The sequence below is a fragment of the Oryctolagus cuniculus genome, chromosome 6 (genome assembly GCF_964237555.1).
Source record: "Oryctolagus cuniculus chromosome 6, mOryCun1.1, whole genome shotgun sequence".
Taxonomy (NCBI): domain Eukaryota; kingdom Metazoa; phylum Chordata; class Mammalia; order Lagomorpha; family Leporidae; genus Oryctolagus; species Oryctolagus cuniculus.
Window position 1 is genome coordinate 51727518 of NC_091437.1, and position 72089 is coordinate 51799606.

Here is a 72089-nt window from a genome sequence, read left to right on the forward strand (position 1 = left end):
ATGTAATTTGGAATAAATCTTAGAGTAAAGTACACTTTTAGGGAAATTTAAAGTCCATTTAACATCAAGTCATGAACTTGAAGGCTGCTCTGAAACTGAATCTGGAGGTAGAATGGATAATCTAGGTGATAGAACCTGTTTTGGTCCCAGAAGATAACCAACTTCTGGTATTCTCTCCCTGGAATAGTCCTTTCCCCACCAGTGTGGACTGTCCTTGATTTTGATCTGATGAGTAGAATTTTATAGAAATATAGGATGTCATCTCCCTGATCAGATAATGTCAAGACCGTGGCACTCATCATGCATGCTCTCTGTCAGTGTCACCGCGTGTCTCCCTGATGTCTTGCATTAAGGAAAAATGCCATGTTGGAAGCATTATTATGGAGCGGCTTGGATTTCTGACCCACAGAAATCACGCTATAACAAGTATGTCATTTTAAGCCTCCGAATCTTGAGGGATTCTAATTCATTTCATAGTGATAGATAACTACTAACATTCTCAGCTAGTTGTATGCAACAGCATCTGCAAAGACAGGGAGACAGACTCCACAAACTCATATAAATCTGTAAGCGTCTGAAAGTATTGGGTGATCGAATGGTCTTTTCTGCTGGTCCCCAATGTTAGAAGCATTTTGCCCTGTTGTTAATTCATCTAATATTCCAAGAATTATTTTTCCCATAGTAAGAGTGGATAAAATGATCAACTCTTAAAAGACCCGTGTCAGCTTTTACAATGAATGCTCTACGGATAGCAATATTTTACTGAGCAACTATTTAAGTCACCTTTACTGTTTGGAAAATCAAGATCCACTATATTCCTGTTAAAAGATTTCCTTGATAAGAGAGCTTTAGAAAGTTACCTTAGCCAACATTCTATTCCTCTCATCATTTCTTATTATGAAAGATAATAATCATACCTTATAATCTAGGACAGTATTCCCTGCAGCATAAATCACTGTAACATTAAACCTTAATATTTATTGCCTGCTCTGTCTTGCTACTGACAGTCCTATTAATGCTTCGCTTAGCAAGTCAAAAAGCAATACCTCAGAACTCTACAGTACTAGAAAAGATTGAGAAAACTCTTTGTACACAAATCAGTCGAAAGCATAACTTATCTGTTACAGCACAGGAAGATTAAACACACAGCCATAAAAATCCCTGCAATCACAGTAACTGGAGTCGAGGTTGCCTCTATTGCTTTAATAAATCCTTTAAGTATGCTTTCAATCTCACAACAATTCCTGCCAGAGCTCGTGTGCTGTTGTTGTGAATCTGCCTACCTCAAAAGTCCTGATGGTGAATATTTCATGTGGCTTATCACTGCTCTGTTTCTAGTCTAGGAGAAGTCAGTACTGTTTGCTAGTACCGCTTAATACCTTATTAGTTGAAGATGAATTTGTACTTTCAGTCTTTAGCCACCTAATTTCCTGTTACAGAAGATAAAAATTTTATTTTTACAAATGATAGATGAGGTGATTATATTTCACAAATTTTAAGGCCACGGCCCATTAGCTGAATCACTCTGAGCACTTGTCATTTTACCCATATGCATGCAACATGAAAAGAAAGGGCTGTGTGATAATAGCTGACTGTTACCACAAATGTCCCTCACAGAGTTCATATGAAAACTCTATCTGAGAAGATATGTGGCTGAAAAGTTACTATTAAAAAATTAAATCCTTTGGAGAAAAATTAAGTGATTACTTACATTGAATTTGAATTTAAAGCAGTTGTTTCTTTTATTTGTAGGCACTCTAATACAAAGGCAACTAGAAAATTATCACCAAATACACATTGATAGAATAAAAATAGATAAATATTTTTGTTCAACTCTATATGTCCTTTTTTATTTATTTATTTGACAGGTAGAGTGATAGACAGTGAGAGAGAGAGAGACAGAGAGAAAGGTTTTCCTTCCATTGGTTCACTCCCCAAATGGCCACTATGGCCGGCGCTGGCCTATCCGAAGCCAGGAGCCAGGTGCTTCTCCCTGGTCTCCCATGAAGGTGCAGGGGCCCAAGCACTTGGGCCATCCTCCTCTGCCCTCCCGGGCCACAGCAGAGAGCTGGACTGGAAGAGAGCCACCAGGACTAGAACCCGGTGCCCATATAGGATTCTGGCGCCAAGGCGGAGGATTAACCAAGTGAGCCTCAGCGCCAGCCTCTATATGTCCTTTTACTTCAGATTTATGAGAATAGGCAAAATATCAACATTAAGGAAACATCAAGGAAATATAGACTTAATGGAATGCATCTGTTGCTATGTATTCAAGAGAGAAAACTTTACTTCAGTTTGTTGGACATGGACTCTAGTTTCTATTTTGGAGATTAGAGTTTGACATTTCTCAATGACAATTTAAGGCAGACGAGATAAACGAAATAATTGCCAGCCTGTCTGGTAAGGAATTTGACATTGCCAAAGTCACCGGTGTTAGAAAATTAGCCCCATCACTTCTAAATGCTGGAATTTCTTCTGGTGGAGTCACACAACTGGCCCATGAAGTTAATGAGTTTAAAAACTGTGTGTGTGAGTTGTCTGTGTTATCCTGCTTATGCTCTTGTCTCATCCCAGGTGGCATTCGTGTACTAGCTTACCACAGGAGTTTTCTCATTGTCATATTAATAATTTTAAAAGGGGATTTTATTGCTGGGGGATGGGTGAACCCACATGCTAGTACACTGAGCCAACCACTCTGCTCCTTTGCATTAAAAACCAAATTAATGCTAACATCTCACAGTATCTTTTCTCCAGTCTCTTCCTCTTGATCTTTTCTGTTTTTCTTTTTTTTTTTTTTTCCTGAATCTCACTGGCTTAATATAGTTTATGTCTAGGAATTAAGCTGACTACATTTCTTTTACTTAAAATATTCCATTTCTGACAATTAAACCTCACAATATCAGTTGTATATATTTGGATTTTTATTACTTTGTCAAAGTTACTTTGATGTTATGAGATTCATGAGGTTTCATAAAAGGATACAGATTTAGATTAAAATGGAATATGAAGAAAGATTTTGCAGCATATTTGTCCTCTGTTCATTGTATCAAAAAGTTGAATCTGAAGAGCCTTATTGATTGCTGCTACTTTCATTAATAAAGATAAAATTGTAAAACATTCACCAAAAATATTTTTTAAATGAACTAAAGAACCTGTTGACTGCCTGGTGATTTTATCCTCTCAGAGATGTAACCCTATTGAGAATAGTGAGGGTGGAATAAGGAGGTAACTTAGCAGACTGCTCAACCCTGGCACCAAGAGTCTGGGTTTTTACCGCCTTCAGGTGCACCATTTTCTCCAGTTAGCAGTGAGATCAAAGAGAGCAGACCCAACAAGGAGGGCATGCACCTTTATAATACATTGTAAACATTGTCTTACTTGGCACCATAAATAGAAGTTCAAGGTCTGTAGTTCTTTAAATGTTTTCTAACTGAATTTGTGATCATGTATGTGGTCATAACCAAGCCAATTATGAAATCAACAGAATTTTTAAAATGAGGAAAAGTCATTCTTCCTTTGAGTCTTCCCCTAATTCTACCCAAGATCCATTTAATGATTCCCACAGTGTGGTCTTTTTTAAAACTGACACAAAGAAATTGTATATGGTTATAGTGTACCAGGTGATGTTTTGATACTTGTATACACTATGCACTGTACCGTCAAGATAGGCATGTAGGTCTCCTAAAACTTTTTTTCACCTCTATGCTAAAATTTTGTGATTTAATTTCTTTAGAGAAGTAAATAGTACATTAGCATTATCTTTAGTCACTGTATTGTATAATAGAATCCCGGAACTTCTTACTGCTATGCAAGTAAAACTTTGTACCCAGTAATCAACCTTTCTCTAATTTTTGGACTTAGGATGTACAGAAATATGAGAAAATAAACATGTATTGTCTTAAGCCACTAAGTATGTTTTAATTTGTTACAACAGATATAGAAAACTAATATGCATAGTATAGGAAAAATAAGCTGTTACATTTTTGTGCTTTCAAGGATAGATAAGTAACAAGTCCCCAAATGGCTCTGTACTGGGTATTCTTAGAAGAAATAAATGACCTTGCACTCACTCTTTGGTCAACAATTAAGGTTGGATGCATGAGGTTTTTTTGGTTTGCTAGGACTTTGTTTATTTTAGTTCAGAAATTACTACATCCTGAAACTCCTTCAATCCCAAGCAGGTAATGACAGTTGATAACCCTAACCCAGACTGAACTCTGAGTGAAGGGACAGATACAGTGTCTTTCAGTAAGTCGGACACTGGTAGTTTTTCTCCATGGGTTACAACAGATGGCTGTTTCTTTGGTGAATCTCCAAAAGGAATTAGCTTGTGTTTAGGGACTATATGGTATGAAAATCACATAAAATTGGTTTATTGAGCAGTCTCAACTCAGTGGTGTTGTAAACATGAAACAGTTTGCGTTGGTGAAATCACTGCTTTCAGTTACAATCTGTTAAAATGTTCCTATTGACATCTCGCGCAGATTCTATAACGTTTCAGTCACTCTGGCTATTTAAAGTGCACTTCACTGTACAACTTTTACATCATCCTATTTAAGTATTGCCTCCACATGCTGAAAGCATGCCTGCTGCTGGAAAGTTAGAGGGAGTGTAAAGGAAGAAGGCACGTTCTGCCTCTGATACACTCAGACACACTCTCCCTCCTTTCCTTCAATGTCACCTTACACCACTGTGCTGAGAGATAAGGAAGAGGAGCTAAATATTTCCATTCATCTGCCTGGTGTATAGTAGACTTTCTTTCAGGAGTTTCTAGTTCTCTGACTAGGAGGCCTGGCTTCTGATGTGTTTTCATATGTCATGGTGTGAATTCATCCGAGGACCGTGGTGGACGCGTACATTTCTCCCAGCTCCATACCATATTCTGGAGCTTCATACCATGTTCTGGAGAAATCTCTGTGTCTTTCTTCTCTCTGGGGCTCTTGGCACACTTGGCAGCCAATTTGGGTGAGGCGCTGATTGGCTGGGTGCTTTCAGCTCTGCTCCTCCTGTGGGACTTTCTTGTTGCTAGAAAAACTTCAACCTTGCTTCAGATTTTATAATACTTAGAAATCATTTCATAAAAATGTTTAAAGGTGGTATGGTATTCCAATTGTCCATTGTTATCCTGAGGGGATGGGTCGAGGACCCCTACAGATGATAAAATGTGAAGAACCTCAAGTTCCATTTTTAAAATAGCATAGTATTAGCCAGCACCACGATTCACTTGGCTAATCCTCCACCTGCGGTGCCGGCACTCTGGGTTCTAGTCCTGGTTGGGGCACCGGATTCTGTCCCGATTGCTCCTCTTCCAGTTCAGCTCTCTGCTGTGGCCCGGGAGGGCAGTGGAGGATGGCCCAAGTGCTTGGGCCCTGCACCCCATGGGAGACCAGGAGGAAGAACCTGGCTCCTGGCTTCGGATCCGAACAGCGCGCCAGCCGTAGCGGCCATTTTAGGGGTAAACCAACGGAAAAAGGAAGACCTTTCTCTCTGTCTCTCTCTCACTGTCTAACTCTGCCTGTTAAAAAATAAAATGGCATAGTATTTGTGCATAACGTATATACCTCCTCCCATATGATTTGAATCATTTGTTGATAGATTGCATATAATACCTCATGAAGTGTCAATACTTTGAAAATAATTACATTGTGTTCAGGAAATAATGACAAGCTATATCTACATGTTCAGTACAGTTATAATTTTTTCTGAATATGTTTTATTTGTTGGTTGAATCCAGTGACTGACTATACTGTGTTCATATTTTCAAGTGAGTCTGTTTTTAGAAAACAATAAAATATTTACTGTTAAATGATAAATTGTCTTGAATTTGTTTCAATATAGTCATGGATGAAGGAACTGGAGACATAAATAATAGTTTAATATGAATTATTTTGCATGGGCTTTTTGAGAGTTTGTGTTTTTGTACATGTTTGAAATTTTCTACAATAAAATTTATAAGTATAATTTTATCAAAATAATTTCTGAGGAATTATTTCCCCTTTAATTTTCCAAAGTGTTGTGATTTTCTTACTGTCATATGGCTGCTAATTCTGCACTTTTTGACATGTAGTTTTCATGTTGATTGATTTATCAAAAGAAAATTGAGAGTAGTTCGTCCTCCAAATAAATACTCCAGGTAGAGAGAAATAATGTGAAGGTGATTATCCAGACCTTTCTCTCATTGCCACCAAAATGACAGAAACATAGATTCAGAATTGTAGGTTTATCACTTTAGTAGGCATCGATTTCACTGGAATATCATGCAAACCAGGTTCACTTATGTGAGAATTTTCTGCATCATTTCTGAATTCTTGGGATATAAGACAATTGTTTTGCTTTTACAAAATAAAGTATGAAATGAGAGATGAAGCATTAATTCAGAAGTCCACATTTGACAGCTCTGAAACCTATCATATTCTTTATACAGCAGTGTTTAGTTTTTGTTGAAATTGTAGCTTAGTATAATAAACTGAGAATAGAGAACTTAATAAGATTACTCATGAATCTCAAAAGAGTTTAAGCTTCCTAAGATGTCACTTTTTAATAATAAATATTTACAGTTAAAATGTTATTTATTCCAAATGAATTATATTTCTTGTTATTGAATATCTCAAAAAATTTAAATCCACTCCAATAAAATAACTTTTAATGTACAAAATGATTTCAAACTCTGCTTTGATCTGTACTCCAGGAGTGATAATTTGTTATTGGTAATTCAATAAATTTAGAAAATACTAGGAAGTAATTTTCAGCAGAGGAACTAAGATAAAAATAATTTTGATTTATATTACCTAAAGTACCACATCATTTAGATGTAAGTATAGTTTGTTTCTATAAATACTTTAGAAATTTTTTTTTTCAAATAGTGTTTTAAGGTTTTTCCAAGTGTGTTGATAGTTGTTAGAGGGTCTTCATGGTATGATTATGGAATACCAAAGATGATAGAATCCTCTTAGAAGATGCAGAATGAAGACTGGTAACTCCAACAGATCAGTCTGTAATTTATATATCCGAATATTTCCCCAGTACATTTATGTGATCTTGCAATAATGTTGGAAACATATATCAAAATATTTGAGAACATGTGTTCATAGGTTTCAGTTGTAAAGTGTTTTCAGAAACCTTTTTAGTACTAACAGCAAAATTATTAATCTATTTCAATGTATGGATGAGATAAGAAATTTATAAAGATTAAGGTTGAGTAAAACAGTCAAGGTGAGGGCTGATCAAGTCACCGTTTCTCATAGTGTTCATTTCACTTTAACAGGTTTCCTTTTTGGTGCTCAGTTAGTTGTCACCTATCAAGGAGAACAAGTGGTATTAGTTCCTTTGAGATTGGCTTATTTCACTCAGCATAATGTTTTCCAAATTCCTAACAGGGATCACTTTTCAGTTAAAATTTAAACACCTAAGATTAATTGTGTGTTAATTTCAGAGTTCAACCAACGGTACTAGAACAAAAAAAATACTAAAATGGATAAAGTGTTACATTGTACATTAACAGTCAGGACAAGAGCTGATCAAGTCACTGTTTCTCATAGTGTCCGTTTCGTTTCAACAAGTTTCCCCTTTGGTGCTCAGTTAGTTGTCGCCGATCAGGGAGAACATATGATATTTGTCCCTTTGGGACTGGCTTAATTCACTCAGCATGATGTTTTCCAAATTCCTCCATCTTGTTGCAAATGACCGGGTTTCATTGTTTTTGACTGCTGTATAGTATTCTATAGAGTACATGTCCCATAATTTCTTTATCCAGTCTACTGGTGATGGGCATTTGGGTTGGTTCCAGGTCTTAGCTATTTTGAATTGAGCTGCAATAAACATTAATGTGCAGACAGCTTGTTTGTTTGCCAATGTCATTTCCTTTGGGTAAATTCCAAGGAGTGGTATGGCTGGGTCGAACGGTAGGGTTATATTCAGGTTTCTGAGGAATCTCCAGACTGACTTCCATAGTGGCTTAACCAATTTGCATTCCCACCAACAGTGGGTTAGTGTCCCTTTTCCCCCACAGCCTCGTCAGCAACTATTGTTGGTAGATTTCTGAATGTGAGCCATTCTAACTGGGGTGAGGTGAAACCTCATTGTGGTTTTGATTTACATTTCCCTGATTGCTAGTGATCTTGAACATTTTCTCATGTGCCTGTTGGCCATTTGGATTTCCTCTTTTGCAAAATGTCTGTTGAGGTCCTTGGCCCATCTCTTGAGTGGGTTGTTTGTTTTGATGTTGTGGAGTTTCTTGATTTATTTGTAGATTCTGGTGATCAACCCTTTATCAGTTGCATAGTTTGCAAATATATTTTCCCATTCTGTCGGTTGTCTCTTCACTTTCTGGACTGTTTCTTTTGCAGTACAGAAACTTCTCAATTTGATGCAATCCCAAATGTTAATTTTGGCTTTGACTGCTTGTGCTTTTGGGGTGTTTTCTAAGAAGTCATTGCTGATACCTATATCTTGCAGGGTTTTTCCAATGTTCTCTAATAATTTGATGGTGTAAGGTCGTAGATTTAAGTCTAATCCATGTTGAGTGAAATTTTGTGTAAGGTGAAAGGTAGGGGTCTTGCTTCATGATTCTGCACGTGGAAATCCAATTTTCCCAGCACCATTTATTGAATAGACTGTCCTTACTCTAGGGATTGGTTTTGGATCCTTGATCAAATATGAGTTGGCTGTAGATGTTTGGATTGATTTCTGGTGTTTCAATTCTGTTCCATTGGTCTATCCATCTGTTTCTGTACCAGTACCATGCTGACTGTTGTTGAGCAACTTGATATGTTATCCCTCTTAGTATTTTTTTTGTTTGTTCTACTTAATACTTTTGGTTGAATACTGTAATCAATACACAATTCTTCTTAAGTGCTGAAACTTAACTGAAAAGTGATCACTGTTAAATATAAGAGTGGGAATAAGAGAGGGAAGAGATGTGCAATTCGGGACATGCTCAAGCTGACTTGCCTCAAACGATAGAGTTAGAAACATACCAGGGGATTCCAATTCAATCCCATCAAGGTGGCATGTACCAATGCCATCTCACTAGTCCCAGTGATCAATTTCTGTTCACAATTGATCATAATGATAGGACTAAGAACCAAAGGGATCACATAAACAAGAATAGTGTCTGCAAAGACTAGCTGACAGAATCAAAAAGGGAGAGAACGATCCAACATGGAAAGTGAGATACACAGCAGACCCATAGAATGGCAGATGTCCTGGACAGCACTCTGGCCTCAGAATCAGCCCTTAAGGCATGCGGATCCGGCTGAAATGCCCATGAGAGTATTTCAGGCATGGAAAGCAAAGACACTCTGGGAAAAAAAAAAAAAAAAAAAAAAAAAAAAAAAAAAAAAACCTAAATGAAAGATCTGTGCGAGTGAGATCCCAGTGGAAAGAATGGGTCATCAAAGAAGGAGGTACCTTTCTCTGAAGGGAGGAGAGAACTTCCACTTTGAGCATGGCCTTGTCTAAATATGATCAGAGTCGGTGAACTCAGGGGGCTTCCATAGCCTTGGCAGCTCATGACAAGAGCCTAGGGTGATTACTGAGGCCATAAACAAGAGTGTCAATTTGTTAAGTCAACAACAGGAGTCACTGTGCACTTGCTCCTCATGTAGGATCTCTGTCCTTAGTGTGCTATACATTGAGATTTAATGCTATAACTAGTACTCAAACAGTATTTTTCACTTTATGTTTCTGTGTAGGAGCAAACTGTTGAAATCTTTACTTAATGTATGCTAAACTGATCTTCTGTATATAAAGAGAATTGAAAATGAATCTTGATGTGAATGGAAGGGGAGAGGGAGTAGGAAAGGGGAGGGTTGCGGGTGGGAGGGACGTTATGGGGGGGAAGCATTGTAATCCATAAGCTGTACTTTGGAAATTTATATTCATTAAATAAAAGTTCAAAAAAATAAAACTCAGAATGCATGGCATTGCTAAAATATATTTAAAAAGTTGAGTAAAACAATCTCTACATAAAAATCAGAATGTATTATTTAAACTTAATATATTTCTGCATCCCGTTTCTGATAGACAAGAATATGTATAAGTAGATTAATCAGTTTGTTAGGAAATAGGTGAGGCAAGTAATAGGAAATGAATCAAAACAGGGTAGTAGTGATGAAGAAGAAAACAGCAAGTACATAATTGCCAACTCTGTATGAATCATGACTGAAAGAGGGGATAAATAAGGAGAGAAATTTTTTGTACTTGGATATTTATCGGTGACACAAATATAATGCGAACATAGGAGGGGAAAGTGGTAGGGTGATGTGTTTTGTTTTTGGCTTGATCAGGTGTTACAGCAATTGAATATGTGTGTGTGTGTTTGTGTGTGTGTGTAAGAAAGTTCCCTGGGAATATGGATATTCAAATTAGATGAGTTATAAGCATACCAAACATATTTGAATATTTATAATTATTAAAATTATAAATTTTTAAAAAATATTTATTTATTTGAAAGCAATACACAGAGAGAAGGAAGACAGAGAGAGAGAGAGAGATCTTCCATCCACTCGTTCAACTCCCCAGATGTCCACAACAGCCAGGGCTGGGCCAGGCTGATGCCAGAAGGCAGGAGCTTCTTCCAGGTCTCCCACATGTGTGTAAGCACTCAAATACTTGGGCCATCTTCTGCTGCTATCCCTGGCCGTTACCGGGAGCTGGATAGGAAGTGGAGCAGCCAGACCTTGAACTAGCACCCATCTGAGAAGTTAATGTCACAGGTAGTAGCTTTACCTTCTATGCCACAACACCAGCTTCAGAAAGAAAGTTTCAGTTGGAAAAACAATGTGGAGAATAAAATTGTGGGTAGTGAAAGTTTTTTAAGTCAGTGGTGGACAGAAAAAGAAGCTGAAGAGGAGCAAGAAATAAATGAAAAGAAACAGGCCTACTTGTATTTGAGGAAACCAGCAGCAATTCAAGGACACCTGCAGCTACAGGAAGAAGGGTTACTGACATTGCCAATCCAGCCAGTAAATCCAAAAATGAGGAGTATTAAACAGTAGCTACTAATCTTGGTAGTATATAGCAGGTTAAAAGATTTAATGGTTACACTTTTAAATGTTTATTTATTTCTTTGAAAGGCATTGAGAGAGAAAGATCCTTCTGTCCACTGATTTACCCTCCAAATGCCCACAGCATCTAGGGCTGGGTCAGGTTAAAGTCAGAAACCTAAAACGCCATCCAAATCTTCTACCCTATCAATGGAGTGAGCATAAAATAATGAATCAGGAGCAAATGGGATTAAAAACACTCACATAAACTGGACTTAAATATAGAAAGGAACCCTTAAGGAGACTAGTGTGTAAGTAGTGGCATACATTGTTATGAAATTAGTTTCTTTCTTGATGATCTATGAAATGAATTTCACATTGAAGGTAAGAAATCTGAGAATCAAAAACAGTAATGAAAGTTCAAGACTGATGTCACAGACAGTGAGAAGGAATGTGTAAGTGGTCAACTCTTGGGTAAATCACCTGTTTTCTTTTTGAAGATAAATCAGATTTACTCTTTTTTTTTAAACTTTTATTTAATGAATATAAATTTCCAAAGTACAGCTTATGATCACCATGGCCTCCCCCCCATAACGTCCCTCCCACCCGCAACCCTCCCCTTTCCTACTCCCTCTCCCCTTCCATTCACATCAAGATTCATTTTCAATTCTCTTTATATACAGAAGATCAGTTTAGCATACATTAAGTAAAGATTTCAACAGTTTGCTCCTACACAGAAACATAAAGTGAAAAATACTGTTTGAGTACTAGTTATAGCATTAAATCTCAATGTATAGCACACTAAGGACAGAGATCCTACATGAGGAGCAAGTGCACAGTGACTCCTGTTGTTGACTTAACAAATTGACACTCTTGTTTATGGCCTCAGTAATCACCCTAGGCTCTTGTCATGAGCTGCCAAGGCTATGGAAGCCCCCTGAGTTCACCGACTCTGATCATATTTAGACAAGGCCATGCTCAAAGTGGAAGTTCTCTCCTCCCTTCAGAGAAAGGTACCTCCTTCTTTGATGACCCATTCTTTCCACTGGGATCTCACTCGCACAGATCTTTCATTTAGGTTTTTTTTTTTTTTTTTTTTTTTTTTTTTTTTTTTTTTTTTTTTTTTTCCCAGAGTGTCTTTGCTTTCCATGCCTGAAATACTCTCATGGGCATTTCAGCCGGATCCGCATGCCTTAAGGGCTGATTCTGAGGCCAGAGTGCTGTCCAGGACATCTGCCATTCTATGGGTCTGCTGTGTATCTCACTTTCCATGTTGGATCGTTCTCTCCCTTTTTGATTCTGTCAGCTAGTCTTTGCAGACACTATTCTTGTTTATGTGATCCCTTTGGTTCTTAGTCCTATCATTATGATCAATTGTGAACAGAAATTGATCACTGGGACTAGTGAGATGGCATTGGTACATGCCACCTTGATGGGATTGAATTGGAATCCCCTGGTATGTTTCTAACTCTATCGTTTGAGGCAAGTCAGCTTGAGCATGTCCCGAATTGCACATCTCTTCCCTCTCTTACTCCCACTCGGCCTTTTGGCTAAGATCAAGTGTAGTATCTGTTCTTATCAGATTTACTCTTTTTAATGAAGTATTTTGCCTGCTTTTACCTATTTGCTGTACATTTTCTTAATGTAGTCTTAATTTTACGTATTTTTGTGTGCACTGTTTTCACTTGGTGTTTGGCTACTTTGCTTTGTCCCACCTTTCTTTGCTGTAACTCCTTATATAGCAACAACTAGGATATGTACTATGTTCACATGTAAAGACAGGTATACACATGGAAGAATTGAAAGGTAAAAATAAAATAAAAATAATGGCACAGACCCTTAGTAGAGAAAGTACAATTTTTATATATGGTGAAAGAGTTAAATAATAAAAAATTAGTAATACTTTACATAGTAACTTTTTATTTGTGTAGCTTTAACATTTTATTTTCTATTGAATTTTATTAATGGCCTAGGGAACATTTTCTTATACTTATTAAAACAAATATGATATCACCTATGTTGAATGTTGTCTCTCTTTGTTAGCTTTATGAGGATTTTGAACATAATATCTTATAATCATTGTTAATTTCCTTGTTTAGTCTCTCATTTCCCAGTAACATGGTTAAATCCTTGAAGGGGAGTAATTGTTGGAAAATAATTAGGTAATTTTTATCACACAATAGACCTTACCTTGAAGAATCTCAGCTCCCAGGTCCTTCTTTTCTCTAAACTTCCATTCCATCTTACCCTCCTATGGAGGGTTAAATATAACATGTATGGAGGGCTAAATACAACATGTATGATGTGTGGAAACACTCCATTAAATTCAGTTGATGACGTTTCATTTTTCTAGTGTAAATTTATTTTTGGTGAAACTACTGCTCACTTCTTAAAATTCTGTGTTAACTTGCCTATTTATCTAACTAACTAGCTCTCTTGTTCTAGCTTAAATACCTCTTTTGCTGTCTCTGGTGTATTTTTTACCTCATGTATTTTTGTGGAGAGAAGAATCCACCTCCCATAAAATAGGTTGAAAATGCCAGATACTCATTTTTACAGTTCTCTAATATCTAGCCTAGTAATGTCTTCAGAATAAACCTACTCCTTTCTCACACTTTGAAAATACTTCTTAAAATATTAGTTGATTTGAATGGCAGAGTGATAGACAGAGAGACAGGTTGGCAGAAAACCTGCTGATTCACTCCACAATGGCCACAATAACTTGGGGGAAGGGGGCAAAAGCCAGGAACACCTCCCTTTATCTCACATGGGTGGCAGAAACCCGGGTACCTGAACCATCATCTACTGCTTCTCAGTGCATTAACAGGGACCTAGACGATAAGTAGAGGTGCCGGGACATGAACTGGTACTCTGATACAGAATGTAGGCATCTTATCCCACTGTGCCACAATATCATCCCCCAAAATATTTTCTGTTAAAAGACTACTAAGAGATAACAACATTGATGATCTGTTCTGGCTGAGAGGAGTTAACAATGTGGGCAATATCCAGTTTCTAGGAGTAGCCGTGAGCATGGTTCTAGTAGCAGTGACTGGCTGTAGCCATGGTAGAGGACTGCTGGACTTCGACTTTGGATGGTTGTGGTGTCCTTTTGGAACTGGTGTTGTGTGTGACTTGTCATTTTTGCTACACTACTTACCTTATTCCTGTTCATACTTTGTAGCCCAGTTCTTGAATTTTCCTGGTTGTTCAGTGAGCAATAGAATGTTAGTTGTTTTCTAATACATTATTTTACGATGAATTACTGAGTTGGTTTCTGTGCTCATTGTGAATAAGAGATTGATAAATTGGAGTGTATTATCATTTTCATTTTATTTTGTGTGTTTTTGGTTTGACATGACTTATTCCTTGTGATCCTTAAATAGAGTCAAGATTTTATACATGTAATTTGATATATAGCCAATGATCTTAATATTGATTCTAGGTCCTAGGTAAATTGTGTGCTTCTGTGTAATTAACTAGAAGGGCTCAAAATGTTTCAAGCACAGACTATATCAAAATTATCTATTTCAAAATTTAGTGATTTTTGTTGTTTTTAAGTTTAATGTATCACCAATAAAATCCATACAATTTCAACACATTTGTACAATTAATTAGAATAAGAAATTTTCATTTGAGCTATCCCATTTTTTTTTTCCTTGGGCTATAGTGTTAAAATACTGTGTGGACATTTGGTGTGCTCTCTGCAAAATGAGGAAATATAACCTTATCACCGCTTAACATACCAAGTGTCAAACTAAATTTAGCTGAGACTTGTCCTGTTGTATGAGTTCCCACTTACCCGAGTTGACTCCCATTAGCCACTGTGCCATAATGGCTTGTGGGAAGACTGAACAGAAAATTGAATTAATGCAAGCCATTTCTCAATCATTTCTCATTCTCATAAAATGATTAAAGTTGATGTAAGAGGGCTCATTAAAACAGAAAACATTAGGCTCATTAAAAAACCATTAAACCATTTCACTCCTCTGATTTATTTTATTGTAACCTTATTTAGCCATTGTTTAAAAGTCACTGCACCCCAAATTTCTTTTCTTATTGTATGGCTATACGGTCATTTCAAGATTGAAATCATCTCATACTATTCTTTGAGGCCACCATTTGACTGTGACCAGTTAAGATCAGTTAACAATACTCAGAATGGATTTACTTCCCCATATTTATTTTAACTATTTTTAATGCATAAAATTTCTTTACCTTTTGATCATGCATTATGCAAACTTGAAGCTTTTACTGCTTATACAAGCTGACTGAGTGCTCATTAGTCATTGTATGATAGTAATGTGACTATTGTTAAACAGTGGTGATTTCTGTTGCCAAATAAAATAATAGGTCTACCTTGGAAAAATGTATCTATGAGAGGATTCAGCTTGAGTTTTAACTTTAATGTAATTTAGATACTTATAGATACTAATTTAGATACTAACAGATTGTAATTTTATCTTAAGATATTTCCTTAATGTGCCTTTGAAAAAACAGAATTCAGTACATGTTGGAATTCAAACAGAAGAGACATGCATTGTATGTTATGCTCATATTAAGCAAAGTCATACTAGCAAGAGACAAGCCCTGAAATCTCAGTGGCTTCTACCTAATTGTCAGAGTCTGATGCTGACTACAGTTCACCCTAAATATCTTGTGGCTGTACTTCCAGAAAACAGTCACATGATGAAGCACCGTCCACATCTCTTAAGGACTCATTGTCTTCCAAACAATGAAGCAGAGCATAAACACAGCCATTTCAATTTAATGTGGGGATTTGAATAGACCTTTTCTTCAACTCTCTAGCTCTCAAAAACATCTATCAATGCCAAAACCTCACCTTCAAATTTTACCTCTTCCCAGTTCTCTTTCCATTCTCTCTCTCTTACTGGTGTTGATTCTGTAGCCGCCTGCTAATAAACCCATCATCCAGTAAACTTGATGTTGGCATCTACTTCACAGATATCTGCATTGTAAACTATGTAGTCTTCAGTGTTTCTGAGGCAGGAAAACAAAGAGGTGGACAAGGTAGACTGGCTGTCAAGTGCCGCAGCCCAGAACGTCCTCATGGTTCATGGGCTAGTGTTAGTCATGTGGAACCCAAGGAACTGTAAGTTGACAGTGGAAATGTAAGAAGCACTATGACTATTGCTGCCATCCTGACCTGACAAGCAAACTCAACGAGAATAGCATTTTGGACATAGTGAAATCATAATTAATCATTGTAGTTATTGCAAATATTTTCTTTATAATGAAATTTGTTGGTTTTCATGTGAAATGATTTTGTCAATGTTTTTGTTGATTTCTCTGATTCCTTATATTTATAATTCCCCCATCCCACCACACCAAGCATTCTGATGCAGCATTGACCTATGAGTAAAGAAAAGATGAAAATCTGGGGCTTTTTTCTGCATTGAGTCATAGCTTCATTGGTTGACAGTATAGCTATACATAGAATACCCTTTTGATACAGTAGCTCCTATGTCTACAATTTTTGCTTCCTGAGCTTTCATTTTCCTATAGTCAGCCTTTGTCCAAAAATATTAATAAGGGATTTTGGTAATAAGCAATTAATACATTTTAAATCCATGTTATTCTGAGTAATGAGGTGAAATCTTGTGCCATCCCATTCTGTACCACCCAGAGAATGAATCATCCCATATATCCAAGCTATTTATGCTCACCTCCTACTGATCACCTTGTATCTGTCTCAGTTATTAGATCCATGGTTGTGGTATCCTATTATTTGTGTTCAAATAAGGCCTCATCATTCACATACTTCATTTCATTATGTGGGCTTTATATCATCTCACATTATCAGAAGAAGAGAAAAGTAGAGTACAAACAGTACAGGAAGGTATTTTGAGAGAGAGAGAACATATGTTATCGTAATTATCCTTCTTGTTACTAATTATTAATAATCTCTTAACTTCCTAATTTATGAATAATCTTTATAGTAAAAATGTGTGTATCAGCAAAAATGTGGTTTTTCTAGGGTTTGGTTCTGTTCATAGTTTTATTTATTATCTCGTGATTTTGTCCTATGGATAAGAGAGGATGCTGAATTATGGTAAAACATGTTGTACCTCTGTCCAATGTCATAGTTTTACATAATGACAAGTGAATGTTATATGGTCATACTGACAAAGGAAATAAAAATTATCAATACATGGGGAGCTAACTGATCAGCTACAGTGATCAAGCTGAGTGCTATTATCATCTCATTTATAAGAAATAAAGAGATCTTTAGAAACAAGAAAACACTTCCAAGGTTACCACCTGGTAAAGTTAGCTTGGAATACAATTTACGCATTTTTGGCTTCAAAGTGTGAGCTATTAACTTAGACTTTGGACTTCTTTGGAGAATAATTCTCTGAAGTCTCCAACCTTTTCTCCCTTCAGTGCCTCTCCATGTTGTTTTGTTTTTTTAGATAAAAGAGTGGTGAAATTGGAGACCAAATATATGGCATTTCATTGATATTCAAATAGAATTTTGTACACTGGAATAGACACTTTGGCAAGATAAAATCATGACATAGCTGATTGCCACTAAACACTGTGCATGTATCTCTCCATATTTAATTTTAAAACAATGGTCTGGGACCTACTTAAAATAAATTAGTCTTAAAATTGCCTGCAAGGTAAAAGCTTGCTGATTTACCCTATTGAAATGCCTTTATGACTTGATCTGTCACTGAGATCATCTTTGTTTTCTGTCCTTGAGTAAACTGGTATTTTTATAATGGAATAACCCTAATACTGACATTTTAATTTACTACTATACTGCTGGCTACTAATATTAACAACACTAATACTGATATTTCTGCTTATGAGGAGCTTAATTACATTTCTAAATTAAGAAATACTTCTTATCTGAATGACTAAAGCATGAAGTTACAGTTTAAAGAAAAAAGTATATAAATATATTGAGTATCATATGGAAAGTCCTAAAACACTACAAGTGAATCTGTCTCAAATAATGCGGGTTAACTAAACTCAAAAGAGATGCATAGAAATCAAACTTCTAATGATTACTTTTTAAGGAGAAATTTGTAGAGTGATGGGATGCATGCACTGCACTTTTGTAGATCAGTGTACTGTCTTTGTACAAATCTACTTGGAAATCCTGAACATAATCATAAGCTGGTCTAGGAACATGGTTTAATGTTAGAGAAATCAACTCAGTGATTTTAATGGCTCCCATTCAAGTAACACAGTTTCATGAATGCAACTATACCTGCTATTTCCTGTTCAGGTCATTCATTTTCTTTGCAGAACTGGGCTAGAAAATTCAGGTGAAGCCAGCTCTGCTGGCGTTCTCTATGTAGGCTTATGTTGCTTTCCCTAGTACACACAACAAGCATATGCATTCACAGGTATTCAAATTATTAACCTCTACTTGATTGCTTCATAACTTCTAATTAATTAATCTTTTCTGGAAGACATTCCTCTCCTTCAATGTTCCAGTATATAATTCTCCCCTGAGCTATTCAGTATTAGTATTGTGGTTAAATTACTATTGCATATATCTAATATTTATAACCATTTAAGCTAATCCATCTTGCATATAGCACAGCAAGGATTGAAATTCAAATCCTCTGGTTAGCAAAAGTGATTATGTAACAATTTTATTCCATTGAATTCCATCTTACCTTATACCTTCCAAAAGTTTCATTTCTTTAGATTAATTTTTTTGAAATTTTATTTTACTGGAATGGTAGAACAGAGAGACAGGGACAGAAACAGGCAGAGATACGTCTTCCATATGTTGCTTCTCTCCTATAATGCCAATCATAGCTTCACCTGGCCAGACAGCATCAAGGAATGGGCTTCTCTTATTAGTGTGTGTCAGGCCACTAAGTACTGGAGCCATCATCTGCTGCCCCCTAGGGTGCACATTACCAGGAAACTGGATATGGAGTGGAGCTGGGAGTTGGAACCCAGACACTCAGATATGGCATGCAAGAGTCCCATGGGGCTTTTTATCTGCTAAGTTCAACCTCTTAGTTTTACATCATAGATTTGGCTTATTTTGTTGAAGCTACTATTTTTTCATGATTATCCTAAGATTATAACTTATGGGCAAAAATTTATTGTAAAGAAATTTATTGTAAAGGATCATTTTTGGTTACTTTAGATCCAGGGTGCATATTAGCAACATGACTTAGCACTTCTTGATGTTAGCCTTAATCACTTTGAAAAGCTAGTAGTAGTTGTCAGGTTTGTATACCATACAACTGTTTTTTTTTCTCCTTTTCATACACATTCTTCGGAAAGAAGTCACTATGAACATCTAAAGGTGAGAACCTGTTCTCTACCTCTTCAGAGTATCTATAATAATTATTTGTAATTATTCTTCATGAAACATTTTTCCCCAGTACTTTCGGTAAATTAGTTGTATTGGTAGGCACTCATTGATATTTACTTCATATTTTGAGTTATAATCTACATCTGTATAGTTAATTAAACAATGTATTCATGTTCTTCTATGTTAAGATCTTACTGTAATTCATTTCGCTATCCCTGTGCTATAGTCATTGAATGCATTGTTCGTATAATACTTTAAATAAACAGCTTCTTAAGATTAATTAGGATAGTCCGACGCTGCGGCTCACTTGGCTAATCTTCCGCCTGTGGTGCTGGTACCCCAGGTTCTAGACCCTGTTGGGGCACCGGTTCTGTCCCGGTTGCTCCTCTTCCAGTCCAGCTCTGCTGTGGCCCGGGAGGGCAGTGGAGGATGGCCCAAGTGTTTGGGCCCTGCACCTGTATGGCAGACTAGGAGGAAGCACCTGGCTCCTGTCTTTGGATCGGCCAGCACGCTGGCTGTAGCAGCCATTTGGGAGGTGAACCAATGGATGGAAGACCTTTCTCTCTGTCTAATAAAAAAATAAATAAAAATTAAAAAAATTAAGAGGAACAGTTAAAATAATTTTTGATTCAATTAATCCTTCTCTGATGCTCCTCCACTCTCCAAGTAAATGTAAACTTAGACTTATATCATTGTTCTCATTAAGAATTTCTTTTATAATTTCTTATAGACAGTTCTGGCCTAAATGACTTGATTAGTTTTGGTTGTTTGAGACTATTTTTCTAACTTGTAATTTCATTTTTATAGAATTCCAGGTTCATGATTATTTTCTTTCAACATTTTGTGTACTCTATTCTGCTGCCATGGTTTATTACAAGAAATTCACTGTAATTGTAATCACTGTTTCTCTATAGGTGAATTGTTTTTATCCCTTGCCTCTTTTAAAGATTTCATTTTGTCTTTGTTTTTCATAGTTTAGTTATGATATGCCTTGCTGTACATTGGTTGGCCATTATGATTGGTGGTTTCTGAGCTTTTATCATCTGTAATTTTTTGACTGTCATTAATTTTAGAGAACCAGTGGTGATTATTACTTAAGACATATATTCCACCCCAGTCTCTTTTGCCTCTCCTTCAGCTATCCTATTTACATATACAATAAACAAGTTGAAATAGAAATTTCCTTGACTGTTCTTTTTGTTCTGTTTTTAATTATTTTTATTTTCTATTTACATTTAAAATAGAAAGCTCCAAGTGACCCATACTCAAGCTCACTTATTTTTTCCTCAATTGCTTCCAATTTTACTAATGAGTCTTCACAGCCATTCAGTATTTTTGCAGTGTTTCTGGTTTCTGGGATACCTTTTGATTCCTTCTTCTAGTTTCTACCTCTACTTACATTATCCACCTGTTTTACTTTTTTCTGTTAAATGCCTTAAGGTAGGGAGCATAATTATTTTAAACCACCTGTGTGGGACAAGCATTTGGCACAGCAGTTTAACCATTGTTTTAAAGATAGGCATCTTGGCCAGCGCTGCGGCTCACTAGGCTAATCCTCCGCCTTGCGGCGCTGGCACACCGGGTTCTAGTCCCTGTGGGGGTGCCGGATTCTGTCCCGGTTGCCCCTCTTCCAGGCCAGCTCTCTGCCTGTGGCCAGGGAGTGCAGTGGAGGATGGCCCAAGTGCTTGGGCCCTGCACCCCATGGGAGACCAGGAGAAGTACCTGGCTCCTGCCTTCAGATCAGCGCGGTGCACCGGCCGCAGCGCACCGGCCGTGGTGGCCATTGGAGGGTGAACCAACGGCAAAGGAAGACCTTTCTCTCTGTCTCTCTCTCTCACTGTCCACTCTGCCTGCCAAAAAAAAAAAAAAAAAAAATAGGCATCTCACTTCAGAGTGCTTGAGTATGAGACCCAATCCTACCTTCAGTTGGATCTTCCCTGCTAATGCACACCCTTGGAGGCAGTAGTTGATGGCTCACATGCATGGGTGCCTGACACCCACGTGACAGACCCAGATTAAATTCTAGGCATCACATTTGGTGTGGCCAAATCCTGGGTATTGCAGGCACTTGAGGAGTTAACCATCTGGCAGATAATTCTCTCCTCTCACTCTCGCTCTCCCCTCTCCTTTATAAATAAAATGAGAGTAAATTAATACAAATGATTCTTCATCTGTGTCACATATGAATCTGGTTCTGATGTTTGCTTTTCATTTCCAAACCAATTTTTTTTTTCTTGCCCTCTAACAAACTTGTAAAATCTTGAAGAACGTGTGTTAAATAGTAGGCACTGAGGTAAGCCAGTTTCTTCCTTGAGATTTTGTTACTGTGGCTGGGAGTTTGGCTGTGTTTATTTTTGTTGTCAGTGCCAGATTCTTCAAGTCTCTCTAGCCTTTTTATTATTTTTGTTCTTGTACTCTCTGTGGGCCTCACTGGGAATCTTCCCTGGATCTGTGTATTGTGAGTCTTTCAGCTGTAATGGCTTGTTATGAAATCAGTATCCTTTTGTTGGAGTGATAAACAACAGAAGAAGAAGTTGATTCTCCAATATCATGATACTATCATGACTAACTCTCAGTCACTTGCTGAGCCTGTGTCCCCTGCCTGTGTGTTATCTCCAGAAGTGTTCCTTGGCCTCCTGACCCTAATACGCCGTAGGTGAAGGGCTGGCAGGGACCGTCTTTTAGCAAACACCCCGGCTCCATCTCAGACAACACTCTGGTAAAATCTTTTCCAGTATAGCCATTATTGTACAGTATACTCTGGGCATACTTCCAAATGCTTATTTTTCATTTTTTTTCTCCCATTCCACCAAAGCCACAAAACCACTCTTCTTATAGATATTTCCCACCCCATGTCTTTAGACCCTTGGACTTTGTCTCCATCTATTTTGGACTTAGCTCCATTTTGTTAAAAGTGCTTTTTAAGGATTGGTATCAATTGATGGCTTCCAGTGGTTTTGTTCTTTTTTGGGTCTGAGGAAAATTGTGATTTTCACCTTGTTCAACATTTTTCTTATTGTTAGGATGAGAATGATGACTGCCGAATCTTTATGTCACAGCTGAAAATGGAAGTCTTGAGTTTACTTTTACTATCTATAAATACTGCCTTCAAATAAATTAATACTTAGAAAATGTTACAACTCATGGAATATCACTGAATTTTTCCATTTGTTTTTTCATATATAAGATAAATTTTAGTTTTCCAAGTAGTAAGGTCATCCACTACACTGAACTGCTTCTGATTATACAATAGTTTCTTCTCTTGTTAAAGATGTCAGAAGAACTTATCTTCATTTTCCGTTGTTGATATATCTTTCACATGTATTATGATTTTATTATCATGGAGCTGAAACCATGGTAGACATGAAGTCTGACAACTGAAAACAACTGAGAAGTCTGACAACTGAGAACAAAACTCTATCTGAAATTATGATAATACTATATTTTGCTGTTTTCATTCTTTTGAATTAAAGATTACATTAAAAACACAATTAAATACAGTGCTATTGAACAAATTTAAAAAAATGGATCCAGAATTCAAAGTAAACTACCTCTTCTAAGCATGATGTGGTACGAAAAATCCCCAGCAGAGAAATCAGAGACATCAGTCTTGCTGTGAACTTGCTTAGGTTTACAGATCTATCATTCAAGTTCTCAAGAGCTGAATGGGTGGTGTGGTTTCAGTTAGCTATAATGCTATTTCTGCTTCTGCTTTGTTTTGTATTGTCTATTTTTTTTTAACTTACCCAAGCACAGATTTGTTGCTCCAAATTGCATCTTCAGAGAATGTTGAAAATGAATAGGGCCTTGTTGTAAGGAATAAAATGCCTTTTTGGACGTGTTTATAAAACTCATGTAAAGTCAGACAAGAGAAGAGAGTTAAGAGAATGGGATCATACCTCAAGTAAAACAGCATACATCAAGCAACAGTCCTACATGGTTTGAAAGGGGAAAAGTCTGTAGTTTTTATTGAATTCACTGTGTACAAAAATGTAAAAAATATATTTAATGCAGAAGTAGGTAAACATGCTTAAAAATCAATATATATATGATTGTTAGTTCTAAGGTAAATCCTACTCTTTATTTAGCACTGTTTATTTACTGTGATTTTTCTACTATTAAAAAAAATTAAAAAAAATATTTTTGTAGTTTGTAACAATAGAGATTCTCTCTGAATTTGTATTCTAGAATGGTGACATTCTTACTTATAGAGAATCATGAAGATCTATACTACAAATTAAAAGCAAGAATTTAGCGTGGTGAACTTATTCAGGATCACTACTGTAGATTGTTGAATAGAGTGAGCATGGTCTTTCAAAGTGATTTGGTTTAAAATAACTTCGATGTCACCAATAGTATGAAGTCTTAGATAAATTCTCTCTCATCTTGTATGCACATTTAAAATTTTAAATACTGTCATTTGAAGCTTGTTAGGAGGATTAATGAGATTATTTATGAAAGCCACCTAGAAAGGTTTTGGCACCTAGGAATAAAAAGTACATGACTGAATATTGTAATAGTAACAATGATGATCATGCTACCTTTTGTTCAAGAAATTTTATTAATTTAAGCATTAAGCTTAGTTTTGTCTCTGTCTCTAGAGAGTGGACAAACTCAAGTAAAAATTTTTGTGAATTTAAAAATATAGTTGCAGAAAAATAATGTCAGAATATAAAAGTTTCTACTTTTCTTAATGTGCATAATTAGTGATACCCTTTAAATACTACGTTGTGCTTTTGAAATTTTGGAGCTGAGAAATTATTTATTTTAGCATTATTCTGATGATTAAATATGAGGACATTCTTCATTTGCCCATACAGAAATATTATTGAGCATTCATTTACATACTTGGAGCACATTAATAGTAAATAAATGAATGGTTGGTGAATAAAGTAGATAAGTAAACAAATATCCATACACTGACTCTAAAGTAACTTGTATGCTAGAGAAGTAGTGAGAAATAAAAACAATTTGGAAGTAGATTTTTTTATTTCTCATGGTTGCAGAGTTTGAAGACTAAACCTAGATTTTACTATTTTAAAGGAATGTTCAGAAATAATTTATTGCAATATTCTCAAATTTTCCATTTGTTTTTTTCTAATAACTGCTATTCCTTTTCCCCTAATGAGTTCAAATATACTAACTAAATGATCTGAGAGTAACAGTTATCATATTTGAAAGATTTCATAGCAAATTTTACAAACTAAGATTCTTCAATGCTGATGTATGGTCATACTCTGAGGGCTGGTCTCAGAGATCTGTCTGAGGATTATGAATAAAACAGTAATGATACATACAAAAGCTCCACAAAAGCCACACCGTAAATCAGGACTCTTATTCATTCTAGGTTGTTGAAGAAAGATTGTTTCATTAATACATCTCTGAATTTACATTTATGATATCAGATGACCAATACTTTACACTCAATCCATTTTCAGAAAACTTACTGGTTAAAGGATGTTACTAAATCAAATAGTGATACAGTGGAGAGATGAGATTAGTAGTACAGATCTGTGCTTCTAGGTTTCTGCTGCATTTTTAAAAAAATATTCTAGCTTTACAAGTTCTCAGTGTTGTGGAAACAAACAAAAAGCCCAAAAACAAACAAAAATCACACAATGGTTTTCACTGATTTTGAGTATGCACTTCTGACTCAATAGTTGCCTTAGCTGGTTACACTTAGTTCGATAGTGTGTCACCAGAAGTAAATGCTGCATAAATCCTCAATCAGCTGCTCATTTTCCATGTCTTGATAGCTCTTTCCATCGTTTTCCCATCTCTTTTTATTGGAAGAACACACACTTTGAGGAAAACAGGCATCTTATTATATGTGTCAGTCACGAAGAAGCCAGATGGTACTACAATTTATACTAATATCCTCGTACTCCTGAAGTTTCTGTTTTACGTCTTTGTGTGTTACTCGGTGTAGTCTTAGTGTGCTTCCTGGGGTTCTTGTGTTTAACTAGAAATTTACTCCTTTACTTCATAGGAATATGAAACATAAAAGGATGGTTATGAAAACTGTGCAGAATATAAAGTGGCACTTAAATACTTCATAACGATTAATTCTATAGCTAAGAGAAATAAAAGAGGACTTTAAGCACACACTTCCAAGTGAATTATCTTTTCTTTCTAGAGTTTCTAAATAGATGGCACCTTTGAATTCCTGTTAGGTTGGAGAGAAATAAAACCATCAGGAAATGTCAATGTAAAATTGATAGTATAAGCAGTAACAAGCAAGGAAGCAACTACAGTGAGAACACATCACTACCTAAGTTGGATACAATTATGAAATCTATATCAGTTTTTTCAAAATAGGCAAGAAACATTTTCACTTAAAAATTCTTATGTTTATATGTTTTGAAAAGCTAAAGCTACTGTATTGAAGAGTGATAAATGACATAATAGTTAAAAATAGTCCATGAGAAATAGTTGTAATATAAGATGAGAAATTATAGGAAATAATAGGATACACAGAGATTTTCCTAGCATTTGAGAATTTCTAACCAAAATCAGAGCACTGTGGACTAGTTCACTTATTTTTGGAGTCTTTTAGGACTATTAGAAAGTCAAAGAAAATCTTGAAAAAATAAGTTTGCATAGGTCATAATACAATTTCCATGTTAAATAAAAAGCCATATTAATTAAAAATATGTGGTAATTATATAAACTCTTTTGTGCCTTCCGGGAAACTTGATTTTTACATAGGTTCTGTTTGAATATTCTGTCATTGTCAATATAGCAAAAATATTAAGTCATCAATCTAGTTACATATTCAGTGAATAAATATGGTTAATATCTCAAGCGACACAAACTTAGAAATTTCTTTAATAAAATAAAATCAGTGGACTATCTCTTTTATCCTTCTATCCTTTTGATTGAAAGAGGAGACAAAACAACTTCTTCTCTTCTTTTTAAAGTTCAATTCAAGGAGCATTTCCTAAACCATTATACATTGTCATTTGAGATCTCAAAGTTTGGTCTGTATTTATACTATAGAAAAGGTGTGTGTCCTGTATACCAACTCAGTAATGTGACTAATGACACAAATAAAGGGAAAAAAAGGAAATTAATACTTAATGGATGGTTTAATTAGTTGACAGCAGCTTTTAATAGTAAATAAGATTAGATCTTATTTTTTTGTTTTGGTGATCATTTAAACAAATATTACTCCATCAAATTCCTTTGGAAATAGCATTTGTTTTAATAGACAAATTTAATGGATTGCTATAACTGTCTTATTTGGTACTTTTAGAATAGTAACGCAAATTTTAAGACCCAGAAAAATAAAAAGAATTCATTAAAATATTTCTACTTCCTACCTGTATCAAGTGATAAAGGAAGCGATTTAGGATCATGGAAGGAATAGACTAAAGTTGGGGTCCTAATTTACCTCCCAGTTTTATTTCAACTTAGTTCTTCACTGCTACAAGGCATAAAAGTTACTGAATTTTACTACATTCACCTCACGCTGGTTTCCTATCAAACAGAATATCAGTGGAACACTTCTGCTGAGCTCCCTACATGAAATTGTCCTTTTGTACATCTCATAATCGGCAGCGATGTGGCCAAGCATCTGGTGGTGACAAGCAGACGTCTTTGATTTATTGGCTAATATCACTGCTTGTTAGTGGATGGTTGAGCAGGAGACTAAAGGAGCATAAAATCAGAGAGAATAAATTATGAAGGCATCGAACTGTGCCATTATAAACCCTTCCTTGTCAAGCTGTGACATCTCCTAGGAAATGGAGGGTGACAGCAGTGTTCATTCTTCAAAGGGCTGATACCTTCCACTTGTGACCCTGACCATAAATGAATAAATAAATAAATAAATAAATAAAGCGAGAAAGCCATGTAAGCAACTCAGAGCTCAAGTAGGAAGCACCTACCCCTCAAGAGAGCACTTGGGTTCTAGTTTTTCCCATCTGAAAGCAGAGCAGAGTAACACTGGCTTCAATTAGGACATTCTAGAAGAGCCCCGGGATTTGAACTGTCTCAGCCATGGGTGCTAGAATCTGAAAGATTCAGTAGGTGGACTTACTCCACATTGCTGTGCTCTTTAGTCACCAAGCAAAGATTATTCGTTGGTTACCTTTGAATTGTTATGCAAATATTATTTTAGTGTGTTACTTTAATGGATCCATTCATACTACAGATATTTGCCTAGCAAATGATTTTATGGTGATCTAACATTAGTCGGACCTTGCTAAAATGATGATCCAGAGTAACTCAAAATTTTCGACTGGCTTTTTAAGTTTAATCTGCTGAAGTTATTGAAACAGTTAGAAAGTAAAGATTTATTAAAAGCACACAATAGTTGAAAATTATGCCATATAGTGGACAGAATATACATCTGAGACCTTTAAGTTACTTTTTAGAATTTTGTCTTCTGACATATGGCAATATTTTTGAAAAGAGATTTCTTTGGAATATAACATTTATATTGAGAATTGATTATCTTATAAACTATATAAGTAACATAGAGAAAAGACAAACTAAGTGAATGTATTCCTTATTTCCACAGATACCATTCCAGCTGTGTACTTTCATAAATTCTGAGAGTCACCAAAGAAAACATTTGAGTTGATGTTAAGCTAATTCTTTACAGGGAAATGACAAAGGAAAGATACTCTAAGACAAGGTTTAGCACTGTCACTGTGTCCAGAGTACTCTAAGAAAATGACTATTGATCTAGAAAGACATGTGAGAAGGAATGTTTGCAGGGAAGAATACCAAAATTGGACACCAATTATGAAAGGAGGTTGCCATGAAATACACTGAATATTTAGTAGTTGGCATTCTATCCTTTTAATCTTTATTACTAATTACAAAGTAGCATATATACAGAAACATACAGTAATTTAAAAGTAGGCTTTAAAAGAAAAAAAGTGAAAAATAGCAGCATTAAAATGAATCCAGGAATAAAGCTAATACTTATATATAAACCATGAACTTCAGTGACCACAAGATCATGATTTTGCTGAAAATCTTTTGTTGGGTCATCCTATTTCTTCAAGTGGAGTCATTGGTTTACTTCCATTTAGCTCCAGGATATTCTCAAAAATATTTATAAATTTATTGAAAAATGATAATCTTTTTTTGTCTATACCTTGACTTTTTTTCTTAAGTTATGGAATATATTCCTTTCTTCTTTTTTTTTCTATTTTGTGTTTCCTTTTTTTTAAAAAAAAAGACTTTTATTTATTTATTAGATAGGTAGAGTTACGACAGTGATAGGGAGAGACAGAGAGAAAGGTCTTCCATCCTCTGGTTCCCTCCCCAAATGGCCTCCACGGCCTGAGCTGGGCCAATCCAAAACCAGAGACAGGAGCTTCTCCTGGGTCTCCTATATGGGTGCAAGGGCCCAAATACTTTGGCTGTCTTCTACTGCTTTCCCAGGCCATAGCAGAGAGGTGGACTGGAAGAGGGCTAGAACTGGTGCCCATAGGCACTGTTGACACTGCAGGCCCAAGCTGTAGCCCAATAGGTCATAGTACTGACTCCCAGCATATATTCCTTTCCTAACAAAGCAACATAATATGGTTATATAGCATGTGGAAAACTCACTTTTGAATGCCACTACTAAAAGTAGTCATCTTCAAAAAAAGCTGAAATAGGTTACAAGGGTGGTCTTTGTTAACTTCTTCTTCTTTTATTTATTTATTTATTTTTTTTTGGACAGGCAGAGTGGACAGTGAGAGAGAGAGAGAGAGAGAGAAAGAGAGAAAGGTCTTCCTTTGCCATTGGTTCACCCTCCAATGGCCGCTGTGGCCGGCGCACCGCGCTGGCACTGATCCAAAGGCAGGATCCAGGTGCTTCTCCTGGTCTCCCATGGGGTGCAGGGCCCAAGCACTTGGGCCATCCTCCACTGCACTCCCTGGTCACAGCAGAGAGCTGGCCTGGAAGAGGGGCAACCAGGACAGAATCCGGCGCCCCGACCGGAACTAGAACCCGGTGTACCAGCGCTGCAAGGTGGAGGATTAGCCTACTGAGCCGTGGCGCTGGCCTGTAACTTCTGATTGAATGAAAAGTGTGCATTAAAATCCTGTGGTTAGAAATCACAAAGAATGAGGTTTCACGTGATCCACAAGTCACAAGTACAAAGTACAAATTCTCCAAACTGCAGGTAGAGCCTTGGAACAGAGCTGCTGCTCACATGACTCCATTTTGCAGCTTGATCCAGAGGAAGTAGAGGGTAGCACTTTTTCTGTGTGCTGGATAATGATTTCTTTACATAAGGCCAAGAAAAACAACTCTTCAAATAATTAGAGTCTGGGATCTCATCATTCTGCTCCTGCATCAAGCAAGGGATAACTTGGAATATTGTGAGGATACATGTCTCCAAATGTATCTAATTTAAGAGAATTTTGACTTTTCATTTGTTTTTTTTATTTTTTATTTTTTTTAACTTTTATTTAATGAATATAAATTTCCAAAGTACGACTTATGGATTACAATGGCTTCCCCCCAATACCGTCCCTCCCACCCACAACCCTCCCCTTTCCCACTCCCTCTCCCCTTCCATTCACATCAAGATTCATTTTCGATTATCTTAATATACAGAAGATCAGCTTAGTATACATTAAGTAAGGATTTCAACAGTTTGCTCCCACACAGAAACATAAAGTGAAAAATAATAGATGATTTTTTTAAATGATGATGAAATCAGATCAGACCTATTGTCATGTTTAATCCCAGTGAGAGTCAAGTTGGGAATTGATAATTTCTTTTTTTTTTTTTTACAGAAGATCAGTTTAGTATGCATTAAGTAAAGATTTCAACAGTTTGCACCCCCATAGAAACACAAAGTGAAATATATTGTTTGAGTACTTGTTATAGCATTAAATCTCAATGCACAGCACATTAAGGACAGAGATCCTACATGAGGAGTAAGTGCACAGTGACTCCTGTTGTTGACTTTACCAATTGACACTCCTGTCTATGGCATCAGTAATCTCCCTATGCTCCAGTCATGAGTTTCCAAGGCTATGGAAGCCCTCTGAGTTCTCCGACTCTTACCTTGTTTAGACAAGGTCATAGTGAAAGTGGAGGTTCTCTCCTCCCTTCAGAGAAAGGTACCTCCTTCTTTGAAGACCTGTTCTTTCCACTGGGATCTCACTCACAGAGATCTTTTGCCAGAGTGTCTTGGCTTTCCATGCCTGAAATACTCTCATGGGCTTTTCAGCCAGATCCGAATGCCTTTAGGGCTGATTCTGAGGCCAGAGTGCTATTTAGGACATCTGCCATTCTATGAGTCTGCTGAGTATCTCACTTCCCATGTTGGATCACTCTCCCCTTTATTTATTCCATCGGTTAGTGTTAGCAGGTCTAGACTTGTTTATGTGCTCCCTTTGACTCTTAGTCCTTTCATTATGATCAATTGTGAACTGAAATTGATCACTTGGACTAGTGAGATGGCATTGGTACATGCCACCTTGATGGGATTGAATTGGAATCCCCTGGTATGTTTCTAACTCTACCATTTGGGGCAAGTCAGCTTGAGCATTTGTTTTCAAGTAGCAGCCATAACTACCATGGTATGTACACTGCAATAAAAAGAAATCTAGAGTACCAAAAGCCAGTAAACAATAATGAAGGGAAAATAATGAAAGAAAAAGAAATTGGAGTCATAAAATGTGGGCTGGAGTCTTGGCTCCATCTTGAGTTTGCCTCCTAATAGCCAGTGCGACTATACTTCTCTGAATCCCAGTAATATTGTTTAGCATTTTAGTGTTATTGTCTTCCTAAATAACCCAATGTCTAAAATGAAGTATCAGTTGTAAAGCTGTATTTGAGTTCTTATTTTTTTCAATAAAATCTTTTCTCTGGAGAGTCCATGGATAATGGTGGGCTATATCCAGTTCTCCAGATAGCTTCCACGATGATTTATAGGATTGCATTTCTACTCCCCAGTGATTGTTTTCATCTTATTTTCACAGCTAGATTAATTATTCACTTCATGGGATTTAATTTTAAGAAGTGTCCTTTTCTTATCTTGAAACATAATCATAAAACTCAAAATCTTTTGGTTTGGGGACAACTTAGATAATTCATTTTATGATTTTATTGTTATTATATATATGCATTAATACTACTGGATCATAAACAGTTTTAGTCATTGATTTGATTGCTATTCAAAGAACTAATTTAAAATTATTTAGATATATCCATATAAACATGTACATAGACATGATATATTTAAGATATTTAAATGGTTAACTTATAAATTTTCCATTTTACAATTATTTATGATACAGATTCATGTATAATATTATTTCTCTAGTATACATGCCAGAATGCCAACCAGTCTCCTAAGTTTTTCATATATACTATGTTAAATAGGCTTCATAACATATGAGGGGGCTTCAACAATTTAGAGTAGAAATGGAATTATGAGATAATGTTTATTGTCAAAGAACATTTTGAAGCCCATCATGAAACACATATATAATAATTTCAGTAGCTCAAAACTATGACATATCTGCTTAACAAGCAGAAGAGCTCAAAAAGTCTGTTTTTTTCATTTCATTTGGTTTTTATTAAGTATAGCATTCTTTCTTCCAACAATGACTTGAATAAATGAAAGAGCTAAAGGTATAAAATCATGCTATTTCAGTGTGCCCATAATTGGACTTTTAAAAGGAGGCAGTGCATGTGTGTCTTGAATTGAGCTGAGACTCTCCTGATTTCTGGTGATTCTCAATTGAAATATTGCTTTGTTCCTAGTCCTTTCTCTCTCATAAATATTTTGTTTTGGTTTCTCAAGTAAGTCCAGAATACATGTAAATAATTCGTATATTAGGTGTTATCCAATCTTCCCTATAATATGTGTTGATATCTTTTATGTGAAAAGGAAAAAATTACCTACAATATATCTTAACATTTCAAAGAGCATGCTTAACATTTTCATTTGTAGTAAGAGAACATCAGAAATACATACCTTCAAATAACATGATGCTATGCATTGAAAAAAGCAGCAAGATGACACAACTTTCTATCAATGTTAACTTCTTTGGTTTGAGGTATCATTGCAATTAAAACATTACTGAGGTGAATTCTCAGTGGCTCAGCATTAGACGCTTCTTATACACTTGAGTGGGTACAAGTGTAGCCATGTGCAACCACATGTGGTAAATCTGTCAGAAATAACAGCAGGGGCTCTGATAAGAGTTCTCCATCAGTAAACCTGCTTGAAAGCTCAAGGTCTTTGAATTGTTATCATAAGCAACATCTAATAGTGAGGCCAGTATTAAAGATCTGTTGATAAGTCCTCAGTGTTAATTTTCTTAACCTTAAATAGGTTTATTCTGTTTTCATCATTTTGGGTTTTGTTGGAGTTTAAACCTAAGCATTGCCGTTGTCAGGATTTAAGTGTTTTTCCCCTCTTGATGAAAGACAGCAGGAAACTATTTTCCAATAAATAGTGTGTTTTCTAAAACTAAGAAAAATGGTTAATGGCTTTCCTATATTCCCATCCATGTTAGAGAGCTATAACATAGAATGTCATATTTGGAAGATTAAGCAATTAAGTTCAAGTTCCTGATGGCAAGCTTCTCATCCTTTCCTAACCTAAGCATAAACTGCTGTCTATTGCAACCAGATTGGCCTACTAACAGCAGTTTACCTATGTCTTGTAGATAATGCCTCTGCTTTTTGCAGACTACTCAACTTGGCTCTCCACATTCCATCATTACCAATGATATATCCTTGCCATGATTTCAACCTAATTGATATCAGTATACCCTTGAGAACCAATTACTAGAAGTTATTTATTCACATGTTTTCCCAAGGTCTAAGATCATAGACATTTTCTGCAATTTTGAGCAAAAGTAATGCATCCTCACTGACTAACTTCATGGTTTTAAAGCATTAATTATCATATGCAAATTAAGTGTGCATGCTAAGATTCTTTTCTGGTAGCCATCCAATATGTCACCAATTTATACCTTATATTTGCTTTTGATTGCTTTAAATAAAATACTGAGAAGAGTTCCTTGAGAAAGAAAAGGTTTACATTAGCTTGCAATTTGAAGGTTCACAGTTCAGAATTGGGGTGCCCCATTTATCTGACATCTGGTAGAAGCTAGCGTGGTGGAACAGTTGCACAGGAACGATTGTGTTGAGCCTGGAGGCAGGTGGTAACATAGTTTACTCAGTGTATATAACCAATCATCTCACAAAGCTGCCATCTAAGGGCATGCCCACAGTGACCAAAGACCTCACAACAAGTAAACCTCTTAGATGACCAGGTCTTTCATAAACCAACCATTAACATAAGACTTTAGGATTAAAATGTTTCCTTGAGTTTTGGGAGTCAAATCCTGTTCAATCCATGCGATTCCTACCAAATCTTTAAATAGTGGGCATTTTAAAAAACTTAATGACTTGGAAGGCATACTATGGATTGAACACGGTTTGACTCCCAAAACTTGTTTACTTATTTATTTGAAGGGCAGAGTGACAGAGACTAAGATATAGAGATGTATCTTCTCTTCTCTGATTCACTCCTCAAATGCCCACTGTTGCCTGGGTTGGGCCAGGCTGCAGCCAGGCATTAGCAACTCCATATGGGTCTTCCACATGATGGCAGGGACCCAGGTACATGAGCCATCACCTGCAGCTTCCCAAGGTACCCCCTTACTATGAAGCTGAATCAGAAGCCAATGCGAGACTTAATCCCAGCTACTCCAGAATAGAATGTGGGCATCCCAAGCAGTGGATCCCTATTGTGTGATAATAACCCTCACATTCTTTCATATAATTTTAAATTAGCTTTTGCTATATAACTCGATAATCTTTGTATTAATATGTGTGTGAATTTAGTGTTGTATCTCATTTAGTACTTTTGCTGCTACAGCTGTTATGTTGCAAAAGAAAAAGGTTCTGGGGTCAAGAAAGGTAAAATAAATTAGTGAAGCATGCATGTGTTTGAAAAGCTACAGAGCTAGCCTGAACTTGAATGGCAAGAGACCCAAGGCCCAGATGTTGGGAACTCATGGAGAGTGGTAGTGCCCAGTTTTTTCAGCTCTGGGGGATTCTAATCATGTGATGACACAATTCAAATTAGCCTTGTCTTCCAATGTTATTTATAGAGAATCTGAAAATCTTTATTTATGTATAACGTTTCACAACTTTTTCCTGGTTGGCAAATAGTCGGTCTTCAGAACAAGCATAACATACCTGTTGGTAGACCTAATTCTGAGGACATTACTTGAAAGTTCACTATTTCATGCATCTGAAGAGAGATTCCAGAATTGAAATAATGAAAAACAGTCAACAGTTATGTACTCATATAATGATACTGTATTTGATTGTTGATATTAAACATAACAAAGCATATGGTAGTAAAATGCTGTTTCAAGAATTTTCCAATCTGGATGGTATCTAAGCGCAATTCATAAATTCATAAATATTTTCTATGCCATGTTTGCTTTTCCAGTCTTAGATGAATAAAGAATTTGAAATGAGAGTAAGGAAAGGGTAGGATTTGGGATTATGTGAGACCACTTTTCATTTGGATTTATCACTTATTATTTGGGTAACATTACCTTAGCCAGTTGATCTTTCAGACTTTAGATGTTTTGTTGTTCTGCAGTAAATGAACATTTGGGTCAAAATGGATTATGGAGTCCATTTTAATTTAATTTTAATTTACTTTTAACAGTAAACCATTAAAACTATGGGTGCAGTTTTGGAACCCATTTGCAAAATTAGTGACCTTCAAAACTAATGTTTCTAAAATGTCTGAACTTGGGAGGTTACATTAAAGTCGTGAAAGATCTGGTATTTTGTGACTTGAAGATTTAATAGGATTAAAATGGATTGATATGTTATTATATCACTTTAGAGTTGTAATAAAAAAACTTCACAGTTGAAAACAGATGCAAATAATTTATTTACATTTTCACTATGCATAGCATTTTTTGATTTTCTCTTTAAAATGTGGTATGGGCAATGCATAGTAGATGGAGTGTCTCCAGTTTTAATCGCTTCACTTTTCATTTGAAAAGTAATTCATCATGAGAAGTCAGTGGGGTATAGAGAGCACTAATTGCAGCAAAATATCAAGGACAGTTTTCCTCTGTCTTAATTAAACATTAATGAGTAAAGTTATTTGCAAATGCATGCTGCAGGGATGGACTTGTCTATCTACGTTTAGTAAATACTGACACTAGATGTCAAAATAAAGCACCTTAATTGATTTATACAGGAATAGTTTAAAAAGATTGCACCTGCCTTGACACTTCCCTGGGTTTTTATGGAGTAGTTTCAGATAAATTATTTATAGAGAAACTTTTCCTGACCTGTCCTAATTACAGGAATGATTGTTTCCAAACTAATCAATTTGGCATAAATTCAACATTTCTTTTGTCATTTTTGCTATTAACTTAATGATTTTTACAGTAAATGCTGAGGAATCAGTTTTCTTTATATTTCCAGAAAGAATATGTAAGCAAGTCACTTTTTCCTTGCTTTTTGGAAATGTTTTGTAAGATTTCAGAAGGTATTTTCCTTCTTTTAAATTTAAGATTTATTTATTTATTTGAAAGTCAAAGTAACAGAGAGAGAGACAGAGACAGAGACAGATTTTTCAACTGCTGGTTCACCCAGGTGGCTGCAACAGCCAGGACTGGCCCAGGCTGAAGCCAAAAGCTTCATCTGGGTCTCCCCCATGAGTGGCAGGGGCCCAATCACTTGGACCATCTTCAGCAGCTTTTCCCAGGTCATTAGCAGAGAGCTGGATTGGAAATGGAACAGCTGGAACACGAACTGGTATCCATAAGGCATGCCATTTAACCGGTGGCAGTTTTACCCACCAGGCCACAACACTCATGCCTCTGTTCCTTTTATGACTTAATAAGTTTGTGATATTGTATCCATGCTTTAATACAATGTATTCATGTTTGGTCATCTCATTTATCTAAACTTGGAAAAAATTTAAAAACTTAATGAGTGCATTAAACTCAAACTTCAAATTTTAAAATAATCCTTTAAATACCATTACCACTGATTAATTTCTGTGAATGGATTAAATTAAAACACTAAGAATGAGCATAAAACAAAAACTTTTTGCCTCTCAAGTTTTCTGCAGATATCAGAAATGAGTGTTGCCTGGTATCATCTGTAGATTAAACCAAATGTGATTCTTTTACCAAGTTGCCTCAGACATTCCAATCACTGATTCCACAGTAATATTTATTTTGATAGGTATAATTAAGTAATAATTTTGAAACTGCAAAAATTATAATTAATATTTGAAATGATTAGGCATATATTACATTAAGTGCTTCTCATTTCATACATAAAAAGAGAAGCTACCAATCACGCAATATCAGTCTGACAACAAATTTTCAGAGTAGCAATAGAGCAATTTTAAGCAAATTACAAAAACAGTGCACATGCTGTTTAAAAATATCAGTATGGTGGTATATATTGTTTTTTAAAGAGGAGGAGAAATGAAAAACAAAGCCCCTGATGTGTCTTAGAATGGCGTATAAACTGTTCTGAGAGAGTAGTGTTAGATTTCACCGAGTTCTCCTGAAACTCCCAGTTTCCCAAACCATATGGCTTGGTGCGGATAAAATTGGCTTATGGCAAATAGTGTAAACACACTTCACATTTTTCCACCTGTGAAACTACTGAAGTGTTATGGTTTAAGGTTATTAGAACCAGGTTTTCACTGGATCTTTATTTTCAGACTCATTTTGTCCTTCTGGAAAACTTCATTGCCACATTTGAAAATAATCAGCTGGCCCCTGTCTGCGTGATATAAAGCTCATGATTCAGAAGAATTTCACTTTCAGTTTGAGATTCAAATTAACATAAGAGATATTTTCTATGTGACATTTTGAAAAAAAAAAACTGTCTTTGTTTTTAAAGAAGCCAAGTGAATTCAGGATATCCCTTCAATATATATCCTCAATTTGTGGAAGTCACACAAAAGCAATATGAATACATAAAATCAACCTTTCTTTGTAAAAAAAAATAGGAGCTATCTGAAAGCATAAAGCATAAAAAACAAGAGTTAGGCATTCTAAAAAAGATATGGTCACATTGTTTTTACCTGGTGAAAGAATATTGTTTACTACAGATAACAAAAAGAAAGCCACCTTAACACAATTTTAAATCCTGATAGATCCTCAGAGAAGCAGCCATTTCTAATTTAGATCAATGAGACTGAGATTCACAGGTTGGTGACAGAAGCTTGACTGGACTGTTTCTGTTTCAGGAATAAATATAGAAGGTGTAGAGCTGAACCACAAACCACTGCCATAGCATTTATTGTAGCAAAGTCTGTTGGTGGCCTGGTGAGCCATCTACACGTAGATAGTGAAAAGGTTTCACATCCATAGTTGGTAATAAGGAAGTTTACTGCTTGACTGGAACATGAAAACAGCCCATCTCTCTCATATGTAAAAATGAGTAATTGGAAAGGAACCTCCATGAATTCTATGCAAAACTTAGCAGGAAATTAGGAAAGGTCTGAGAGATGGAAGTGAGAGAGGGAAGTAGATGCGGAGGGGGAAGACAAAAAAAAAATCTGAAACAAAAGTATATAACCTCATTTAATGCAACAAATCAGAACAAAACATAGCCATCTCATCGTTGTGGTGGTTCTAGTGCACTGACTGTTAACTATAATGATGTACTGAATTCCACATCCACTAGGATCTGTCTCTGAGTTTCCTATTCTGCTCTACTTATGGTTGTCCTATCTAAATACCAATCTCAGAGTGTTTTAATTATGGACATTTTAAAATGACTGTGTTTGGTTATTTCAGTATGATTACCCTCTACCAAATACACAGCCACGCATGTACACACAAGCATATATTATTTCATTTAAGACTTAGAATACACTTTGGAAGCTTTGGAAAAATTAAATAGCATTATTATTAGGATCATATTGAAGTTATAAATTGTGTTAGTGGGCCGGCACTGCGGCTCAATAGGTTAATCCTCCACCTAGCGGCGCCGGCACACCGAGTTCCAGTCCCGGTCAGGGCGCCGGATTCTGTCCTGGTTGCCCCTCTTCCAGGCCAGCTCTCTGCTGTGGCCTGGGAGTGCAGTGGAGGATGACCCAAGTGCTTGGGCCCTGCACCCCATGGGAGACCAGGAGAAGCACCTGACTCCTGCCATCAGATCAGCGCAGTGCGCCAGCCACAGTGCACCCAGCCGTGGCGGCCATTGGAGGGTGAACCAATGGCAAAAAGAAGACCTTTCTCTCTGTCTCTCTCTCTCACTATCCACTCTGCCTGTCCAAAAAAAAAAAATAAAATAAATTGTGTTAGTGAATATTGAAAGTTCTAGGGAGACAAGTCTTTCTCTGCAGGATCTAATAACACATCATTTGTTGAGTCTATGTTTTTTTTTTTTTAATTGCTATGTCCCCTGTGTACGGTTTTATTGTCTTTATAATAACTTTTAACACTACTGATTTCTTCGTATTTTAGGTCCTGCTGTTTTATGAAATGTTTAAGTTATTTTATTGCCACTTTTGAAATTCCCATGTATACAGTTAGGTCATCAGCAAATACATACTCTAACTCATACCTGCTGTGTGTGTATTCATGTGTATCTGTCTATATGTGTGTGTGTTTGTAAAATTTATTGAATATATATGAAATATTATTTGGCCATAAAAAAGGAAATTTTTCTATTTGGGATAAAAGTGTTTTGGTCTAATTTTATTCTTCATATGAATATGTGTTAGAAACTCTCTTTTTTTAAACAAAAACTGTAGTTTAGACATATTCTGTCAAGTATAGTCAATGTCAGCAAGCAATATTTGTAGAAAAAATACTTAATTTTTCAAATGTATTTGCATAGAGTTTCTCATAATATTTATTTTGTAAAGTTTTTTATGCTTTGATAAATATTCTTCCTTCTTTTTGAGGAGCCTATGCTTTATTTTTTTTTCTATTAACAGTGGTCAGATGTTTTGTTTTATTTCAGGGGTCTCTGTCTAAAGAGTCATGTTCTAATTCATTAACTTCAATACATTCCACTTCCTCACTAATTTTTTTCTGTTTTATTATCACCAATAATTTCCTTCTCTTCACATTGAGTTTATTGAGCTGTTTTCTGGATGTATGAGTTGCCTTTTTAAATAACTTTTTTGTGTCTCAATCTTTTCATTTCTTAATCCCAAGAAGTTACTTTAGGTCATTGCTTTATTTGGATGCACTATATCACGTATGTCATATTTTAAATCATTATTTTGATGACATTATTTTATTTTATTTCATATTGCCATCTTGATATCATCAGCATGGTTAAACATACAGTGAACCAACTTCTCACAAAGGTGCCAAGAACGTACATCGAAGAAAAGGTAGTTTTCAAAATTGTGCTGACAAAACTGGATGTATTCATGTAAAAAATAGAATTAGACCCCTACCTCTCACTATCCATTAAAATCAGCAGAAGTTGGAACAAAGACGTAAATATAGACCTGAAACTAAATGTGTATTTATAAAATAGCATGATTCATTATGCTGTTTAGGCCTTTTATATCCTATAAAATTTTTCCATGATTTGACTTAACAAACTGATATTAAGGTCTCCATTTATTAGCCTGTTTCTATTTCAACTTAGTTCTCTAGTAATTTTTGCTTTAGGGTAGTTATTGCTATAATATTGGTATGCATAGATATTAATAACTTGCAATGTATTTTATTATATTTTTCTATTAAGTTGAAAATTATCAGATATTAATATTAACTCCACATTTGCTACTTACATGGTATATCATTGTTCATCCTTCAGTTTTTTTTCAAAGGCAATGTAATTTTATAACACATTTCTATATCAGAAGAATTAATAGTATTTATAATATTTCCTTCAGCTTCCCCCAGCTTTATTAAAGTATAATTATAAAATGAAAATTAAATATATTTAAGATGTACAGCATGATGGTTTGATATATGTATACATTGTGAAATGCTTACTGAAGACAAGTTAATTAAAATATCCATCACCTCATATGGTTACTTTTCTGGCTGTAACAATACTTAAAACATACTCTTTTAAGGAATTTCAATAAACCATATAGCATTATTAACTATAGCTACCACAGTACAATAGAGTCACATAAATTATTCATCTTACAAGTGAAAGTGTGTACCCTTTGATCAACATCACCCATTCCCCCACCTCTCTCTTCAGCCGCTGGCAACCACTGTTCTGATCTTTCTTTGTGAGTTCTACATTTTGATTCTGTACATAAGTAAGATCATAAAGTGGTTGTCTTTCTATTCTGGCTTATTTCACTTGCTTTCTTGTCTTCCAAGTTCATTCATTTTATCCCTTTTAGGGAAATTTTGATCAACTTTTATAGCTGAGTATTTCATATATGTATATATGATGTGTGTGAATATATCATGCACATATGTAATGAATACAATTGATATATGTACAATAGTTACGCAATGAATATATAGAGGTTGTATCATGCAGATATACAGTGATTTTCAATGGAAACAGGTGTTTTCCCATATATTGGCTATTATGAATAGTGCTTCATGAACACGGGAGTGGAGATAACTCTGAGATAGTTTCCTTTGGATATATATCCATAGTTGTTAGTACTGGCTCATTTGATAGTTCCATTTTCAATATTTTGAGGAATATTCATACTGTTTTCCCAAGTATTTATACCAACTTTCTTTCCCACAAAAAGTATGTAAGAATTCTCTTTTCTGCTTATCCTAGCCTTGTTTTCTCTTGTCTTTTTATAACAGACATTCTAACAGGTCCAAAGACACAGCTCATTGTCATATTCATTTGCTTTTCACTAGTAATTGGTGATATTGAACACATTTTCATATACCTGTTGGTAGTCTGTATTCTTTGGAAAAAATGTCTGTTTAGGTTCTTTGCCTATTTTTAATTGGATTCTAATGACTTGTTAATTTTTTTTTGCTGGTGAGTTATGTGAGTTCCTTACATATTTTGTGTGCTAACCCTTTATCAGATATATAGTTTGAAAATATTTCTTCCCCGGGGTCTGTTCTGTAGTGTAGCAGGTAAAGCTGCTAGCTACAGTGCCGTCATCCCATAGGGGCACCAGTTCGAGTCCCAGCTACTCCACTTCTGATCCAGCTCTCTGCTATGGCCTGGGAAAGCAGTAGAGGATGTTCCAGGTCCTTGGGCCCCTGCACCCACATGGGAGACCTGGAAGAAGCTCCTGGCTCCTGGCTTCGGATTGATGCAGCTCCGGCCATTGTGGCCAACTGGGGAGTGAACCATCAGATGGAAGACCTCTCTCTCTCTCTCTCTCTCTCTCTCTCTGTCTCTCTCTCTGCCTTTCCTCTCTGTGTAACACTGACTTTCAAATAAATATATAAATCTTTAAAAAAAAATTTGTTCCTGTTCTGTGGTAACCTTTTCATTTTGTTGCTTTTTTAGTTTGTTGTTCACAAGTTCTTATTTGGATGTGCTTCCACTTTTTTTTTCTTTGTTCGCTGTGCTTGTAAAGTGTCAAATCAATATAAAAAAATTATTGCCAAGTTTAATGTCATAGAGCTTTTACCGTTTTTTCATATTCAAGTTTTATGGTTTCATGTGGTACACTTAAATCTTAAATTCATTTCAAATTAAGTTCAGGATCTAGTGTAAAATGCAGATCAAATTTCATTGTCTTATCTAAAAATTTAATTTTCCCAACATCATTTATTGAAGAAACTGTTCTCTTCCCACTGTGTGTTCTTTGCATCTTTGTCAAAGATTATTTGAACACAAATGTATGGGTTTATTTTGAAGCTTTTTTTTTCCTTTTCTTTGGTCTATGTGTCTTTTTTCTTTTTTTGCAAATACCACACTGTTTTTATTTCTGTAAATGTAATATTTTAGTATGAATTCAAGATGCATAATTCTTCTAGATTTATTCTTATTTCTCAAAGTTTTATTTGTGCCATTTTGCATTTGTAAATACTTTTAATTTTTTTATATTTATGTTAAAATTGCCATTGCAATTTGCTACAGATTCCACTGAAGTTGTAAATTGCTTTAGGTAGGTTGTTGTGTGTTTTCAATATCTTTCCATAGTATCTTATGCTAGTGCACAGACCATCCGTTTCTGTAGATAAATTTATTTCTAAGTATTGTGTTGTTTTTGATTATATTGTAAATGGAATTGTTTTCTTAATTGCTCTTTTGCATAATTCACCATTAGTGTATAGAAATAGAAATGATTTATGGCACCTTGGTTTTCTATTCTGCAACTTTACTGAATTAATTTTTTCATACAGTTTTGTAGTGGTGTTTTGGGGAAAATTTATATAACTATGCTACAGTTACCAGGAACCAGATACATTTTTGCTTGTTCTTTTCTGTTTCAGATGCTTTTCATTCTGTTTTCTTGCCTAGTTGCTCTGGCTAGCCTCTCCTATGTACTATATTGAATAGATGCAGTGAGAGTAGGCATTCTTGTCTTAATTCCTGATATTAGAGGAAAAGCTTTCATCTAGTCAACTTGGAAAGTGATGTTAGCTGTGCGCTTGTCATGAATGACCTTTATTACATTGAGATGTACCCCTTTTGTACCTAATTTTCTCACAGTTTTGGTTATGAAATCATGTAAAATTTTGGGAATATTTTTACATATTTTGAAATGAGTACCTGATTTTTATCCTTTTTATTAGTCAGTGAATGATGTCTATTTGCATTCATGTAACCAAATTTGCATCCTGGGGGTAAATCCCACTTGACAATAGAGTATGTTCCTTTGAAAATACTGATGATTTCAGTTACGTAGTATTTTGTCAAGGAATTTCTACATACACCATCATGAGGTGTAGTGATCATTGATTTTTAATATTTAATTTGTTTTAGAAAAATATGTGCATATAGACTTAGAGATTAAAACTTTCTTTTTTGGTTTTATATTCATTGATAAAGATCATATTTTTATTTATTATTTTTATTTGCTTTATATGGAAGGTAGAGAGATAGAGAGAGAGGTAGGTAGGTAGGTAGGTAGATAGATAAATAGATAGATAGATAGGGAGAGATGGAGGGAGATCTCCCATTGCCTGGCATCTTAACTGCTATAGAAAAGACCACCCCTATATTTTATCTTAATTCTGTTGTTATTTTAACTTATAATATCTTTTATATATGATATGTTTTTCAATTATAAATTCTGTAACTTTTTTATAGTGATACATTTAATTTTCTGTTTTTAAGATATATTATCATTTTTATTGTGGACAAGTATTTAATTTGTGAATTCTGCTTTATTCCCATTTTTTGCTTAATTAATATCTTTCAATGGCATTAAATATTTATAATTAACACAGGAAATCAACCAATAATTGTATCTTAAGTTAGAAATTCTCTCTGCATTCTTCACTCATATTTTATACTTTTAAAATCAACTTTGTCAGAACATATATTATTTACTTAATATTCTATCATGTCAGTTTTTACAAGAATTTATTTATTTCTTTATTTGAAAAGCAGAGGGAGAAACACAGACAGAGAGGGTGGAAAAAGCACACAGAGAAGTATCTTCTGTATGCTAGTTCATTCCCCCAAAAGATACAAAACATTTGAATATAGGCCAGTTCAAAACTAAGAGATAGAATTTTCATCTGGGTTTCCTCATGTGAGTTGCAGGGACCAATGTACTTGTGCCATCAGCCACTGATTTACAAATTACATTAGCAGGGAGCAGAATCCAAAGTGAAGTAGCTGGGACTTGGACCTGAACTCTGATATGGGATGGAAGCATTGTAAGTTTCATCAGTAGTCAGCTGTGCCACAACACTGGCTCCCATGTCTACCTCTGTGATCTAGTCGTGGTAGGGTAGTTAAGCATATAATTCTCTCTCAACCACATGGTGAAGCTTCTTTCAACAATTCATGGCTACTTAAAGTTTTTTCTTGAACGATTTCTTTAGAAAAATATGATAAGTGTAAATTTCTTGATCCTTTGAAAGCGTGAAGTTTTTCTGCTGTAATGGTTATAAATGAAATGCCGTTTTGCTTGAATGTAAAATTCTTTTATTTTGTTAATAGAAAAAAAAACAATTTTCATTTATTTCATAGATAGGATTCTAAGAAGATAACCATGCTTCCCCTTGGCAACATTGTGGAACACCCTAGAAAATTTGCAGTGAAAAATCATCTAAAGAATAATGTGCAGTGGTCATTGGGGTGCTTACAAGAATGCAGGTAGTGGGGCATAGTAGAAGAATCACATTAGAACTGTTCCTATGAACTACATGAATTCTGTTCTCTTTATATTAATAAAAATTTTCAAAAAGAATTGTATCCTGTCCCTTGCATGGCCATTTTCAGAGGCCAGACAAGTGCTCCATTCCTCCTCCTGGAGCTGGCTCATCACTAGACTTTGAGCATTTGAGTATTTCTGTGTAACAATCTTTTTATCCATAAAACAATTGTTTCTGTTCCTTATTTTACAAAATAAATAGTAAAATTTACCAAAAAAGAACTGTGTTAATGAAGCAAGAGAAAAGGCCATTTTTTCCCCTATATGCTGATAGTGTATTCAGTAAAATTCAAAGTATGTTCTTGCTAAAGTTAAAAGCTACTGCAATTTTTAGTAAGCTAAAGATAGATTAAATTTATCTTTTCAACACAAAATGTGATTTCTCCAAAAATTAATAATCATATTTTTTTCATAGACTAGCAACAAGGCAAAGATTGTTCATTTTGCCATTATTATGAAATAATTTGAAATATATGAACCTGTGAATTTGGCATAAGAAAGTATAAATATTAGATAGGAAACATATAAACCATTATTGACAGATAATATGACTATATACCTTATTCTACTTCAGAGTCTAGTTAATTAACTGAAACACCTGATAAATATAGAAAATAAGGAATTCAGTAAGTTAGCTGAGTAATCCAATTTATAAACTTAAGAATAAAGCCTATTAAGTTTATAATCTTTGTATTTGGTAAGGAAATACGTAATATTTTTGCCTTATAATAATTTTTATAACCTTATATGTTTATTCTTTTCCATTTAATGTAGGATTATTTTGACATGAGATTTGGACTAAGGAGTTTTGAATTTCTATGATATTTTGATTTATGAAATTGACCTCTTAATGGGATTTGAGTCTTTTATAATAATTTTTAATTTTTAAATTTTCTCTTAATTGGAAATTTTGCCTTTCTTTATATAAATCTTGCTCTTTTCTAAAGTATATATATTAGCATCTTTTATGTCATATTAAAAGACACTAGCATAAATTCAGAAAAGTTTTAATGATTACTGATTTAATTTCAAAGGGGTACCTTTCCAAAATTCCTTTGAATGATTATGTTAGATTTTTAAGTAAATAATGTCTTAAAATAGCAAGAATTTAAATACAGATGTGTTTGTGTACCCATGTGCTACTATGTGCTTGTGCACACACAGTTTAATTGGCTGGCACACAATTGCACAATCATTTGTGGCAATAGTAGTGGTGGTAAACATTTTTTGTTTTGTTTTATTCTTTACTGCGCCCACCTCTGCCATTTTATTCTGAAATGCAAGACTGGCTACTGATCAATACATGTTTATATGTTTCATATTTTTAAACTCATTAAGAAGTACATAATCAGATGCTTAATTAACATATTGAAGTAAGGCACAGAGTTACCCTTCAGATGTTGAAGAGAAAGATATTCCAATAGAGGGAACACCAACACCAATACCATCACAAGGCCCTAATGACTGGATGCTGAAGGAAGAGGAAAGGTACTGGTGTGACTGGAATGGCAAATAAGAGCTAAGTGGTAAAAATTAGGTCAGAGATAAGGAGGATCTGAATGCGTGGTGCCGTGAGCATTGTAAAGCATTTGCTCTTGGTCATCAGACCAAAGGTGAGCCTTTACAGATATTTTTAAAGAATTAATTGTGGGGTCAGCATTGTGGCATATTGAGTTAAGACTCCACTTGTATTTCTGGCCTCTCACATGGTTGCCGGATGGTGTCCTGGCTGCGGCTCTTCCAATGCAGCTCTCTGCTGTGGGCGGGGAAGGCAGTGGAAGATGGTGGGTCCCTGCACCCACATGGGGGACCCAGAAGAAGATCCAGGCATTTCAGTCATTTGAATATTGAACCAGCAGATGGAAGACATTTTTCTCTGTGTCTCCCTCTCTATCTCTACCTCTATCTCTCAAATAATAAATAATTTTTTTAAAAAAAAGACTTAGTTTCATAGTTAGATTTGTATTTCTTTCTTTTTTTTTTTTTTTTTTGACAGGCAGAGTGGACAGCGAGAGAGAGAGAGACAGAAAGAAAGGGCTTCCTTTGCTGTTGGTTCACCCTCCAATGGCTGCCGCAGCCAGTGCGCTGCTGCCAGCGCACTGTGCTGATCCAAAGGCAGGAGCCAGGTGCTTCTCCTGGTCTCCCATGGGGTGCAGGGCCCAAGCACTTGGGCCATCCTCCACTGCAATCCTGGGCCACAGCAGAGAGCTGGCCTGGAAGAGGGGCAACCAGGACAGAATCCGGCGCCCCGACCGGGACTGGAACTCGGTGTGCCAGCGCCGCTAGGTGGAGGATTAGCCTAGCGAGCCGTGGCGCCGGCTGATTTGTATTTCTTTACTAATCATTCTGGTAGTACCAACTCTGACTCCACATTATCTACATCTTAAATTAAATGCTGTTTCCCATGTTTTCGAAAGCCCACATTCTCTCTTTGATATCAGAATATAGAGAGATGATAGAAAATCAGGCCTAAGTGCCGATTCAGTAGTGTTTACTTGACTTCTGTTGGTGCTGTCGTCATCTTGACAAGACTAATTAGGGATTATACAGTATTTTTTTCTGATTGTTTGCATGTAGCTTCAAAGGTCACTGGGTGTTAGAATGGGATTGGATTGAGTGCTGTGTACCTTTCTCCTCATTTGCTATCCTCTGAGTAGGAACACACATTTTAAATAGATTATCTGAAGTCTAAAGCCTTTACTTGATGCATTAAAACTGAGCCATAAGCTGTGAGTTATGAGGTGCAATAATTAATTTTCTCATTTCTTCACATTTCCATGTTGTTAAATGTTAATCAATTCCTGCTGTTTTAGAGGTCAGAAATTTAAATGTTAGAAATAATACCCATAAGGAAACACATTTATTGATATTTAAGCTATTGAAAACAAAAGGATAGCATAAGAAACATTTAGCATAGAACTAAATTAAATGTGCTTGATATCCCCTGGGAAGTAGGCATTTTTAATGACTGTCATCACTGTAAATATCACTTAATAAGTTGGTATAGGGTGCAGCTATTTAGCGTAGCGGTACGTAGCCCATGTCCTGCATCAGAGTGCCTGAGTTCCATTCTGACTCCTGCGCCCCACTGGTGCGAAATTGGAGACTCAGTAGTGATTTCTCAAGGAATTGATTGCTGCCACCCATACGAGAGACTTGATTTGAGATCATGGCTTGTGACTCCAGCCCCAACCCAATCTAGATTATCACAAACATTTGGGGAGTGAAGCGGTGGATGAGAGCTCTGGCTGTCTGGCTGAACGGCTAGCCAGTGAATTCTCAAGTTGCAAACCATTGTCCCTGGTTACCACACCGTGACAGGATACTCTGCCGTATTATAACCAGTTAGAAAGTATGTCCCTGGTAATTAGTTAGCAGTCATAATTGAAGCCTAAAGTATGTGAATGATTTGCTTTTTCAAAAATTAATTAAGTCTGGACTTACGCATGTCATATCAGACTTAATCCCTTGCTTTTCAAAATACTTTTCTTGAGGAGAAGAAAAGAAAGAAAGGACAAGTGGTAAAATTTTAAATTAGCACAGGTTTTATTATCTATTTCAAAGCTCCAAGGACCCAAATATATCTGACATATCATGAATAGTTACAGTGTTTAGGGGTTACTGCACTTTGTAGTGTGGTGCTTCTGTCTTCCCTGGATCTGTGTTATATTTTGATTGAATTTTTGAAATCAAAGCACATAGAGTTTCTTATTTATATAACACATGCTTAAACATAAACATACCCTGGTTTATAAGAACCAAAGAAGCTGGCTTGCTTCTGCCACTAACTTTAGGCAGTCCTGATTGTTGTAAAAGTAGTTCATACTTTTCCTAATCTTTTTGATTTGGGCCATTTCTTTTCCCTTCCATCTTCATATATCAGAGTTTATCTGTGTTTCAAAGCTCATTGAAAACAGCATGTCTTGCATGAGCTTTACAACACCTGCCCTCTCTTTAAACCCTACCACTACTTGTACTGTCCTCAAAGCATGTTTCATAATCTGTCATGCACATTTGTAGGAGTTTTCTGAAAGACTCTCAGTGTTTCTTGTGTATCTACTGTGAGCCCAGAAGCATGTCTTGAAATACAGAAAACATGGAGCTGACACTGTGGCCTGAAGCGCCGGCATCCCATATGGGCGCCGGTTCAAGTCCCAACTGCTCCTCTTCCGATCTAGCTCTCTGCTATGGCCTGGGGTAGCAGTGGAAGATGGCCCGAGCCCTTGGACCCCTGCACCCATGTGGGGGACCTGGAAGAAGTTCCTGGCTCCTGGCTTTGGATCAGCGCAGCTCTGGTCGTTGCGGCCATCTGGGAGTGAACCATCGGATGGAGGACCTCTCTCTCTCTCTGCCTCTCCTCTCTCTGTGTAACTCTGACTTTCAAATAAATAAACAAATCTTTTAAAAAATACAGAAAACAAGCAAACAAAAAAACAAAAGCAAAAACAATACTCAGTAGAAGTATTTAAGATCCTTAAAAAATGCTTGGTCTTTTCTGCATGCCAAAAATACAGCTCAGATTTAATATTTTTAAACTTTTATTTAGTAAATATTTTTCCAAAGTGCAGTTTATGGATTACAGTGGCTTTCCCTCCCCCATAACTTCCCTCACACCCGCACCCCTCCCATCTCCCGCTCCCTCTCCCATTCCATTCACATCAAGATTCATTTTCAATTATCTTTATATATAGAAGATCAATTTATTATATATTAAGTAAAGATTTCATCAGTTTGCACCCACACAGAAACACAAAGTGTAAAATACTGTTTCAGTACTAGTTATAGCATTACTTCACATTGGACAACACACTAAGGACAGATCCCACATGAGGAGTAAGTACACAGTGACTCCTGTTGTTGACTTAGCAATTTGACACTCTTGTTTATGGCGTCAGAAATCTCCCTAGGCTCTGGTCATGAGTTGCCAAGGCTATGGAAGCCTCTTGAGTTCACTGACTTCGATCTTATTTAGACAAGGTCATATTCAAAGTGGAAGTTCTCTCCTCCCTTCAGAGAAAGGTACCTCCTTCTGTGATGGCCCATTCTTTCTACTGGGACCTCACTCGCAGAGACCTTTTATTTAGGTCATTTTTTTTTTTCCTAGAGTGTCTTGGCTTTCCATTCCTAAAATACTCTCATGGGCTCTTCAGCCAGATCCGAATACCTTAAGGGCTGATTCTGAGGCCAGAGTGCTATTTAGGACATCTGCCATTCTACGAGTCTGCTGTGTATCCCACTTCCCATGTTGGATCGTTCTCTCCCTTTTTGATTCTATCAGCTAGTATTAGCAGACACTAGACTTGTTTGTGTGATCCTTTTGACTTTAATACGTATCAGTGTGATCAAATGTGAATTGAAATTGATCACTTGGACTAGTGGGATGGCATTGGTACATGCACTCTTGATGGGATTGTATTGGAATCCCCTGGTACATTTCTAAAATTTAATATTAAAATGAAGATTCTTCACTAGTGTTTCTTATACTATACATACATTTATGTTTACATGAAGGTTAAGAGTTGGGTCTTGAATTCATGCATAATTACTACAATGATGATGATAACTCTCATGGTAATTGTTAAAACAGAAGGAAAAAGCTTTCAATTTCTAATTAGGATTTTTTTTTCAAGGTGAAATGGACATTGTTCACAGCTAAGAGCATGTGCTTCCAGATATTTAGCCAAAATAGGCTTGAGCCATGTTATAAAGTTGTTTCGTCTGTGGAAATACATTTTAAGTGGAGCCACCATACCTGAAAAACTTCTGTTATGCTTTAGTAACCTTTGCTTTAAAAAAAAGGTTTCAAGCAGTGATATTTTAAAGTGCAAGAATAGTAAAAAGTACAAAGTGGGAATACACTCTTGAATAGAAAGGTAGATTCCATATGAGTTACAGTTATGTCCCCAAACTCTCCTGTGGATGTGAGTTGCCAAAATGAGGCCAACATTCACATAAAGCATGGCCAAAAGGAGACACTTGGGTAAGTATTTATTGAAATAGCAGGAGAAATACAGTTTGGGAAATTTTATTTGAGAATTACTTATGCAAGGGCAGCATGAACCACAAGTGTAATATAGGTGTTGCACAATGTGATAATACTTATTATTTTTGCCTTTTTGATTCCTTTTATACTGGATATGTCCATAGCAGTTCACACAGGAAAATGAGTTGAAACCTGTAGGGATTTACAAACAATAATATGATGGTATTTAAGATTGAACTATTGTAATATTTTATTGTTTAGACTTCCAGTGACATGAAAATTCAACTGGATTACTTTTATATTAAATATATAGTATTTGTAGATGTTTAATTCCCAAGTTCTTGTCTGCATGTCATAAATAATGCCAAAATATATGCCATGATAATTCTTTAATTCCAAAATAACTTTGTGTTGTACCATATATGTGTATTTGAGGGCAAGATAGTAAAATCTGCAATGGATATTCTGGTTTCTGATAGACTTTTCAAAAAATTTCAATAAGCATTTATTTTAATAGCATTAAAAAGAAACATATATATTTTTATTCCAATATAACTTGAGGTGTTGCTTCTCTATCCCCCAACATATATGAGAAATAATACAGTTGTTTTAATTCTTAAGACCATTATCTATATTTTATTGAGTTTCATTCTCTATCAGTTTCTGTTTCTAGGGAATACATTTTGAGTGGTGAGATATGCTAAGTCAGACATACTATACATATTATACTAAAGCAGAAACACTGAAGATTAAGAAAGACCTGCCAAGTCAAATACCGAATTTCTTGCTTACTGAGAAGGAGCTGAATGAAATTTAAACTATTTGAAATAGTTTCAAATTAGAAGAATTTCCAGTTTAGAAATCTTGGGTTTTTCAAAGTCAGACAGTGTTTACACTTAGAAAAAAAGAGTAATCAATTTTAAAGGAAATTTAAAATACAATACTCCATTTTTTCATTAGGAATGTAGGGATGCTGATGAAAATAATTTCAAAAAGAAAACACTGTTGATCTTTTGTTATAGAAGGAAATGGTTTAATCCCTGTAGGTAGTTTAAAAATCATGTTTTATAATCATTAGATTGATGTAAATAAAACTAAAATAAAAGATAAAGATACAGAAAAATATAAAATATACCGGCAGTTTGCTACTAGTGGCATATCAGGGTCAGGGTTGTGTGTGAGGGTGTAAGTGGAAGCTCTCTATCTGAGCAGGAAGTTATCTTGAATTGTTCATTATACACTGTAAAAATATAATGAAATATTACACTGTACTCCATAAAAAACTAGTATTATTATGTCAATTAAAAAATTGCTGCAACATGATGATAATAGAGACAATTAATTTTTCAATCGACATTATTACTCATTTCACTTTCTTGTGAATAACATCCCTTCTTACTGTTTGCATTGAGGATACATAACTACCCCTGATGTTGCTACTACTTGTCATTTCTGCGTGGGACAGAACCAAATGAAAGGACGTATCAGTTATCCACTTGAAAAGAATATTATATGTGGTTGTTCACATAGTGAATTTATACTAATGATGATCATAATAGTTAGCTGCTCTAATAATTTCTCACAAATTATCTAATTTCCCAACTGTCTGGTGAGATACAGATTGAAGTATTCATTTAGATAGAATGAATGGAGGGTAAGCAACTTACTCAAAATTGCAGATAGTAGTACAAAAACTTCAGACCTGTCTCAGAATTCTGTGCTCTTAATTGCCATGCTCACATGTCTCAGTATAAAAGAGATCTGACAAAGAAACTGCAACTCTACATGACAAAATAATGCGTTAATCTGCTGTGAAGTACTGGTCTACCTATCAGGGTATACAATATCCCGTACTTAAGTGGATAAGGTAGTAGAGGTTTAAAGTAAAGACCTCCTGGGTCCATAATTCATGTTCTCAATTTGTACTTTGAAGGCTAACAAATAAACGCATAAAGAAAAGGGGCAGGGGCTGGCATTGTGGTGTATCAAGTAAGGCTGCTACCTGCAATGCTTGCATCCCATATGGGCACCAGTTTGAGTCCTGGATGTTCTACTTCTGATCCAGCTCCCTGCTAATGCACTTGGGAAAGCAGCAGAGGATGGCCCAAGTGCTTGAGCCCTTGCACCCACCTTGGAGACTCGGATGAAACTCTTGGCTTCTGGTTTCAGCCTGAACCAGCCAAGGTCACTCTGACCATCTGGGGCTTAATCAGTAGATGGAAAACCTCTCTCTGTCTCTCCCCTTCTCCCTCTCTGTAACTCTGCCTTTCAAATAAAATCTTTTAAAAAAAGAAACAAAAAGAAGCAAATCTGTAATATTCTTTATTTGATGTATACTCAATTTTTGATTCACAATGTGGAGTGTTCAACTATAATTAATTCTCATATGACCCAAATATTTAAACTTAAATCAGAATAGAGAATATTGGGTTCAGAAAAACTGCATTGACTTACAAGGAGATGTTAAGAAATAAAAAGTCCCATATGATGGCCTAATACAAACATTAAAAAACCATGAGTAGTTTTCAAAATCCACAGTTTCACAGGCAGTATTATGTTATTAAATCTGCTTACTAAATGTGGACATAGACTTCTATAGAGAAGCAGAGCCAAGAGATTTATTATAAGTAATTGGCAGGTGGGATTATAGAGGCTAAATGCCAAGATACATTGTCAAAAGCATGAGAACTAAGAAACCTAGTGGTATCAGTTCCAATTTATGTGTGGAGACATTGGGAGAAGACCCATGTCTCAGTTTGAAGACTTTCAGGTGTATAGTTAATCATGTCTTGCACAATTTTTTGTCCTTGTTAGACCTTAAACAGATTGCATGAGGTTCACTTTGATGACTGCAAAAGTCTTCATTCAATTCAGTGATGTGTTGTTAATCTCACCTAGAAGTGCCCTCATTGACAGACCTAGAAGAGTGTTTTGCCCAGTATCATAGCATCACATAGTTCAAGCAAATAGACATGAGTATTAACCTCTTACTATCTAAGGAAAATGTGTTCATGTAGTACTGTTGCCGTGTTTGTGGCTAGAAATAGTTAATCAAGAGGCAGTTTTACAAAATGATGTTTTCCAGAGTTGAAAAAATACAAAATACTTTCATATACAAGAAAAAAAATAGGGTTTATAATTGCCAACTCAACTTTGAACAAGTATGACTTTAATATGTCAATTTTAGTATCTTTTGAATTTTTTCACAGATTGTATTATATCATGGTAGAAATCAGGGAGAAAATGGATTCTTTTTATAGCTTTTCATTTTGGTCAGACTTACTGGATACTTATGTTTATAATAATTACTTGGTATCAATTGAAGAAATATGTAAGAGTGTAAAATGCCACAATACTCAAAGAAACATAAATCCAAAAAGAATTCATCTTTAATTTATTATTTTTGTGTGTTGGAATTTTCATGCACAGAGTACAAAAATTAATTGTATATGATCTAAATTTATATTTTAATTTTTAGATTCTAATATAAGAATTTTTGTACAATGATGCAGGGTACATAAGAGATAAAGGTTGTGATGAGAGAGAGAAATGATGTAGATAAGGGTGTAAGACAGAGAAACTGTGATCCATATACTTACAGTTGTAATTTTCATCTTACTGTGGTGATGACTCTAACTGCTAAGTATTTCATTTTCAATTACAAAGTAAACTTTCCTTTAAACGAATCTCCTAGAGAAATGTCACAGAATCAGCACACACTGAATAGAAGGAGGTATTTAAATTATATTCACTGATACTAAAGGCTCAAAGATGCGTGTTGGGGGCTGGCGCTATGGCATAGCAGGTTAACACTCTGGCCTGAAGCACCGGCATCCCATATGAACGCCAGTTCAAGACCCATCTGCTCCACTTCCAATCCAGCTCTCTGCTATGGCCTGGGGAAGCAGTAGAAGACAGCCCAAGTCCTTGGGCCCCTGCACCCACTTGGGAGACCCAGAAGAAGCTCCTGGCTCCTGGTTTTGGATTGGCACAGCTCTGGCCATTGAGGACAATTGAGGAGTGGAAGATCGATCTCTCTCTCTCTCTCTCTCTCTCTCTCTCTGCCTCTCCTCTCTCTGTGTAACTCTGACTTTCAAATAAATAAATAAATCTTTAAAAAAAATGCATGTTGACAGAAATCTTCCTTTGAGCAATGCTTTCTCAGCACTTGGAGTTTGAGAACTATTAATTTGTATATAGCATGGTAATACAGAAAAACGCTCAATAATAGGAACATATTTGTCCAATTATGGCCTTATATTTTTGTGTAACTTAATCTCTCTGTGGTTCATTTTTATCATAAAAAAGGAGAAATAATTCTATCAGTATTATGGAATGATTGAAAAGCTGTAATGAGCTAATATTTGTGAATATACTTCTAAATATGCCTAGTACTACAAATAACAGCCTAAGGATATAGAGACATGTACCTAAATAGGAAAGTGAATGCACACATATATTGAGAATGTATATGAATTATTCCTTTCATAGGTCCAAAAAGTATTCATTTTAGAAAAATAATGGTGTAATTGATAAAAAAAAGGTTTTTTTATAGTTTATAAATTAACCTTAGGCTCAAAAACCGTATAATTTGCTCAAGTTAGTACAGTTAGAGTGTCTACACAGAGACTAAATTGTTGTTGTGTACCTCTGAAATGCATTCATTTCTCACTGAAGCTGTCCTTTTCACATTGTTCTCCAGAGCATATGAAAGAGGAAAGAAAGACCTTAGAGCTGGATGCCGAATGGGACACCCTTGCAGTCGTCCCTCAGTCTTTCATATTGCTGTCATTTTCCTAGCACCATCCTCCAACCCTCTGCGTGCTCCTTTTCTCTGATGGAATCAGTTCATTCTCATGGAAAGTGCTATGAAAACAAATCCTGAATCCACCCTTAACCAACACGAATAGGTTTTCTATCACTAAAATATTCCTGTGTAGACATAAATACTTTTTTTCCCCAGATTTTAATAGAATCCTGAAATTTATGCAGGAAAAAGCAAAAACAGCTTAAAATTCTGCAAAGATTTCTGGTTCCATAAACTCTTATATGCATTGGGTGGTGGTAAGATTCAGTAAGCTATGGGTTATAGAATCCTAGGAGACTGTCTTATTCTTCACTGAGCCCTTTCCTATCACTATCCATAACAGAATAAATTATTTTCCAGTATAAACTATATCTTCTCTAGGCATTAGTATAAAATAAATTCATTTGCCAATCTTCGTATCTTATATAGAGTACCAAATTGTTTGACACACTTTTCAAACGTTCAGCTGAGTGAGACACTCCGATAGAACAGTAATGCTTCCCAAGAACATGGTTGCAGATGGTTGTGCAACATGCACAAGGCAGTGATGTACCAATTAGCCCTTTAGACTCCTAAAGAGAAATACAAGGTTTCAGTTTCCATTTTGCCACTATTTTGTTTTTCATTTCTCTTTAGCCTAGCATCCCAACTCTGTGTGGCTTAAGTTTGGTTATATGTATGTCTTGGATATCTTGTTTTAATTTAAGGAAGACCCAAAGGCCTCTGCTTTTAAGTATAAAGCTGTTACGTGGGATCTGAAAAGGTGAAAAGAAAACAAGTGATTGATGTCAAATAGAAAAGAGTTTGACAAGAAAAGATACAAATCTCCTCTGTTTCCTGTGTTACAAATTTGAAGAAATTGAAGATTAAAAATCTTCTGTACAATTTGCCTAAAGTCCCAATTCATCCTCTGATTTTTTTTAAACAACCGATTTAAACATTTTCTATTATCTCCTAGGATCAAAAGAATCAATCAACATCATCTACAGTCTTATGGGTCCTCAATCATGCTTGCCCAAGGCAATGAAAATCAAATCAAAAGCTGCCTCTATGGGTAGGGGGTTATAACTCAACGTAACAGAAAATACCACACTAGTAAAAACTGTGCATAAAATGAAATGTAATTCATGCTCATTGAAAACTATATTCTTTCAGAGATTATGTAGAGATTTTCTCAATCTGTTCTTTTTCTCTCAAAATGAGTTTTAAAATGTCAACCTGTTATTCTTTCTGAGGCAGAAGATTAATTTTGTAATCATTCCAACCCCTGCTCTCTTCATTTTGATAACTTTAAATTATGACATTCAGTTTAAATACTTTTTCTGAGATACCAGTATTTATTTTGAAGATAATATTGACATATCTGAATGCAACCAATCATATCTTTCTTAGTTACCAATATGATTGTATGTGTGTGTAGTCAGGTGATACACATTGAATATATTTGTTAAAAGAATAATATTAACCAAAAAGTGGAAATAGAGAAGGAATAGATAAGGCAACACTCAGGACAGTTTTGTATTCTGTGTTTTCAACATGGCTAGTTTGCAGTGATGAAAAGTTTTCTAAAAATGGTTTATTTGGGAGTGTTTCATTGCATTTGGAGCTGAACTTACTGTCTTTAATTTTATCCATGTATGTATAATATATATTAGAAGCAATTCAGTGAGGAAATTTCATACTTGAAAACTATTTTTGTGTTATGTGAGGAATCATGTATTTTTAATTCATTTCACACACAAAAAAAATCTTCTTAACTACCATCAATTTTGCATTCAGTATTTGGTTTTCTATGGTCTTGAGAGTGATTTGCACTCAATCCTACTATTATTGGAAAATAACTTTTTATTTAGGAAATAAGGCAAATGAAATATTAACTTTCAATTATTAAACAGGTGTTACAACTGTTAAATGTATAATCATAAAATTATACAATTATCCCCTCTTATTGTGATTGCATTCCATGGTTCCAGTTGCCAATGTTCAAACATAGTCTGAAAGCATTTCAAGGAAAATTCCAGAAAAAGCAATTATTTATCTTTATTTTATTTAATTGAAACTTGGAGAAATGGATATAAACAGAGAGAAATCTCTCATCTGCTGATTAGTTTCATTCCTCAAATGCCCAAAACAGCCAAGGCTTGCCCAGACTGAATCAGATACCAGGGACTCAATCCAGGCATCCCACGTGGATAACAGGAACCTCCCAATGTGCATTTTAGCAAGAGTGGAGTTGAGGAGACTTATATCCAGGGACTCTGAGATGGGATGGGGGCATCCTAGTTGGTGTCTTAACTGGTATGCCACTGTCAGCCCCAATTTATAATTTAGATTACGTGACATTCTGACCTCTGTGATGCAGTCTCACACTGTCCTGAGCTGTCTCACTCTGAATGTGCTTCATCTTTTGTCCAACATATCCATGGTATATTAGCTAACTACATGTGAATCTCTTGGTAGCTGTTACTACATCAACTATTGCTGTATCATAGTAGTGTTCAAGTAACACTTATGTGGCAACCTAATGCTATTTCATAAGGACTCTGTCATTTACCTCTCTTAATCTCAACATGTAAACATTGTATTATCTCACATAATTTTCAGAAGAAGAGTGATTATAGTACAATAAAACATTTTGTGAAAGAGAAAGAGACCACATTCACATAACTTTCCAATTTATCATAAATACGTGTGTAAGGAGTATCTATGCACGGTTGCAGAAATCCACTAGAGGAGGGTGGATCTTGAAGCTAATTCATTTCAAATAAAAAAGGGATTGTCATATTTCTAGCCATGTCCTAAGAGTGCAATGGGAGTAAGCTAGTTACCCAGCCTGTTCTCACACTTTGGGAAAAAAAAGAATTCTGCAATTATATGTCCATGTAGCTTGCTTGTTTATATATGTTCTACTAAAAATGAAATTGTATGGGAAAGTGTGCCAACATGGATTATACCTGGAGTTTTTATTTTAAGAGCTCAAGTGTCAACCACTGACATCTGCAATCTGACATCTGCAAACAACACCAAAACTGCCTTTATATGTAGAATTTTACCTTACCTGTAAACTTACTTGTTAAGTTTGAGCAAGCTTTTTTAGTTTACTCACATATATTTAATAGGAACATGCATGCATGGTTTGTTTTAATGCCACTTATTACTTACGTTCCTCAGATATTTATTTCCTAAATTAAAATTATAAGATTATTTGAGGATGTTCAGGAACAGGGTAGAAGAAAATGAAGCATGCTTTTGAAAAAGACAATACTTGGCCTGAATTCATAGTTTCAGATTGTAATGGATAATGTAGATTCTGCCCTGACCTCTGGGATGTAAAAATTGGTTTCATTGATGTTGGAGTGAAAATTGCCTGAATTTGATTCATGAAAAATCATCAAAGTTGCGGTCTTCATTATGATTTAAAATTTATATGTAAAGTACTGCATATTTACACCATAAGAAATCCATGTTTCTCCCTTGTGGATTTCACTTCCAGAGTTTTGCTTTGAATTGCAATATTTAAACAACAAAGTGAATTTCAAATCAAATTGAATTTAATCTGGAGTAATATGGAGGCAACGCTGTTAAGTCATTCTTGGTATAATTTAGGAATGATAAAAGGCCGTGAACATTTTAAAAGTTGAATCAGTTTTATATAATTAGTTGAGCTAAATTTCAAACTTTGGCTGCTTAAGTTTCTTAAAATTTATGTTTCATAATCATATGTACATATATATTTATAAGCACACAGTAGGATACCAATGATTTTGTGTAATATTATTAAGTTATTTTATTTAATGCTTACTCATTTTCAGGTGGAGTTTCTTAAAAAAACATTTCTTGGTGATTTCAGAAGTTAAATCCCTTAGAAAGCTATCAAGGTGTATCTTATTTTCCTTTTAATTTACATTCATGGTAACACTTTCCTTGAAATTCTTGAAGTGAGAGTTCAAAATCAAAGCAAATAGACAGTGAGTACATAATTTGGTTAAACTAAAGCTATTCACATTTGCTAGCTGCAAAATATAATAATTGAAGTTTCTATATTTATAATGAACTTTTAGAAAAGAAGACTTATAAATGTAGGGCCAAAAATCAAATAATACAGGAATTCACATAGTCTTATTTAATTATTGCTTTTTTTTCTTCAAGCTGTAGAAATGCAACATGTATAGTATTTGGCATGATTAATTCATACACTGAGAGCACCTGCAGGAAAAAAATCAGTTAACTGGGCAAGAGTCACAAAGCCACCCCTGTATTTCACATGATTTAGGTGTATTTCCATTTAAGACTCATGTAACCTTTTAAAAAGATGTAATTCTCCCATGAAATAGAATTCATCACCTACCATAGAACAAGCACATACAAAGTGACTTCAAAAAGTTCATTGGAATATGTAATTAAGAAATAATGCAAAATTTTCATGAAATTTTAGGAAATGCTGAATGTGTTATAGGCACAGAAACTGAGGCTCAATGATAGCAAATAGCTTTGCTAAGTTTGAACAGATCTATGACACTGGGATTCCTACTGGAAATGTCTGATTGCTGGGTATGCACTCTTTGTTATGCTATATGAAATACAAAAATCATATTGGAGGAGGGGTTATCTTTCCCACCTTCCCTCCTTTAATACCAGCACTTTCAACCGTGTGTCCACCTTTCAAATGATGTTAACCTCATTATTAAAAAAAAAAAAAAAAAACAAAAGTGTCATTATCTAAATAGTAAGCTTGTAAAAGAATTTCAGTCACATTCCAGATTTTCACACTTGTGTCAGAAACTCAGTTTTTGCCGTACTTACAAAATAATGAATTAACCTGCATGGTGCTGGAAGTACACAGGAAACTCTAGGGTGAGGAACAAAGGACTTTTTCTTTTTCACAAAACAGCAAACAGTATATACTTGGAGTATCACTTGCATGTCAAGTTCCCTGAGAGTAAACCACAGTAGCAAGAGTGGACGATGCCCAAAATGTGGGTTTGCACTGTAGCCAAGCAACAGGGAACTCTGTGGTAGCAGGCTCACTCTTTGTCCTGGAGAGAGACATCGCCTCATTCTCCAGTTTCTTATTGCAAATACAACCTTGAAAGATGGCCCAGGTAACGAAAAGTCTGAGACTCGCTTTCTTGGCAAATTCATCAAGAACGTGCAGGGATGGTCAAGGTCGTGGCAGATGGCCTGTCTGAACAACTCCTTCATGTCCTCCATCAAACCCTTACTGATCCTTAGGTTATCCTTACTCCAAATTTCCTTGTCATTCTTTCTCTGGTTTTGCATTTTCCTGGCAAAATCGTTTGTGTCCTCTGCCTCTGCATCCAAGCCTTAACAATAAGTAGAATGCAAAAGAAAAGCTGAGACAAAATATTAATGCAACAAGCAAGAAATAAATTCATGAAATTTTAGATGTGTTAGATTTATAGATCACTTTTGGACTTACCTAGTGTGTTAATTCACACCTCCTTACTTTTTAAACCAAAGCATTCGTTCCTGCTGCCTTGTTTAACTGAATAGCCTGCTGCTTATTTCACTTACCAAACAAAAGCAATCAGAGTAGACCTTCCAAAGATTTCCACAGCCACATGAACTAACATAGTAACAGCTGTGCCAGTAACCTCTGCCATCACTTCTGTTATTATGGATGAGCTGTCTCTGCTCCTAGCTAAGGCTAAACCCTTCCCTTATGGACTGAATCCCATCTCCTCTGGACTATGCAAGGACATGATCCAGTTGCCTGCCCCTCTACTCTATCATCAACTATTTCCTCTCTACTGGATTGTTTTTACATGCATGTGAAATGTCTATCATTATAGAAAAGTGAAATTCTACATACTGACATGGAAAACAAGGCTTTTAACCCTTCCTATGTTACTGCCCTTGCCCCTAGAATAATCTGAGATTACTGCGCAAAAGGACACACATACACACTCACAAACACACAAGGGTACTTCACAAAGCTCATGGAATAATGGGATTAAGAGATGCTTATTTTATTACAAAAAAATAGAAATCCATATATATATAATATCATCATACCTTTTTTTTTTTTAAAGATTTGTTTATTTGAAAGTCAGAGTTATACAGAGAGAGGAGAGATAGAGAGAGAGAGGTCTTCCGTCCAATGGTTCACTCCTCAATTGGCGGAGCTGCACCTATCCAAAGCCAGGAGCCAGGAGCTTCTTCCAGGACTCCCACGCGGGTCAGGGGCCCAAGGACCTGGGCTATCTCCCACTGCTTTCCCAGGCCACAGCAGAGAGATGAATCAGAAGTGAAGCAGCTGGGTCTCGAACCGACGCCCATATGGGATGCCAGCGCTTCAGGCCAGGGTATTAACCCGCTGTACCACAGCACCGGCCCCAGGTATACTGTTATAAGACTAGAATTTCCCTTTTGGAAACAGAAAGCACTAACAAAAATTTGGAACTTAAATGTTTTGCTTAATTCTGTGCTTAGGCTTCTTTTCCTACCAGATACTCTAAGGAGAAAATAATACTACAGATATTGTCCTTCTAAAGCAGGGGTCACAGAAAATTAGTTTAGATTTATACAGGTGTACAAAATTTTAACAATCATTACAGAAATATGAGAATATCTAGATAGAAGGCAGAATATGACATAACAGTTTATTACACACATATAAAATTATTTTACTGAAGGATGTGGGGGAGAAAGATTAGCTGAAGTAGCATTGGAAATGACTGGAGGAAAAAGTCCTGTACCCATGGTGGTAAAGTTTCTCATGAATGCATGAGTTAACCCCTCTGATTCTGCTGTACATGTATCTTAGAATTTGATAGTTAAGTAAATGGATGACAGATGGTGGGAGCCACATTCTCATTGTTGGAGTGACGGTTTACAGATTAACAAGGGAAAGAAATTTAAAATATCTATGAAGTAGGAAGTTAGAGTTGGAGATATCAGTGTAACTGATGTTCTTTATACAGATAAGGTTGGCTGTAAACAGGAACATTGAGAGATATTTAAAAAATTTAATATAGACACATATAATCCTAACTGTCTCAGCTGGGTGCATTCATTCTAGATGTAAGCACATTTGTTCAAAACCAAAATACATAATGAAAGCATTTTTATTCCACATAATGTCTCTTGATATGTGCAAAATGCGTATTTGCCATATTGCACAAATAATTAAGCAATTATAATCTTTTCTGTGTCACAATATTAGAGACTCTTTTGTGTTGATGAGAAAAATATTAAATTTCAAAATGGCATTAAGAATATAAACAGAAGTAATATGCTAACAAATAAAGATACTTTAATTTCATGCATTTGTACACTGAACAGATCCTAGTTTCTTTGACAGCATTTTGTATGTGTTTATATGCATTTGTGTAACTCTAATCTTTTCTGCATGTCCACTTATAATACCCAGTTTCTAGCTTAGTAAAACCGCAAAAATAAAAGCTTTTCCAGAAATGAATAAATACATAGGTAAGTAAATGAATGAACACGTGTACCAAAGGTCAGGAAAAGTTTTGTTTTGGTGTTTGAAGTGACCTTTCTGTTAAATTTTGGATCAATTTTATTATTTTTTATATGGTATCTTCTTTGAGCCTCTGTAGTCTGTGTCTGTTCATGAATAGCACTTGAATAAAAGATAGATATATTGATTGGTTAAGATTTTGTATTATTGACACAGGTACCAGGCAACTGTGTAAATCATTTTTAGCATAGTCAACTGCAGAATGATATGCAGCTCTTGCAAATTAACCAATTTTATTAAAATAGTTACTGATATTTTCTGATTTGATCATTTTTGTCCTGTTAACATTATCACAAAGGGATGTCAAAGGGAACGCATTTGAAGTTTATCACATTCTCTGGTAGGCCTGTAAGAAGAAATTTGAATCTATTTACAAATTATTCTTACATTTTAAAAAATTGTGACATTTAATTGGTTTCTTTGCAAACTGAAGAAAACTTTTTATCGGGTTTTGAATATACAGTGGTTTATACCAAAGTAATGAAACATGCTCTGGACACGTATACAGAGTTCAAATTTGATTGCGATTCTCTTGAGTTTTGTGACGAGCAAGTGACTTAAGTCTTCCTAAACCTATTTCGATATCTTTAATCTAGAAAGCTTGGAGGTACTTACCACAAATCCCAGACTCTGTTCTTTACCATGGAGGGCATTATTTTCCATTCCAAGATAATTCTTATAAAAACTAATGATACTCATTTTTATGCTTGGTTGAGCCAAAATCACACAGTATAAATAAATAGCAGTTGGTTTTGCTTGTTTTTCTATCCACATATTGGTCTCTGCCATTCAGCTCCAATCTCTGGCTTCTTCTCCTTCTACTTCTTCAAAGTGATGTTAGTGATTCCCAAGGACCTATTTCTAAATTTGTTTCAAAAATGGACAATACAAGAAATCTGTGTTAAAGCCACAGTACCAACAAAAATGCCTGAATGTAGCTGCAGAGAAGTAAGAGGTGAAGTGTGATGGTGTCAGGTACTTTGGAGACAGCAGTACCAGATTCATATTAGCAAGATTTGAGCTAATTCAGAAGCAAACACTGTTGGAGCGCATACCCTATCCATTTCAGGTAGGAACTAAGGAATAAAGGTCCACTAGCTAGACTTTGAGACAAACCATACACATTAATTTTCCCTATATTCCCAACAATTAGTTTCTAGTTAAAAATATGAGGCAGTTAGGTAATTTTATTTAACTTAATAATATTGACATTTTCTGTCTTTTTGAGTTCAAGTTATAAGTAAATCTCTGATCTCTACCCAAGAAATATAAACAAAGAACTGTTTAGACTTAAAAAGACACCAGGAAGGTACACTTACATTCATATGTCTCACAGAGCCACTGGTGCATAAGCTGTAAGGTCTTGGAAGAAACCTTGGTCAAAATGTCTTTTCCAATTTTCAACCAATCTATTGTTTTTACATAGGGTGCATGCGAATTCATGTCAATTTCTCATACTTCTTTGTTTAGAATTATCTCTAATACTCTTCTGAATATTTTCAATAGCCTGAACCATGTAAGATTTATTAGATCACCTTATTCATGATCTCTGTAACAGTATTGAATACTAATTATTAGAGAGTCTAGTTTTTAATCCACAGATCGTAATATTTTCCCCTCAGGTAACTTAGGGGCTCAGATCAAGATGATAAAAGCTGTGGCTTTTGATGGTTCTGTGAAATTTCTATGATGTTCACTGTACTCCGTATTTATTGCTCCTTTGTTTTATACATATTAGCATCCTATATTATTTGTAGTCAGACCTACTCATCCTCAGCAAACAATGGAGCTTATTTTTTGTAGGAAAAAATTGACAACACATTAACCATCCACTTGGTACTTTTAAAAACTTGAATCCTTTGAGAACAATATTGATTCTAACATGTCTGGGTTGGAGGCTGTTTATACATGTATACCACAATTTTCAGTCTCATGAGATATGCCTTCATGCCTATAGCAAAGCATGCTATATGTGAGGGAACACCTGTTTTTTTTGTTTTGTTTTGTTTTGTTTTGTTTTGTTTTGTTTTTTTTGACAGGCAGAGTGGACAGTGAGAGAGAGAGACAGAGAGAAAGGTCTTCCTTTGCTGTTGGTTCACCCTCCAATGGCCGCCGCAGCCGGCGCGCTGCGGCCAGCGCACTGCACGGATCCGATGGCAGGAGCCAGGCACTTATCCAGGTCTCCCATGGGGTGCAGGGCCCAAGTACTTGGGTCATCCTCCACTGCACTCCCTGGCCACAGGAGAGAGCTGGCCTAAAAGAGGGGCAACTGGGATAGAATCCCGTGCCCCGACCGGGACTAGAACCCTGTGTGCCGGCGCCGCAAGGTGGAGGATTAGCCTAGTGAGCCGCAGCACCAGCTGGGAACACAGGTTTTGAATACAGGAGATGCCAACCATTCCTTAGTATTAGAAAGTCAGTGTATCTGTTTTTTTGTAACACGGTATCATTTAGATTGTACTCCCAGTACAGAGTTACAATAAGATATTATATGTATTGTGTTCAATGTTTATTCTGTAATTAAGAGCCAGATAGATTCGTGCTTACTTAAGCTTAGTTCAACCAAGAATATTTAGTTGCTCCTTTGTTCCTATTATAAAAAAAATTCTCCCATTTTAAATCACAAAAATTCATGGTAAATTTTCAAACTCTGAAGAAGGCAAGAGTTTCATGTATAGATTTTTGTAAACACATAAGACTTTTAATAATATTTTAAAATTTCCTTCCACTCTGGGCCATAGTGTTGTTTGTGGAAATAAAATTTTATCAAAAGCACAAAATCTTGTAATATGTAAATATCTGGACATTAACTTACAGGTATGTAAGAAGTCACAAAAATTCAGATATCAACAAATCAGAAGGCATAATGATATATGTGGGCCAAAGTTACATGCAATTATAGAAAGGAATTGTTAACTGTTAAAATGCTGTAGAATATTGTAGTGTTTCATTAGACTATACTAAATCCTTGATACTCTTGAATAGCAAGGATATTAACTTAACTAATGATCCTTTACATGGGTATGTAAAATATAATTTCAGATACTTGCAACATGCAAAAGAGAAGCATCGTTTGTTACTGCCAAAAATCACTGGCATGTGGAAATCAGAAAATCATGAGCCTTGATAGAAATAGCTTTGTACGATAGGGAAGTGAACACATTATTTAGAGCAGTTAAATGACAATTGGTGCAACCACTGGTGAAATGCAGGGGAAGGAGTGGGTATGATTTAGTGAATCGTAAATTCTGTGCTTAGTATTTATGCATGCAGAGGAACGGAAAGCTTTGCTCATTAACCAAGGCACTTAGTTTGTGAGCCAAAATGCTTTAGGCTGTAGCCCTAATTGTCATAAATGTTTATCTCTGTGCAAGTTTAATTTAGGCTTAAGAAAAAATGTTATCCTGAATGATGAATATTCTACATGTTTTTCATCTTCTTCATCAGCCTAAGCCGGTTTGCACAAATCCCTGTTTATATCCTTCCAGCTCCACTGTGTGTCCATGATGCCCCCAGCTACAATTAATCTCTCTATTTTTTCCCATTATGCCCCACTCTTTTACATCTATTATGACAGTACCTCGTGGTCTATTTACAGGCATACCCCATCTAGCAGTGACTTCGAAAGCACCAGTTTTTCATAGCTGTTTAGCAGAGTGTCATACTGTGCTTTCCTCAGTTTGAATGGCACTTGCCAATCTGTTTTGTTTATGCTCTTGAATGTCATTGCCATTAGCATATGAGTTTGCAGCTGAGGATGTCTTTGATTCTGAGCAAATATGTTGAAAATTTCCCAGTATGAACAAACAGGGATCATTTCAACAGTAAGAAAAGTGTGTGACATTCTATATGATCCCTAGTGGTTAGGCACTGTGCTACAGGCCTAGTTACCCCACTGCTGGAGCACCTGTACAAAGTAAGAAGTCAGTTGGTTTTCTCATATTCACATGTTAATTCAGTTTTAAGTGAATACGTGAGTATCGCATCTCCAGAGACTGCTATGGTTTGGATGCATTTGTTACTCTCACTGAGGGAACTCTATTCCACTTCATTTGAAAAGGGAGTGAATGGCAGGTGCCTTTACGTGTATGTGCTTGTGCACCCCCTGAAACAGGAATCATACCTCAATGGTAACAGCCTCAGCTGTGTACCACTGAGCAACTAAGCACGATAAATGCATGAACTGGACAAAAGTTCACATTAAAAACAGAGTCACTGCTAGTGTCTGAACAGTGCCTACTTGCTTAAAGAAAGAAACAGAAACTTAACTATCATCAGGTATTTCCATAAAGTAATGTAAATAGAGAAGTGCTTCAAAAAGGTTATGGAAGGCCGGCGCCGCGGCTCACTAGGTTAATCCTCCGCCTAGCGGCACCGGCACACCGGGTTCTAGTCCCGGTCGGGGCGCCGGATTCTGTCCCGGTTGCCCCTCTTCCAGGCCAGCTCTCTGCTGTGGCCAGGGAGTGCAGTGGAGGATGGCCCAAGTGCTTGGGCCCTGCACCCCATGGGAGACCAGGAGAAGCACCTGGCTCCTGGCTCCTGCCATCGGATCAGCGCGGTGCGCCGGCCGCAGAGTGCCGGCCGTGGCGGCCATTGGAGGGTGAACCAACGGCAAAGGAAGACCTTTCTCTCTGTCTCTCTCTCTCACTGTCCACTCTGCCTGTCAAAAAAAAAAAAAAAAAAAAGGTTATGGAAAATGGTGGTTTTCAAGGCGCCACATCCTACAGATACCCAGCAGGAGCCTTCTGCCACCACACTGCCCCAAGAGGAAGGTCAGCTGAGCTAAAGGGTCAGTGAAGGAAGAGCCCAAGAGGAAATCTGCAAAGTAAGTGGAAATGAAGCTGGCCAGCCCAGAAGGATAAGTCACTGGACAAGAAGTGCAAACAAAAGGGAAAGAAGAGCCAAGGCAAAGTGGACAGAGGTACCTAACCGACAATCTAAAGGCTTGCCTGCAGAAAGTGAAGAAACAAAAAATGAAGACAATCCAGCCTCTGATGAAGCAGAAAAGAAGCCAAGTCGCGTTGATACCCTGGACCTTGTCTTACCAGTAATCTTGGTCTTCCTTCTTGTACAATCTAGAGGAATAATTTTAGTGATTATTTTGTAAATGCAAGTTTGTTAGTAGCTCTAGAAACGTTTTTAAGAAGGAGGGAAGCCACTTCATACCAATTTTTTTAAGTGTAAATGATACTTTTAAAGAGGTATAATCATTTGCTGGTGTTTTATTTTTTGGTACAACCAGAAAATAGTGGGATATTGAATTACGGGAGTTTTGACTATATTGGGGTGTCAGCTTAGCATTACATAGCTGAGAGGTGGTTTTCAGGTCCTACGATACAGCACATATGAAATAACAACTTGGGAGGCCAATGCTGTGGCGCAGTTTAAAGCCACTGCCTGCAGTGTTGGCATCCCTCATGGGCACCGGTTCAAGTCCCTGCTTCTTAACTTCTGATCCAGCTCCCTGCTAATGTGCCTAGGAAAGCAGTGGAGGACAGCCCAAGTCCTTGGGTCCATGCGCCCACCTGGAAGACCTGGGAGGGGCTCCTGGCTCCTGGCTTCAGATTGGCTTAACTCCAGCTATTGCTGCCATCTGGGGAATGAATCAGAGATGGAAAACCTCTCTCTTTCTGTCTCTATCTCTCTCTGTAACTCTTTCAAATAAATAAAATAAATCTTTAAATAATAAATCTTTTCTTTAAAAGAAAATAGCAATTTGGAGTCACAGTTGTGCATTTAATCTGTCTTGAGTATTTTCAGTTACTTCTCCCATGTTGTTTATTAGAATTGTTTCCTACAGAAAACCACTCTTTGTTGCTCTGTCAAAACCGTATGCACACTGTGAAATATTTGATGATAGTAGTACAGTTTTCCTAATTTTGTTAATGTGCTGTGAAAGATTTAAAATTTGAGTATATCATGTATATGTTATTAAATTATTAACTGGTAGGATTTATGTAATAAAAACATTTGAAGAGACTGGCATTTGATATCATCTCAACAAAAAGTTATTTCCAAATTTGAATCTGGAAAGTCACTGGAATAACTTTGAAAAGAATCACAGTTCGTGACTTTTTAGTTTTTTGATAGTGTATGTTTTAACACCAAAAAAATCTCAATTATGAAAAAATATTTTGGTGCAAAAAAAATTGAAATCACACATGAGTTTTTTTCATAATATGAATTAACTCTGAACTTTTTGAAGGCCTCCTTTGTGCATGGATTTCAAAAAAATTTTTGCACCAAAATAAATTTATGTATGTGTTAATTTCATTTTCCGCAAACTTTTTGAAGTACCTCATACAGTTTTCCCATGCCTCTCAATTTCTTAAGAAACCATGCTATTAATTTTATAATATTTAAATGTCCATCATTTGAAGGTATAGTTATTTTCAATATTGGACATTTCAAATAAAACATTTTTGAGAAGGAGATCAACTGACACAACTGGTTTTTTTTTTTTTCTTTTCTTTTGCCCTTTTTGCTTTCTCTGTTGTTTTCGCTTCTTCTTCCATCGATCCAGTTATAGATGTTGTGTATGCTTGTAAGTACACGTGTGGCTTATATTAATTAGTAATATGTTATCAAGTATAAAATCAGATATAAGAAATAAATAAGATTAAAGATAGGAAATTACTGCACAACAAAGGTTATCTAGATTTCCTGCAGATTTAATCTTGGCAATGGCAAATCGAAAAGATAAAGCAAGGGAAAAAAGGTGAACGATTTACAGTTCCTTCAGTTGCACAAACAAGAACTTAGCAGTTACTGAGGAATCTGAAATAAAAATTAATTTACTTGTGTAGCACTGCTGATGGTTTCCTCAAGGCATCTCTACAATAAATGAATCTTGTAGCATCACTGTGACTGGATTCTTCTGTGCAAAACAAGTCCTGTGAAACACCAAACTGAATTGTTAGTGTGGTTTCCATGAGGCAATAAAGCAATGAAAATCAGTAACAGACCTGATATGTGGAGGAGATTGTAAGAGAAATGGAGAGGCTCTGTGTGATTTACAAATATTATTACTTTTTGAGTACCTCTTAGAGTCCTTAAGTAAAGTTTTTTGTTTGTAGAAGATACTCTATGTAAGGGCTGAAAATTGAATTAAGTATATATTTGGCTATTGATAAAAATAAATCTCAAAATGCAAAAGATTGAAATCAGAAAACAGACACTTCTGTTTTATTGGTCACAATGCAATTAAAAATTAACTTAGTGTATTGATATCTCCCAGATTTTTATTTGCGTAAGTAGAAATTTATATCCACTGCATATTCCGATTATTACCAGTTATAACTTTAAAAATGATAATAATGTTTAGGGGAAGAATACATCAGATATTTTCTGTCAGTATTTCTTTTCTTCAAGGATCTACATTAGAATATCTTTGTTTTTAATATTTCAAAGATGACAAAACAAGCTCATCCCAGGTACCCATGATTAGTCCAACTACGTCACCTGTTGAAAAACAGGCACGGTTAACTCTGTTTAAATTGCATACTCAGGTCCTAACTGGCCCTAGTAGTTGAATCTAAGGTAGATACTTGTCCAGGAAAAAAAAATAACCGTACATTGAACTATTGAAAGATTCATTGGATATTTCTCAAGTGTGTAACCTAACAATCACAATGATGTTTATGTTAGAAATTTCCATTCTTTCTCTTTTTAAATTTTTGACAATTAACAATAAGTAAATACATCTTTAAAAAGTGGAAAAAATAATTCTTGCCCTTCACAGTTATTTCTAGAAAACTGCCTTAAAAACTGCCTCTCCAGCTCTTTTCTGTAGATATATGTTTTTTAAAAAGATTTATTTATTTACTTGAAAGTCAGAGTTATACAGAGAGAGGAGAGGCAGAGAGAGAAAGAAAGGTCTTCCATCTGATGATTCACTCCCCAATTGGCCTCAATGGGCAGAGCTGTGCCTATCTGAAGCCAGGAGCCAGAGGTTCTTCCAGGTCTCCCACGAGGGTGCAGGAGCCCAAGGACTTGGGCCATCCTCTACTGCTTTCCCAGGCCATAGCAGAGAGCTGAATTGGAAGTGGAGCAGCTGGGTCTCGAACTGGCGCCTATATGAGATGCCGGCACTTCAGGCCAGGGTGTTAACCCGCTGCGCCACAGCGCCGGCCCCTTCTGTAGATATTTTTAAAAATTATTAAAAGTATTTATTTATAGAATTTACACAATTGTGCAGTTTTTGCCAAAAAGTTTGTGTCTACTAGATAGTGTCTCTTGTGCAAAGCATTGTTACTAAAGGTGTTATTGGTTACCAAATATAAAACAGATCAGGAGTCAATAAAGTTCTCAGTGACCAGATGGAAAATATTATGGGCCTTGAGGACCTATTGTCTTTGTAGCAAATATTTACCCCTGCCCACCTAGGGAGGAAGTGACAGCAAAAGATAGTATGCAAATTAATGGATGTGGCTCCCTTCCAATAAAATGTTACTTACGAAAACAGATGGCAATTTCAATATGCCCCTGGACCATAGATGCCAACTCCTGGAATGTGATTCTCAGAACCCAATAAAGCTGTTGTGATCAATGGGTTTATAAGAACTCTCACTCTGTCATTGAATAATTTTCTATCATAAGTTCCCTGCAGAGTTTCAAAGGAGCATATTTGTATGCAGTGTGTCATAATTTTATATAGTTAATAGTATTTGTTTCTTAGAGTTATTTATTTACTATTTTCTTTTTGTTTTAATATTATACTTTTATCTTAACAATGAATGAGGAAAGTCAAATAATTTTCCAAAATCAAGAAATGTAAATTGTCTTTAGTTCCCTCTAACACCCACTTTTTTTTTTTTTTTTTTTTGACAGGCAGAGTTAGACAGAGAGAGAGAGAGACAGAGAGAAAGGTCTTCCTTTCTGTTGGTTCACCCCCCAAATGGCCACTACGGCTGGCGCGCTGCGCTGATCGAAGCCAGGAGCCAGGTGCTTTCTCCTGGTCTCCCATGCGAACACCCACTTTAAGAGTTAGAGTTATGAATGTGCTCTGTGTTGATTGATATACAAAGTCCTGTACACCTTTCCAGTATTTTCTGGTTTTTATTTTTTTTTCTAAAAAAGAAGTCAAAGGTCCTACTGAATCATCACTCTACTATGAATACCGTTTTTTAACAAAGTTTGAAACATTTTTCCTAGAAATATAAGAAGGTTCAAAAGATTTGTGAAAGGAATGGAATTAAGAGGCTAGTTTATTTTGGTGAAAAAATTTTGAAATCAATGCATAGTTTTTTCTCTAATATGCATT

General features: G+C 35.8%; 1 pseudogene; it reads left to right on the forward strand.

The window, feature by feature from the left end:
- Positions 1-12515: 12515 nt before the first annotated feature.
- LOC127490898 (U2 spliceosomal RNA) lies at positions 12516-12623 on the forward strand (annotated as a pseudogene).
- The last annotated feature ends 59466 nt before the right edge of the window (positions 12624-72089 follow it).